Below are 63,407 nucleotides of genomic sequence, written 5' to 3'. Positions count from 1 at the left end.
CGCATGATGTCATGATGCGTGACATTGCACGTGACATCACAGGAAGTGATCTCACTGGAACTGACATCACAAGAAGTGACATAACATATTAAGGTAAGACCTCACACATATTTATCAGGTATATAATGAGAACATAGAAGCGCATTATGAGAAAAAAAAAGTGGCACAATTCCAACGCAACATCTGGGCCTCAACTAATACATTTCTGTTTTTTAAACCCTGAAGTTGGCAACAAAGAGAAGCCTGGCAGTAGATCTGTTATTCTTAATTGGTGGCACAGTCTACATTTTAAAATATTTTGATTGGGTTAAGGCACCTGCTGTGAAGGCGCCCAGTAAACCTCAGGGAATAGTACTAATGGTGAGATAACTCTGGTGGTGAATGCACTTGCTGGAGAGATCTGTGTTTTGTCAAGTCCCAGATTTGAATCAAAGTAGTAGAGAAGGTAAATGTGTCTCCTGCAAAGCACTTCATCTGATGATGTGTCTACTAATGTGTGTTACTGCTTTTAACACAGAGATCCTTTTGCAACTTTCAGTTTACAAATTGTAATCCTTCTAATATAGCACAGTGAGCTATGGAGGACTTGTGACTCCCCCACTTTGTAACCCCGTCTCCTGTAACACACCTTATACATTGATTTACACATGTACATGATTTATTGTCAATGTACGATGCAGCAGTCTTCAATCTGTGAGGTGCGGCCCCCAGGGTGGGCGTGGACACCTATGAAGGGGGTCGCGCACCCTTCATTCCTATCGTTAAAATGCTTTAGCTGAAGTTATTTGAGTCTCATGTGCTGTAAAAGGAAGAGGCTGGTACAACAATCCTTCAAGGCAGGATTCATGCCAGGGTGCCGGCTTGCCTGAATGACAGGCAAAGGTGCGCTAGGGGTTAATCTGCAAATGTAAAGGGTGCTTGGGAGCGGTTCTGGCTTTAATTGCCAGTCAGTCAAAAGCTTTACTACTACCTCATATCTATGTGATCTCTACACTGTATCTCACACCTGAAAAGATATGACCTCTACCTTACTTTGTTTATCTTTTGATCCTTGCTACTAGCTAAACTCATTCAACTCTCATTGCGAATTACTCAGGTAATTGTACTGATAATACTATGTAACCCTACCTCACCGAGCTGACTATATGACTATGACACAAGCTAAACCTTATGCACCTCTCAATGCTAATGGCACAGGCGTTAGGAATATATTTATCTAAATCACCCTAGATAGCATATCACCTTCTACCTCATATCTGCTTTGCTGCTATAATTGTTACTATAATGTCAATCTGTAATCTTCTATGTTAAGCGCTCTGATACCCACGGGTCTTGTTCGCGCTATATAAAACACTATAAATAAATAAATAAATCGGTCAAAAACCATATAAAAGACATAGATATCACATCATATACAACCACAATACTATGTACAAATAAGTTAATGATTTTAAAATTCATAAAAAACCTTCAAAAGGCAGCGTCCTCAGTATCACTAACACTAAGGCAAATTACAGTCTGACCTACCACGGAGAGTAGATAAAAGGAGGCCACCCATATTATAACTTATTAAGACCCGTCACCCTTTAGTGTTGCACACCTTCTAAACCACATTGACAAAAGAAATTTTGAAGTGGCGAGGACAAACATAAAGGACGTGTCTGATTTGCAGAGTCTAAAGGCCTCTCTATAGTACCTTATGCCTCTAGACCGACAACACTGGATTAACCATTTGGTTCTTGCCCTAGTATAAGAGGGGCAGAAGAGCAGAACGTGAAGATCTGTCTCTCTGCTGGCCTCGCATCCTGGGCAAGAACTTACAGGGGATGGAGTTTTTAACCACTTATCGGTGGTTTCCCCTAGAGGAAGTGTGCCATGCCTAAACTGGAGGTAAAGTTTCTTTGCCAAAGGTGGCTGGATTTGGTCTAAGAATCTTTCAAAAGAAGGGTGGGACTTAATCTCAAGAAAGGTGTTGGTGAGCCTGCCCAACGACGGGTTTGATGATAGAAGAGCCCTGTCATATTCTTTCATCGCTATGATCAGGGCTTTTCTAGAAAGCAAGACACAAACCTCCTCAGGGAAGGACCACAGGTCCCCCTTGCCCAGGTTCTGTATGCGGCTACGGATGTACTTCAGCCATGGGATCCTACCCACACCCCCTCTAGCTAGCAGGTCCCGCAAATCTTCCCTGTAACTGTCAAGTTCCGGGGTGGCCCAGAGCCGTCTCCAATATAGCAGGGGACGATTTGAGACAACCTCGTGTATTGGCGCCAAACCTAAATCCAACCTCAAGGGGACGAGGGGAGTGCTCTGTGGAAGGCGCAAAAGGCGTCTAATAAAACTGTTCTCGGTGAAGGATAGAGGGGTCACGCTTGCATGGCCCCAGAGTTCTGCACCATAGAGTGCACCACCTCTTGCCTGTACCTTGTAAATTTCTAATGGCGGTCCCGTGAGTTTAAGGGGAGATTCACTATGGGCTTTTAAGATCCCCCCTGATGACTGGGCAAGTTTCAGGTTGCCTTTGGCGATCTGCGAGCCCCAGTTCATTTTGTCATTAAGGGTAACCCCCAGATATTCAAAGGTTGAAACTCTATCAAGGGCCGTTCCCTCAAGGTGTGGGTGGGGGCAATTCAAGTGTAGCGAGTTATACACCATATATTTTGTTTTGGTGAAGTTGCTTTCCAAGTTCCTCAATTTACAGAAGCAGGAAAATGCTTCCAATGTACGCTGGATACCCCCCAGTGTTTTAGACAGTAGGAGGGTATCGTCGGCGAACATTAGCGCCGGGATTTTCCTGCCGGCTAGTGTGGGGGAGTCCAAATTGTTCACCTCCAATAAGTGGGCAATAAGGCTATTGAGGAATAGGGAAAAGAGCGCGGGCGCAAGTACGCATCCTTGCCTAACTCCCTTTTCAACTGGAAAAGGGGAAGTCAATGCCTCCCCTTCCCGAACCTCACCCTTGCATACGTCCCTGTATGCAGCCGCTTGAAAAGCTCGCACAGATAAGCCGGTGCCTCCGACTCGGTTAGGATAACCCAAAGCTTGTCCCTCTGGACCAGGTCAAAAACCAACCGAAGGTCCACAAATATCAAGTACAAACTGCCGCCCCCCAGAATAGCAGTCTTCCAATGGACCAGCTGGAGTCTAAAGAGCTGGTCCATCGTCGACACCCCGCCCTGAAACCGGCCTGCAGAGAGGACAGGACGTTGTTATCGTCCATCCAACATTGCAACCTGGTCAGGAGGGCTCTGGCAAAAAGCTTCTGGAGGACGTCAATAAGACTTATCGGCCGGTAGTTGGCCGGGTCCAGGGGAGAAGCCTTCTTGAATATGGGTATAATTTCGGCGCCTAACCAGGTGGGCGGAATATCCATACCTTCATGATCGCATTAAAAAAAGTTCAGATGTAAGGTGCCCATACCCCATCCTCAGTCCGATACAGGTCCCCAGGGATTTTATCCAACCCAGGGGCCTTTCCTGGTGTCAAACTCCTGATTGCTGCCTTAATTTCCATGATCGTGAAGGGATAACCACCAAGGGCCCTACCCAGAATGACAGGTGGATCAGGGGTTGTTAAGGCCACACAAGGGGCCGCCAGTACCTTCGGAGGGTGTAGTGCATAGAGGGACTTAAAGTGGGCAGGCCACACCTCCTCGCTGAGATTAGGAACGATGGCAGAGGCGCCAGAGGCCGAGCCACCACGGACCAATTTCCAAAATAACCTGAAGTCGCGGACCTCTAGGGCTTCTCTAATTTTCTCCCAGTTATCGGCTTCCCATTCTGCCTTAGCCGCACAGATTAGTCTTTTGTAGGCAAGGCAAGCGTTTCTGATAGACATCATGGTGCCATGTTTCACCTCCTTAATCAAGTAGGATTACGCCTCTCTACAACTGTGGTTAAACCAGTGGGAATGCTTAACTGCCTTCCCCCTTCCACTATGGGATGTTACAAAAAAGTCAGCTAGTAAGTTAAATAGTGAGGTATGGGTGGTGATAGGTTTCATTTTCTGATGCCCCGCCCACTTACACTTATATTTATGAGTTAGCATAATGTGTCTAACTAATGATATATTCATTTATGCATTTACGTTTATATTCTCCATCTCATTATTCATTTATGCGTGTGATGTTATTCAGTTTTCTTAGCTTAGCTTGTGTGCCACCATTTTGGGGTGCTTCTCTCTGCGTGCGAGTCGCACGCGCTCACTCCCCCTCCCGTAGGAATAGGAAAAACCCTGAACGCAGCAGTTTTCGTTTCTTAGCTAACTGTGACCGAAACTGATAACAAAAAAAATAATCAGTAATGTTCTCATGCGCTGGAGATGCTGAGGCCCGGCTCCGTGGCCTTGGGCAGAGATAACCAAATGTTGCTTTGCAGGTGCAGATGCCTCTTGTGTGAGGCCATTGTTCACCCTCTCCGGGGTCCAGTACTTTTCCAGTATCGGCGTGTTTTACTTTGCTATACCATGTTATAATGTATTTCTGTGATGAGATGAGTCAGTCCTCTCGGCGCACTCCAAGGGGTGAGGTCGTACAGGGCCCTCTCATATGGGAGTTTGTGGCCTAATAAAATACTTTGTTTATTCTTCTCCACTGTCCGGCTGACTTCTTATTTGGTAATTATAGGTGAGTGCGGTAAGTCACTCGGGTGGATTTGAGCCACGCTTATCAGATGGTGCCCGAACAGGGACCCCGCGATAAGGATCTTTCTCACCCGTAAGTGGGTAGCAGAAGGCCGGGGACCGTCTGGTCGGCACGGTGGGTCCGGGTAGCCATTTGATGCCAAGCTTGGTTCTCGCAGCGCTGACCCACCCTGCTGATCGGGAGAGGTCCCCGGTCATGATCTTACGCCGGGGTCCGGAAGGCGAACTTTGGAGCTGACCGTGTTGGTCCCAGCAGCCAGCGGTGGAGAATGGTAGAGGTCGGTACCGCGTATAGAAGGTGAGTGGTCCGACTGTTGATTGAGGGAGCTGGGACGCTCCAAGAGACTGGTGTGTCTCCGAGTCCGGCGTGCCTCTAGTGGTTGGAGGAGCCTGTGTGCTCCTGGGGCTAGTGTGCTCCGGGGAACTCAGAGTGCGAGTGGTGCTCTGACAGGCTTGGCGGAGGTTGGGTGGACGTTTGTTTGTGGTCATCCGACCGGGTGGTACCGCGGTCGAGGCGTGGCTCATTGCGGGCGGATTCTGGGACTCACCCGAACCCCTAGTGTGTGTGGTTTGATGGGAGCGGATCCCGGGTCTCCCGTGGTAAAGTGCGCAGCGATCTGTAGTGCCGCCCGGGTGGCGGATGATGTCCCCAAGCCATGCCTTTATTTGTCGCCGCTTTGCAGGATCTCCTGGCCACCCTGGCGGTTAACAATTCCTCGGTTGTTCTGCTTGGTGATTTTAACTACTGGCCAGGCGACCCGAGGGAAGATCTTTCTTCTAAAGACTTTTCTGCTACTCTACAGTGTCTGAACTTCTTGTCCCACATCTCGGCCCCCACTCATGTCCAGGGTCACATCCTGGACCAAATCTGGTCATTGCGCCGAGATATTTCACCCCCTTCCATACTTCCTTGCATTTGGTCTGATCATTCCATTATTTCATTTTCTATTTTCTCGGCCTCGACTGACAAGCTGCCCCTACCCAAAAACATACTAGTTCGTAGCTGGAACCAAACGGACCTCTCGATCTCCCTGGGCTCCTCAGCGCCTGATATCACTGACCTCTCTTTGAATTCGCAGTCAGAAGCCATTAGCACCTGGCTCTCCTCCTCCTGCGACCAGGTCGCCCCGCTCAAGAAGGTCAAATCCGTCCGCCCCTACGACGCTCATAAATGGTTCACCAGGGAGCTTAAAGACCTCAAACTCGATCTTAGGCGATCGGAACGCCATTGGAGACGACACTACTGTCCCACTCTCTGTGCTAAATATAGACTTCTCCTTAACGATTACAAAAAAGCGATCCTTGCGGCCAAAACTAAATACTTCACCGAGAGAGTTGCCCTTTCCGCCAATAAACCCCGAGAAATGTTCTCCCATGTCCAAAACCTTGCTACCTCTGACCGCACCAGCACTAGTCTTGTTCCATCACAGACCCTCTGCTCTTCGCTCAATGATTACTTTATTTACAAGATTGCCAACATAAAGGCCAATATTCCCATGGTGCACCAATCTGGTGTCTCCTGTCCCCTCCCTCTACCCTCCTCCTCTCTGGATCACTTTCCCCCCATTTCCATGGACCGTTTCCTCAATCTGCTCACAAAAATCAAGTCCGGTTCTCCGGTGGACTGTGCTCCGGCACGAATTCTCAAAACTCTTCTCTCCAGTTGTCCTGCTCCTCCTCTTGCCCTTCTCAACGCTTCCTTGGCTCTGGGTTCTGTTCCTTCCTCCTTTAAAACCGCCATAGTTTTACCTATTCTTAAAAAACCTGGTCTTGACCCCTCTCTTCTCTCTAATTTTAGGCCCTTCTCTCTTCTCCCTTACCTGGGCAAGATTCTTGAAAGCTACGTTGCATCTTTTCTGTCCACTTATGTCGAGGAGAACCACCTCTTGGCCTCCCATCAGGCGGGTTTTCGCCCAGGACACTCCACGGAGACAGTGGTCATCGCGGTCCTGGACGAACTCAAGGGGAAAGCTGACATCAATCTTCCCCAAGCCCTGGTCCTCCTCGATTTGTCCGCTGCGTTTGACACGGTCGATCACTCCATCCTTCTTGACCGTGTCAGCGCAGCGGGCGTTCGGGGCGCAGCCTTTTCTTGGTTGGCGTCCTTTCTCCAGGGCAGATCCCAAGCGGTCCACGTCCCCCGTTTCCGCAAATCGAGAACGGGGTGCACCCGTTTTACCGTTCTGGCCCCTCGGTTTTGGAACAGTCTTCCTCTCTTCATTCGCTCCATTCCCATCTACACCCACTTCCGTAAAACCCTTAAAACATTCCTGTTTTCTCAGGCATTCCCCTGTTAGTACCCTCGGATCCCCTCGTTGAGTCTGGTCCAGTCCTCAGCGCCAGGAAGCCGCTTGGCCGCAGTGCGCTTTATTAAATTTCTTTTTAATTTCATTTCATTTCATTTCATTTCATTCATGTGTTCCCCAATCTCGGAACAGTGAGTGTACTGTTCGGTCTGTGGTAGGGTCCAGGTTCCCCAGGACTTGGTCGACGGGCCTTGTCCCATTTTGGTAACACGTGTTTGGCAGGGATTTGACGCATAGGAAACGTGAATATATGTGTATGTGCTTAGTAGTGATTGTGCGGTCTGGGTGTCGGTGAGAGGGTGAGTGTGAATTTTGTGTTGGTGTGTGATTGAGTGGGAGAAGATGCCGTGTTTCAGTAGGCTACGGTGCCTCGGGTGCTGCTGCGGCGCCTCGGACACCAGATTGGCTGAGAGCCAACCCGCCCCAGTGGAGGGCTCACCTAATTTCGAGATTTATGTTAAACATGGATTGACTCCAATTTTGTTTACTACTTTGTGGCACAAGTATACCAAGGGTAACTTAGATTTGCAATGGCCGTTGACTGGTTCTTTCGATGTGGCAAAACTAGATTATTTGCAGGACAGATTGTTTGCTAAGCTTAGCCGCCAGAGTATGTTCGATTCCTTGAGGATGTGGCAAAAAGAAGTAAGGGAACGACAGATGAGAGAGGAGAAGGTGGCTCAGAAGAGAGCAGCGCAGACGATGGCACAAAAGGCGAGAGAACATACTAAGAAAGAGAATGAGATACAGATTGAGCGCCCAGACAGACTTCATAGGTTACAGACAGATAAAAGCTATGTAGTAAGAGAGGAAGAGCGAGATGAGATAGAGGACATTTTGAATGCTCGGCCCCCTCCCACGTATGCTCCGCAATCATTGTACCCCGTGTTGACGGGTTCTTCTTCCCCTGCGGTGGTTTCAGTTCCACAAATGGTTGCTCCTCCCTTGTCCGGCACCCCCACTTCCTCTATTTCGGCCCCTACTTTGTTGAAAGATGTTGAACAAGCATTGTCTTCTGTCACCTCTTCCGTGACTGCGCCCTTGGTTTCTTTCTTTGCGGCGAGCCCACCTGCCCCCTCTGTGATCTCTTCTGCACTTCCCACTGTTTCTGCTAGCGCTACCCCCCAAGGTGAGTTGACGACCCCGACTCGAGGTGCCGGAAGTGGAATACTTACCCAAGTACATAAATTGCTTACACGCTCTACTGTTGGGTTGGATGAAAAAACGATAGTGGCTAATCAGGCTTGTCAGTGGGCTAGGAGTCCTATTTACGTACTGGAAGACATCTGGTCCACAATGAAGGATTATGAGCCTCTGATGCAGCAGCATGCTTTATGGCATATGTCAACGACGCTAATAGCGTTGTGGGAGCAGGGTTATGGTGGAACGGCGCCCCAGGTTCTTTATGACATTAAGGACAGAGCCTATAGGGCTAATACTAGTATGAGGGATGTGTTATAGAATGTGCAGACTTTGCTGGAATATAGAAATGCATTGCCATCAGCAGGAGGGCCATATTGTTTTGGAGCGCATCCAATACGCGAAGTTCACCCTATTTTCCATCCTGAAGTGCCTGAAATGGTAGACCCAGTAACTAATAATGTGACCAGAGCTCGTGTAGAGGCTTGTTTCCAGGATCAGTGGGTATACACGCCTTGGAAACGGAGCGAGGTGTTGGCGCTGAAGGCGCAGTTGCCCGACTTTAGAAAGAACCTGACTGCTTATTACAAAGAATTGACGGAAGCAGCTTCCTCGACGGTCATGAATTTAGCTGACATAGAATTGTTCTTTGGATTACTGGTTCCGGTGGATGTTTGGAGGCAGGTGAAGGGTACAGATCATGCGGAGGAATTGGGAGGTACTTGGGAGGAATTTAAGGACTGGGACAAGGAACGGAAGCCAGGGGAAAAAACGAAACCTGAGATCTTAGCATTACCGGGACGAATAATAAAATGTATGCACTCTCTTATTCCTCCAAAGAAGGTGGATTGGGATAAGTTGACTGCATGTAGACAAAAAAGGAGGAAGCGGTTTCGGATTTCTTCACTCGTTTCGAGGAAGCCTTTTTGGATTTTAGTGGTCAGGATCTCTCTCAGGATGGGGGCTTGCGACTTTTCATTAATAGGTTCGTATCTAAATTGTTACCAGAAATAGCGGCTAGATTGCAGGCATCAGAGAGTACGTGGATGACGTCCACCCCCTCTGGTATTCTGAGTATGGCTCAGTATTATGAACATAGAGAAAATGAGAACAAAGACAGACAGGAAAAGAAAGCCAAAGACTTGAAGACAAGGGTGCTGCTGCAGCAGGTGTCGAACGGTCGGGGACGTGGAGCCCCACCTATGGTAGCGGGTCGAGGTGGAAGTAGTTATGGAAGGGGAGAGAAGAGAGAGAGTCTGGGGCCGAATCAGTGTGCGAACTGCAAAAAGGAGGGGCACTGGTGGAGAGATTGTCCGGAGCCTTGGTCCAATGCTGGACCAGGCAGAGGTAGAGGTCGTGGTGAATTTCGCAGGGATGACAGACAGTTTGATGAAGGAAGGCGACCAGGGAGAAATTGCTTTGAAGGAGAGAGGGATCGACAACATTTTCAAACTGAGTGTAACCTGTATGATAAGTTCCTTCTTGAATATCATTTACCCTGAACTCCCATCTGCAAGAATATTATGAACTGGCTGTATCAATGATTATATAATGTTTGAATATGTTCAAGTATTGTCATTGTAATATATAAGAAAAGTTATGCATGATCGTGTCTGTTTGCAAATACGCTTTTAGTATATACATCCACAAATTATTGGCGTGTTTGCTCCAAATTTGGTGTCTGATAGTCTTATTACGACGGGGAAACACAGTGAACATCTAACCCCGCGAGCCGGCATTTTGTTTAAAGATAGTTTATGTCCATGGAGCCAGAGTAGACAACACTGTATTACTATTAATAGTGCAAAGTAATTTCTCGAACAATATAGGAAGGTCTGTTCCGCAGATAGGATAATGTGTTCCCATACCAAAATGGCCGCCACATAAAGTCGTTCGTGATTACAGTAGACCGGGTATTCTATAATATATAACCAGCACATAGAAAAAAGGCCTAATAGGTCTTTGAGATGTATAGTATTGTAAAGATCACGAATATTAACTATTCTTAACATTACTTTAACTAGAGCCGCCATGAACGATCAGAGCTGTAATTCTTCCGGTACCACAGCCCTGGGTCGTGGCTTAAAGAATTAATATCAAAGGAAACAGATTGCACTTATAATCTGAATTAAACCCGAACGAGTGCAATATGTGGTAAATTATGTTACACAAAATAATTGTATCTTTGAAAGCCCGCATAGTAATTGAATATAATCACTTCCGGGTTAGTCCGGTCCGGAACCGAATATAAGTGCTTTGTAAGGTACCGGTTCATTCCTTTCGACTGATGCGAAGGAGGAGGACACGGAGGAACAGGGAGGCCGACCTGAATAATTAAGGTATGTGTACAGACGAGCCCCTAGATACTTGTATTTAGATATAAAGTAGGTGGCAGCCCGTTGTATGATAATCATACAAGATGGAAAATTATGCCATCTTTACGATTTAAATTTAGCGTTGTGTAATCACGACAGTGAGAGTAATACAACCTGGGATCTAGGACAGTCCGCCCAAACAGAACGCTGACTATACAAAATGAGCGTCATGTTTTAAGCTAAAACATACTATTGAGATTACATAGTGGTCATAATGCCTTTACCAATTTAAATATATTAGCGGGATGCAGACAACAGAAGCACAACCTACGGAGTATGGGATAGGAATATCAACTCGAGGTGTGCTCTAAAATGAGAGCTAAAAATTCCTTTTTAATGTTTATGTCTGCAGTTTACGCTTCTTCCGGGTTATACAAGAGAGAAGACCGGAACAATTGAGAATTCTCGGACAGTTCTAACCAGAATCTCTACCCGCATGTATGGGGTGAGTAATGTAATAGGGACCTTACATATATATTTGTGTGATCGTTAAAACACAGGAGTCCCCTAATTGCATTATTCTCATGTCCAGGACGAGATTTTATAGACAAAGACTCTAAGGGGATGAGCTATATCAAACACCACAAAGAGCACCCTTTATCAAATACGGTGGTTCCTCCGTGCATATCGACAATCCTCAGTCCGCAACATAAGGTAAATTAACCTGTCATTGCCGAATGAACTTAGGCAAGTGGATTATTAGTATTAATATTAAAGAGTGGCACTGTCCATTTTTTATTGCACTTAGATTTTTCGTTTATGTATGGAATATCATGAAGATTCCTTGGTGATATGACAATCAGAAAAGAGTGAGCGCAATTGAAAAGCCTCCTCAAATCAAGATAAAAGGTAGATCAGTTCTTTTTCATTCACCGCCGACAGGGCATGGGCTGAATTCACATTTGAAACCCTATAAGTGTTGACTTACTGGATTATAACTAACTGAGAGGCTGGCAAAGGGGGAGCATAATAAATATGAGAAGATTAGACAATCGATGTTATATATATAAAAAATAGACAGGGTATGTAGAAAACGTAATGATAATAGACCATGATGTTAAATCTTGTTATCTGTTTATAGATAAAGAAGTCAAATGTTTGTGTCCTGAAGAAGGTGTCAAGACCAATAACACCGAAACGCCGCGTCGACTTGTTTACAATACTTTGACTGTATAAATTTTATAAGGTTGCCAATTTTTCAATGGTTTTTTATTTCTGTATATGCTGCTGCAAAAAAATTTTTAGACTGTAACCCAGTTGGGAGGTTTCCTAATAAATTGTGTACAAATTTTTAATCATTTCAGTACTAGCGTTTTTTACTTTATATGTTGTGTGAATTTGATTAGTTTTAGCCCTGTATTATTGTCTATTGTGTCCAGTGGACAATGTGCTGAGTATCAGACTAGCCCTACACCCCTGTTCAGCTCTCCTACAGCAATCCTAGCCTGCGACTATTTTAACAGGGATTTGCTTTTCTGTATGTTTGTATTTCCCCTACCCTGAAAACAAAACAGGGGACCCTCCATTTTTTTGAATCTGAATTGTACAGCTTGTTAGCTGGGAGGCACAAATTTTCCGATCACATCAGATCAAGGCATAGTCCGACATAAGCATCTGAATTAATTAATGGATGCTTTAAAAACTTATGGGTTCTCTGAAGAGGAATTTAATAAAATTGTAAATGGCACCTCTAAAAACTTTACATCTATAGCCACCTCTAATAATGATGAGGAAAAATGGAAAGAGTTGTGGAATAATAAAAAGAAATTAGTCCGCACAGAACTCCATGCTGATTTCTTAATTGACTATCTTAAAAAAGGTATAATTCCCAGTGGCCTACAGGTGAAAAATGAACCTGGAGTGTTTATACGGCACGAAAAGTTCATTGAAAACTGGACCCTGATTGCCAATAGGTGCAGCAGGGATTGGATGCTGCTAATAATTGAAACTGCCACTGCCATTTTAATAATAGCGAGAAGGGAGATAGAAGACCTAGAAGCAAAACTGGACACATCTGCGTATGAAGACGCCAAGAAAAAACTAGACGAGATCCAAAAGGACGTCTCTGGCTACAGGGACTACCTTTTTGGTAAAAAAAGTAACAAATTCAATAAAGATGTGACCAATTATAATACCGAGATAGTCTACCCATACACCCAAAAAGACTTCTTCGACCGCCCTAGGGATAACTACTCTAACAGGAACCAATGGCAACAACCTAGGCATAGATATCCCAAGAAAAGGGTGACATTTACAGATTCATCTTACACAAGTACAGATTCTGAAAATGAAAACCCGCATGATAAGAATAAATCAGGAGAATCAACCTCAACACCTAACAGAGACTCACTATCTTTTTTAGGACAGAGAGGCAGAGGGAATCCACAACATCACCAAAACCAGTCACGAGGCAATGGGAGGGGCAAGTTTTTCCCTCAACCTCAACAGCAGAGGAGGTATTATACAAGGAGCCAACCCAAGTGGGACTAGATCATAAAGCTGCGATCATAAATCTCTCGGAATTTTCCTTAAATAAAATAGAAACAGATGTTCTAGAAAAAGGGCTGGGATTTGCCATTAGTGCTAGAGTTGACAAATATAACCTAGAACGAGACCTACAGGGATTTTTTAGAAAAATCCGCCTCCAGGACTACTTTAGAGATAAACCCCCTAAAGAGGGCCCCACAAATAAATCGGGCTTAAAGCCAAAATCAGAATGGACCCCTAACATAAATATGGTGCACAAACAAGTAGACCTTTTTGAAAAAGTTGTAGAGAGCAATATTTCTAACCTCTTAAGTCACCCTGTGGCAGGTCACAATAATTTAAACTTTGCTGAAAGATCAGCACTTACAAATCTAGAAAATAATAAGAATATAACTATTAAACCAGGAGATAAAGGGGGCAGCATTGTCCTGATGAAAACAGATGATTATAATAATAGGATGATGGGCCTTCTAAATAATACTGAACACTACTGTTCATCCTCCAGACAAGAATGGAATGCGTTAATTGTAAAAGTTAATAACTTACTGGATTTCGCCAAGGAAGACGGAGTTATCTGTCCTGACGAATATAGGTTTTTAAAAAATGAGGCCCCTGTTATTCCAGCACTCTATGGACTTCCTAAAGTCCATAAGAGCCTATCCAATCCACCCATGCGCCCCATTGTCTCGAGCATTAACTCTGTGACTGAGCCACTGAGTAAATACATTGACAAATTCCTTCAACCCATGGTAACGAGTCAAAAAGCATATATCAAGGATACCACCTGCATGATCGACAAAATTGAAGGGTTAGTATATGATGTAAATAACCAGTGGTTAGTCACCTTAGACATAGAGGCCCTCTACACTAATATCCCGCAGGATGATACCATCAGAATGTTAGAGGGTCTCTTACAAACAGGATATGAAGATCTTAGCAATCACGCAACATTCATTTTGGAATGTGCTGAAATAATTTTAAAAAATAATATTTTTTTATTCAAAAATGATTTTTATAAACAAATCAAAGGGACCAGCATGGGGGCTACCTGTGCCCCAAGCCTGGCATGCCTATATGTAGCGGCCTTTGAGGACCAACATATTTTTAATGAGATGGCACCATTTAGCGAGAATGTAACATGTTGGTCGAGGTATATTGACGATATTTTTTTTATTTGGACCGGCGATCTTGAAACTCTTACTGAGTTCATTGCTTGGCTAAATTTAGGCGATAATAATCTTCGCTTTACCTCTAATTATAATAAGGAAAGCATAGAATTCCTGGATATCAAAATCCGTGTGGAGAATGCAACTTTAGGTGTCGATCTTTACACCAAACCCACGGATAGAAATACTTTACTTCATTACGAAAGCAACCATCCAAGATGCCAAAAGGATAACATACCATTCGGCCAATTTTTAAGAATTAGGCGTAACTGCACCAATATAACTGATTTTAACAAACATGCCGATGCCTTGTCAGAGAAATTAAAAATTCGAGGCTATCCCAAAAGTCTAATTAGAAAAGCCTATAAACGGGCCAAATATTATAACAGGGATACTCTGTTCGATAAGGATAAACAAGGAAATGACAAGAATCAGGACAAATTAATTTTCGTTACAAACTACAGTGCAGCAAGTAACAAGATTAAAAACATCATTAACCGTAACTGGGCATTGCTCAATGACAGGCAAGAAATGAACATCCCTAAACCTATGTTTAGCTTTCGACGGAACAAAACTATAAAAAATTGCTTAGTCCATACCTTTCAAGATGATATCAAGGGCAGTCAGGGAACTATTGATAGGAACCCTTTGCCCACCGGGAACTTTTGCTGCAACATGTGCACAAATTGCCAAGCAATGATGAAGGGTAACAGCATCACCCACAATGGGATTGATCATAAAATCAAAAGTTTTATCAATTGTAGAACCAAAAATTTGGTATACATGATAAAATGTCCATGCGATAAGGCATACATAGGAGAGACAGCGAGAGAAGTAAAGGTGAGGATAACAGAACACAAATCTGCAATCCGAACCAAAAAACTGACTGCTCCCCTGGTGGAACATTGGATTAAACATGATCATAAAATAGAAGATTTAAAATGGGGAGGAGTAGAAGCCATCTCCCATAATTTTAGGGGGGGCAACGAGAATATCAAAAGAAAGAAAAGAGAACAGTTCTACATGTCCCTTTTTAATACTTTCAGAACAGGACTTAATAACAGAGAGGAGTGGGAAAGACTAATCCTGTAGATAAATGGAAATCCTGAAAGTAAAAATGGGAATTTAGTGTAACCTGTATGATAAGTTCCTTCTTGAATATCATTTACCCTGAACTCCCATCTGCAAGAATATTATGAACTGGCTGTATCAATGATTATATAATGTTTGAATATGTTCAAGTATTGTCATTGTAATATATAAGAAAAGTTATGCATGATCGTGTCTGTTTGCAAATACGCTTTTAGTATATACATCCACAAATTATTGGCGTGTTTGCTCCAAATTTGGTGTCTGATAGTCTTATTACGACGGGGAAACACAGTGAACATCTAACCCCGCGAGCCGGCATTTTTTTTAAAGATAGTTTATGTCCATGGAGCCAGAGTAGACAACACTGTATTACTATTAATAGTGCAAAGTAATTTCTCGAACAATATAGGAAGGTCTGTTCCGCAGATAGGATAATGTGTTCCCATACCAAAATGGCCGCCACATAAAGTCGTTCGTGATTACAGTAGACCGGGTATTCTATAATATATAACCAGCACATAGAAAAAAGGCCTAATAGGTCTTTGAGATGTATAGTATTGTAAAGATCACGAATATTAACTATTCTTAACATTACTTTAACTAGAGCCGCCATGAACGATCAGAGCTGTAATTCTTCCGGTACCACAGCCCTGGGTCGTGGCTTAAAGAATTAATATCAAAGGAAACAGATTGCACTTATAATCTGAATTAAACCCGAACGAGTGCAATATGTGGTAAATTATGTTACACAAAATAATTGTATCTTTGAAAGCCCGCATAGTAATTGAATATAATCACTTCCGGGTTAGTCCGGTCCGGAACCGAATATAAGTGCTTTGTAAGGTACCGGTTCATTCCTTTCGACTGATGCGAAGGAGGAGGACACGGAGGAACAGGGAGGCCGACCTGAATAATTAAGGTATGTGTACAGACGAGCCCCTAGATACTTGTATTTAGATATAAAGTAGGTGGCAGCCCGTTGTATGATAATCATACAAGATGGAAAATTATGCCATCTTTACGATTTAAATTTAGCGTTGTGTAATCACGACAGTGAGAGTAATACAACCTGGGATCTAGGACAGTCCGCCCAAACAGAACGCTGACTATACAAAATGAGCGTCATGTTTTAAGCTAAAACATACTATTGAGATTACATAGTGGTCATAATGCCTTTACCAATTTAAATATATTAGCGGGATGCAGACAACAGAAGCACAACCTACGGAGTATGGGATAGGAATATCAACTCGAGGTGTGCTCTAAAATGAGAGCTAAAAATTCCTTTTTAATGTTTATGTCTGCAGTTTACGCTTCTTCCGGGTTATACAAGAGAGAAGACCGGAACAATTGAGAATTCTCGGACAGTTCTAACCAGAATCTCTACCCGCATGTATGGGGTGAGTAATGTAATAGGGACCTTACATATATATTTGTGTGATCGTTAAAACACAGGAGTCCCCTAATTGCATTATTCTCATGTCCAGGACGAGATTTTATAGACAAAGACTCTAAGGGGATGAGCTATATCAAACACCACAAAGAGCACCCTTGATCAAATACGGTGGTTCCTCCGTGCATATCGACAATCCTCAGTCCGCAACATAAGGTAAATTAACCTGTCATTGCCGAATGAACTTAGGCAAGTGGATTATTAGTATTAATATTAAAGAGTGGCACTGTCCATTTTTTATTGCACTTAGATTTTTCGTTTATGTATGGAATATCATGAAGATTCCTTGGTGATATGACAATCAGAAAAGAGTGAGCGCAATTGAAAAGCCTCCTCAAATCAAGATAAAAGGTAGATCAGTTCTTTTTCATTCACCGCCGACAGGGCATGGGCTGAATTCACATTTGAAACCCTATATGTGTTGACTTACTGGATTATAACTAACTGAGAGGCTGGCAAAGGGGGAGCATAATAAATATGAGAAGATTAGACAATCGATGTTATATATATAAAAAATAGACAGGGTATGTAGAAAACGTAATGATAATAGACCATGATGTTAAATCTTGTTATCTGTTTATAGATAAAGAAGTCAAATGTTTGTGTCCTGAAGAAGGTGTCAAGACCAATAACACCGAAACGCCGCGTCGACTTGTTTACAATACTTTGACTGTATAAATTTTATAAGGTTGCCAATTTTTCAATGGTTTTTTATTTCTGTATATGCTGCTGCAAAAATTTTTTTAGACTGTAACCCAGTTGGGAGGTTTCCTAATAAATTGTGTACAAATTTTTAATCATTTCAGTACTAGCGTTTTTTACTTTATATGTTGTGTGAATTTGATTAGTTTCAGCCCTGTATTATTGTCTATTGTGTCCAGTGGACAATGTGCTGAGTATCAGACTAGCCCTACACCCCTGTTCAGCTCTCCTACAGCAATCCTAGCCTGCGACTATTTTAACAGGGATTTGCTTTTCTGTATGTTTGTATTTCCCCTACCCTGAAAACAATACAGGGGACCCTCCATTTTTTTGAATCCAAACTGAGGGTGACCATGACAGAGACAGACAGTACTACCACGACGCATACGCATTGGAATACATGACTGGCTTCTTCCATAACTAGGACAGCGTAGGACAGAGCATGGGACCAGTTTCTGTGGATGTTGATCAACGAGGACCCTATGTGACTGCGGATTTGTTGGGGTCTCCTCAGAACTTTTTGGTGGACACGGGTGCTATGAAAAGTTCTGTAGCACGTTCTCAGGTCTCAGGGGCAGCTCTGTCTGGCAGGAATAATGTTTCCGTTGGGTTCTCAGGTACTCCGGTAATTAGCCCCATTTCTAAGCCTCTTACACTTACGATTGGTCCTTTCACCATTGACTCTCCTTTCCTTTTGACTTCGAATTGTGGCGAGAATTTGCTGGGTTTGGATTTGTTGAATTCCACCATTTACTGTTCTCCGAACGGTGTGTACGTCACTTTGGGTCCTACTGTCGCGCGTGCGCAACAGTGCTTCTCAAAAGACAAGCCTCTTCCAGCTGAGTTTGTGGGGATTCCGGAGACTTTGTGGGCCAGTGGTGATACTGATCTGGGTAAGGTGGATATTGCCCCCGTGTCCATCAAGGTTAAGGTGGGAGCCCGATTGCCCCGAATACTGCAGTATAAAATATCTAGGGATGGTGAAAAGGCTTTGCTACAAATAATACAGGATTTGATACGGTCAGGTGTAGTGGAGGAGACGGCCTCTAATATTTGTAATAGCCCCATTCTCCCGATTCTTAAAAGACCCTCTGCTGATGGAGGTGATGGTGCACCTGATGTTTATCGTTTCGTGATTGATTTACGCCACATTAATAAGGTGGTTGAACCCCAATATCCAATGGTCTCTGACATTACAACGATTTTGACAATGATCCCTCCCACTGCCAGGTATTTCTCTGTTTTGGATTTGAAAAATGCTTTCTTTAGTATCCCGGTACACACTGACAGCCGTCATCTTTTCGGATTCTCATTGGCTGGCCGCAGCTTCAGATATTGTAGAATTCCTCAAGGCTACACCGAGAGCCCCGGCATTTATAGTCAGGCTTTGAAGGCTCAATATGGATGATTTGGAACTTCCCAAGGGCAATGTTTTATTGCAATATGTAGATGATCTTTTAATAGCATCTGACACCGAAGATGGGTGTCGAGATGCCACGGTTAAATTGTTGCACCATTTGGCTCGCAATGGACACAAAGTGTCCCTTTCTAAATTTCAATACTGTTGACAGGAGGTTACCTACTTAGGTCATCTCCTATCGAAGGAGGGGAGGAGGTTGACACAGGAGCACATCAAGGCGATAACTAACATGGCTGTACCTAACACGCAGCGAGAGGTGCGCGCGTTTTTGGGCATAACCTCGTATTGTCGCCAGTGGATACCCAATTATGCCTTACTAACCAAACCCCTTCTGTATCTGACTACTAAGGAGGTGCGCGAACCCCTACCCTGGACTCCAGCATTTCAAGAAGCTTTTGAGTCACTAAAAACTGCTTTGTGTTCTGCACCTGTTTTGGGAACTCCTGATTACCAGAAGCCTTTTGTGCTTTATGTACATGAGGCAGAAGGTTGCGCGTTGTCTGTCCTAACTCAATGTTTTGGAGGGAAACAGAGTCCTTGTGCTTATTTTTCTGCTATGCTTGACAATGTGGCGAGAGCGTTGCCGAGCTGTCTAAGGGCTACAGCGGCTGCTGCGGTCTCAATTAGACAATCGGCGGGGCTCGTGCTGGGTTCTGATCTCACAGTAATGGTACCGCATGCTGTGGACATTTTATTGAACAGAACGCAGACGCAGCCTTTAACTAGTGCTCGTCTTACTGGTTATGAGGTCACATTATTCACACCCCATGTTACGATTAAAAGATGTGCCACATTGAACCCGGCCACGTTGCTACCCATCCCTTCAGATGAAAAGGACGATGAAGTCCATGATTGTTTGTTTCGGACAGAGGAGGAGACGAAGGGAAGGATAGATTTAATGGACACCCCCCTAAATGATCCCGACGGGGAGCTGTATGTTGACAGTTCCTGTTTTAAACTTGTGGATGGTACCTCAACTGCAGCATACGCAGTCACAACATTGAAAACAGTGGTGGAGACTTCTAGGGTCCCGTACCACTCAGCCCAAGCTGCAGAAATAATAGCATTGATGCGAGCGTGTGAATTGAGTGAAGGACTGGACGTGAATATTTATACTGACAGCCAATACGCCTTCGGCGTGGCTCATAGCTAGAGAGGGTTTTTGACATCACACGGACAAAGGATCCAGATAGGTCCGTTGATATTACGACTATTGACAGCATTGACGCTTCCCAGACGACTGGCTGTGATCAAATGTAGTGCACACAAAGCGGTGGTGGATGATGTAGGACGGGGCAATGCAATTGCAGATCAGACAGCTAAGGAGACAGCTAGGACAAAACTCCCACGAATGTTTGTGGCAGGACCAGCTAGGTGGGTACCGGACGTTGACATGTTCATGAATACTGTACAAAGTGTGCGGAACATACAAGAAAAAGCGACTGAGGATGAGTTGAGGACATGGAAGGATGGTGGGGGACGGTTGGACTCGGATGAGTGTTGGACGGATGTGTCAGACAAAAGACGATGGTTACTCCCGGACGCATATGTTCTCCCAGTGGTGACAATGGCTCATGGGCCAGCTCATATTAGTGCGAATGGAATATGTAAATTACTAGACCCAGTGTGGAGTAATAAGAACATTTCCAAGGTGGCAACCCATTTAGTGCAGCAGTGCATGGTTTGATTAAGACATAATCCTGGAAAGGGAACACCTGTTCCGGTTGGCAATTTTGCTCCTCCTTCATTTCCTTTTGAAGTGATCCAAATGGATTATATTGAAATGGAGAGAGTCAATAACCTCAAGTACATCCTGGTGGTGGTATGCTCCTTTAGTAGGTGGGTGGAGGCTTTCCCAACTAAGGATTGTACGGCTTTCTCTACAGCTAAGATGTTGATAAAGGAATATTTCTCCTGCTACGGATTGCCCCGGGTGATCTGGAGTGATAACGGCACATCTTTTAATGCCGAATTGATGAAACACATATGTAAGGGACTACAGATATCACAGAAATTTCATGCAGCACGACACCCCCAGGCGGCGGGTTTGGTAGAGAGGTTCAATGGGACTCTGAAGTTAAAGATGGCCAAGATACAAGAGAGTACAGGGTTACGTTGGCCAGATGCACTCCCCCTGGCTTTGCTTTCCACTAGAGTGACAGTCAATTCGAAGACAGGTGTCTCACCCCACAAGGTCATTTTCGGCCGTCCGGCCAACGTGTGGGGTGTCCCTAGACCTAAATGTTTCTCGGAAATAGAATACCCTTTGTTGATAGATTACCTGTATGCTTTGACTAAAGATCTCCGTTCTGTTCATCAGCAGGTAGCAGACACCCTGAAGCCGCGGCCGGAGGGGAAAGGACACACTATACAACCCGGGGACTGGGTTGTCGTCAAGAAGTACCAGCGGAAGTCCTGCTTGGATCCAAGGTGGTCGGAGCCGAGGCAAGTTCTCACCACCCGCACCGCACTACGGATCCAGGGCCGCAAGGCGTGGACACATGCGTCCCACGTGAAGCACGTCCCACTGCCACTGCCATATGACGAATGGGTGAGAAACGGCGTCGCTGATGACGAATGTGAAGTAGTTCCTCGGTACATACCCTTCTCGGATGCTTTGTTGAGAGGTGAGGAGCCGGATCAAAGAGAGGAGAGGCCGGCTCTGATTGCAAGTGGTGAGGCCTCTCCTGAACACAGTGAGCAAACATCAGCGGATAAGTCCCCTGCCATTGAGCCCCCCATTCTGTTCACAGATCCAGAGGTGCGAGGGAGCACTCGTTATAATCTGCGGCCCAGGAATGGAAGGAAGAAGAACTGAGCACTGGAACAAGGGCTGAGAGAGGGGCTTAGAAGATAACTGTGCTGAAGAATAGTTAAGTGTTAGGGATGGACTGCTGGTAAGAGCCCTGGTGCACTGTCGAGACATTGTCAGATGGGACACTAGGTTTGCGCCTGGGCGCGGATTAAGTGCTCCTGAGTTGCAAAAGCTGTGCGACTCCGTTGTGGGATTAGGGAATGAACAATAGAAGCCTGCCTGTGAGGCTTTAACGAACACAGGGAGAAGATCCCTTCTGAGGGTGAAGAATCCCCCTGGCCGGCTTCGGTGTGACTGTGACTGTTTGATTACTTTTTTAGGTCTCGCGACCTGTCAATGCGCATGCGCATTGAGCAGAGCGAGACTATAGGGGCTTAAATAAGCTTTACCTAGACTGGCGATTGACTGGCGATTTGATGCTGTGCCCGTGCGCTTTTAGGTCAATGCGCAAGCGCATTGACCTAAAATGCGCGTGCACATCATCAAATCGCCAGTCAATCACCAGCAGCACTCCTCCCACACCTTTGAAGTGAAGCTTAGCTTCACTTCAAAAGCCCCGGCTGCTTCACACCCTCATGCCGCTCTCCCCGCTCCGCCCCTCCCCTGCCCGCCGTGTCGCATTTCTCCTCCCCCCTCCCCTTCTCTGCCTTCCCTCCGTCTTGTTTTTTTTTACCCGCTCCGTAGTAGGACATTTTTTCCAGTGTTTACATTTTTTAATCACTGCTTCATAGGAACATTCACGCGACCGCAGAAAACAAGCTACCAGATTGTCCATTTCACAATTCTCCTGCGGTGCCTTTAAGATTCATTTTCCTTTCTCTCGGTGCATGCTGCTATGGATACTTAAACCTGCCAAGGCAAGTCTGTACCTTTAAATATCTCTTACTCGCACTCCCCTCCCCTACTTGCCGCTTCTTCCTGCGCACAGAGCTATTTCCTGAAAGCTGCTTTCATCTGAATATGCATGCCATTATTAATGTATTCAATGTGTGCGCAGGATACTACAGGGTTGCAAATCGGGCATAAACATCAAACCAGGTCACCTAAAAGCAAATGCGTTCAGCGCGCTATTTGAAGAGCACCCACTGACGAAAGAACCCACATAAGGCTTTTCGTGTTGTTCCTTTAAACTCTGCTATGCCCTCTGAGGACAAGATGTGCGTTGGGAGCCTCTATGCGTTAAAGGTTAAGGACAGAGAAAAGGAAAGACAGACAACGTGCTCTCAGGCGCACAGCCGTGTAATATTAACCTCCTAACCACCATATTGATGCGCCGTTTCAGCAGCGACCAGGCTCTGTCCTCGGCGGACCACAAAGGCGACAATAATGCGAGCCCCAGAACCCGTCTGCCAATGGACCGAAAGTGACATGCTGGCAGTCAATTTGAACTGACAGCACATAGGCATCCCTCCGCGCCTTGCCTTCTCAAACCCTTTGTATTCAAAGAAACAAGCACTCACCTAGCAGCTTCCAGGAGTTCGTCCTTCTTGTATTCACCTAGGTCATGGGTACTCACAAACTTTCTCTCGGGGGCCAAATTTACAGTGTGGTTTGTGGCCGAGGGCCACACCGGTGGAGGCGGGGTCAGTGGGGGAGGGGGAAGGGGCTAGAAAGAAAAAAACTGTGACCATGAAGTTGAACCCAGGCCCCTGCAGCGGGTGCGTTCATCCACTGAGCCAACAGACCAGCATACACACACATCTCTCTTTCTCCCTCTCTCTCCCTCCCTCTGTCTGTCTGTCTCCCTCCCTCTGTCTGTCTGTCTCCCTCCCTCTGTCTGTCTGTCTCCCTCCCTCTGTCTGTCTCTGTCTATGTTGTCTCCCTCTGTCTGTCTCCCTCTGTCTCCCTCCCTCTCTCCCTCTGCCCCCCTCCCTCCCTCCCTCCTTCCCTCTGTCTGTCTCCCTCTCTCCCTCTGCCTGTCTCTATCGCTGTCTCTATTGCTGTCTGTCTCTATTGCTGTCTGTCTCTATCGCTGTCTGTCCCTGTCTCTATCTGTCTCTGCCTCTATCTGTCTCTATATGTATTTATCTGTCTCTATCTCTATCTGTCTCACCTCACCCGGCTCTCACTCCCTGCTGCCCTCCACCTCCCTCACCTGGGCTCTCACTCCCTGCTCTGCCCTCCACCTCCCTCACCCGGGCTCTCACTCCCTGCTGCCCTCCACCTCCCTCACCCGGGCTCTCACTCCCTGCTGCCCTCCACCTCCCTCACCCGGGCTCTCACTCCCTGCTGCCCTCCACCTCCCTCACCCGGGCTCTCACTCCCTGCTGCCCTCCACCTCCCTCACCCGGCTCTCACTCCCTGCTCTGCCCTCCACCTCCCTCACCCGGGCTCTCACTCCCTGCTCTGCCCTCCACCTCCCTCACCCGGGCTCTCACTCCCTGCTGCCCTCCACCTCCCTCACCCGGGCTCTCACTCCCTGCTGCCCTCCACCTCCCTCACCCGGGCTCTCACTCCCTGCTGCCCTCCACCTCCCTCACCCGGGCTCTCACTCCCTGCTCTGCCCTCCACCTCCCTCACCCGGGCTCTCACTCCCTGCTGCCCTCCACCTCCCTCACCCGGGCTCTCACTCCCTGCTGCCCTCCACCTCCCTCACCCGGGCTCTCACTCCCTGCTCTGCCCTCCACCTCCCTCACCCGGGCTCTCACTCCCTGCTCTGCCCTCCACCTCCCTCACCCGGGCTCTCACTCCCTGCTCTGCCCTCCACCTCCCTCACCCGGGCTCTCACTCCCTGCTCTGCCCTCCACCTCCCTCACCCGGGCTCTCACTCCCTGCTCTGCCCTCCACCTCCCTCACCCGGGCTCTCACTCCCTGCTCTGCCCTCCACCTCCCTCACCCGGGCTCTCACTCCCTGCTGCCCTCCACCTCCCTCACCCGGGCTCTCACTCCCTGCTGCCCTCCACCTCCCTCACCCGGGCTCTCACTCCCTGCTGCCCTCCACCTCCCTCACCCGGGTTCTCACTCGCTGATCTGCCCTCCACCTCCCTCACCCGGGCTCTCACTCCCTGCTCTGCCCTCCACCTCCCTCACCCGGGCTCTCACTCCCTGCTCTGCCCTCCACCTCCCTCACCCGGGCTCTCACTCCCTTCTGCCCTCCACCTCCCTCACCCGGGCTCTCACTCCCTTCTGCCCTCCACCTCCCTCACCCGGGTTCTCACTCGCTGCTCTGCCCTCCACCTCCCTCACCCGGGTTCTTCCTCCCTGCTCTGCCCTCCACCTCCCTCACCCAGCTCTCACTCCCTGCTGCCCTCCACCTCCCTCACCCGGGCTCTCACTCCCTGCTCTGCCCTCCACCTCCCTCACCCGGGCTCTCACTCCCTGCTGCCCTCCACCTCCCTCACCTGGGCTCTCACTCCCTGCTCTGCCCTCCACCTCCCTCACCCGGGCTCTCACTCCCTGCTGCCCTCCACCTCCCTCACCTGGGCTCTCACTCCCTGCTGCCCTCCACCTCCCTCACCCGGGCTCTCACTCCCTGCTCTGCCCTCCACCTCCCTCACCTGGGCTCTCACTCCCTGCTCTGCCCTCCACCTCCCTCACCTGGGCTCTCACTCCCTGCTCTGCCCTCCACCTCCCTCACCCGAGCTCTCACTCCCTGCTGCCCTCCACCTCCCTCACCCAGGCTCTCACTCCCTGCTCTGCCCTCCACCTCCCTCACCCGGCTCTCACTCCCTGCTCCCCTCCACCTCCCTCACCCGGGCTCTCATTCCCTGCGCTGTCCTCCCACCTCACCCAGCTCTCAGTTCCTGCTGTCCTCTCCCCTCCCCCCTCCCACCCCCTCTCTCCCCTGTGCATCAGCCTGGCTGACCCAGCCTCCCTGGCACCCCAGTACTTCACAGGTCTTTAAACAACCATTTGTTTGTTAATGAGGCTCTGTTCACCTCTTAGCGCCCCTGCAGCTCCTCTCTTGACTGTGGCTGGAATCGCCCGGGCCCCCACAGAGCAGTGTCTCTGACTCGCACTACTGCTCCCCGAGGTGTTTACTGAAGTTAAAAAAAAAACACACACAGGTGGGATGTCTCAAGCTCCACGGGCCGCCACTGAAGGCTTGCCGGGCCGCTACTGGCCCGCGGGCCGTACTTTGAGTACCCCTGACCTAGGTGATTGCAAAATATCATGCTGTTAGCATCTGGTATTAAACGGATTAAGAAATGCAGTTGCAGACAAATATAAGAATTGAACAGGGAGCTCGAGACAGAGGAATGATAAACAAGCATTGGCATAGCCAATAGGTCTCGCCTTTGGGACCTTATAAGTGTTTAGCCATGCAACAGTTGATGTTGTTGTACCAAGTATATTGTGCTGGATAACTAAACACTTATAAGGCCCCAAAGGCGAGACCTATTGGCTATGCCAATGCTTGTTTAGTTTAGTTTTGGACTTTTAGTTAGGGAACATGTACCCCTTTGGCCGTCCCATTCCTGAGGAGGAGCAGCCTTTTGCAGCTCCTCGTAGAGCAGAACCCGACTCTCCATGGCTCGCTCTGTCACGAAAAGGAAACATTGTGGCCATTGTGATATTCATCATTGTATTTCTAATAATTCTTGGAATACTGTTTTTCCTAGATGAAGCCTATCCTGTTCATATGTTTATCCCTACCCCTTCTGCCCTTCCCGAGCACAATATGGTTACTGTTGATAATGGTGAACAATGTTTGTGAAAAGGTTACGGTGATAATGTTTTTATCAAGACTCTACATCATGCCCATGCCGTGTATAATGTGACAGATTGTTGGGTTTGTGGGTTGCTACCTTCTGCTGCCTATAAAAAGGATAGATTGCTGGCCCTCCCTTTAACTCCTGTGAATAGTTGTGTGGGATGGTACACTTTAATTGGCATGGTGAAATTCTTTCAACAACATGATTTTCTAGATCCTCGAATACCTAGTAAAGGATCTACTTTGACAATGCGAGTACGCCTTATGCCCACCTCTTCTCTTGGACAGTTGTTTACTGACGGACGTTTCGATCAGACATTTCTGGAAACATGCTCGAAGAAAGTGGGACGATTTGTGACTCCTAACGACACTGACAAAGTTAGGGAGAGTTTTCTACAGTTGAACTCTTCTCTGGCTTATAGACAACCTCCTGTGACAAATGGTAGTAGTCATTCTTTGGTGCCCCTGGCAGTTATTGGGCCCTCACCATTCTTCTGTATCCTGGGGTGGGGCCCTATAAAGGTTGCGAACAGTTCTTGCAATGTGACTGCTTCGATTCGCTTGCTCCTTAGTCCTTCTTTAGTCACTCCCCCGAATATTTACTTTGTTTGTGGAGAAAATGGATAACTGTGGTTGCCTGAGGGTTGGGGTGGAGTCTGCTATCTGGCTTATCTGCTTCCTCCTGTCTATGTAGCACCCTCAGACTATCATAAGACTCATCGTCGGTTTGCTATAATGCCTGGATAGCGTCAAAGGAGGGCACTCTAAGTTGAGGATGTAGATCAGACTGATACTTCTTTGCAGCAATGGACCGATTTTTCTAAGGGTTTACTGCCGTTCTGGGTTCCCATATTTAACAGTAGGGCTATTCGGAGACTGTCAAGGGTGATGGAGAAAGTAGTGAATACTGAGGCAAACATTGCAGCTAATATGTCTGTTGAGATGCAGGCTATGAGGTTATTTACGATTCAGAATAGGATGGTGCTTGACGTCATGCTTGCTGATAGGGGTGGAGCCTGTCGCGTCATCCGGACGTCTTGCTGTGTGTACATTCCTGACTCGGCCCCCACTGTTAACTTAGCTGTACAGAAACTTCATAGATTAGCGACTGAACTTCATCAGGACACTGGTACTTGGTCACTACAGAAATGGCTGTGGGGTGCTTTCTCCTCTTGGGGCTGGAAGATTTTGATGGGTGTTGTAGGAGTAGTGGGTATATTGCTGACTTGTTGCCTATGTGTTTATTGCCTTACCCCTTGTTGTTCCATGTATGCCAGTAATTTGCAATTTCCTAAAAGACCGACCCGCCAGTATCCTGTTTCTAATGACATGGAGCTCGATGATGTTCACTGGTTGATGCTTATTGATGATGATATTTTTGATTGATATGATTCCCCCGTCACTAGCATGATGTGTAAAGACCTTATCTTTTAGCTAATAAAGGCTACGCCCATGTTAGCCACTTAATGCTAAAAGGAGGGGCTGATAGGTTTCATTTTCTGATGCCCCGCCCACTTACACTTACATTTATGAGTTAGCATAATGTGTCTAACTAATGATATATTCATTTATGCATTTACGTTTATATTCTCCATCTCATTATTCATTTATGCGTGTGATGTTATTCAGTTTTCTTAGCTTAGCTTGTGTGCCACCATTTTGGGGTGCTTCTCTCTGCGTGCAAGTCGCACTCGCTCACCCCCCCTCCCGTAGGAATAGGAAAAACCGTGAATGCAGCAGTTTTCGTTTCTTAGCTAACTGTGACCGAAACTGATAACAAAAAAAATAATCAGTAATGTTCTCATGCGCTGGAGATGCTGAGGCCCGGCTCCGTGGCCTTGGGCAGAGATAACCAAATGTTGCTATTGCAGGTGCAGATGCCTCTTGTGTGAGGCCATTGTTCACCCTCTCCGGGGTCCAGTACTTTTCCAGTATGGACGTGTTTTACTTTGCTATACCATGTTAAAATGTATTGCTGTGATGAGATGAGTCAGTCCTCTCGGCGCACTCCTAGGGGAGAGGACAGGGCCCTCTCATATGGGAGTTTGTGGCCTAATAAAATACTTTGTTTATTCTTCTCCACTGTCCGGCTGACTTCTTACTTGGTAATTATAAGTGAGTGCGGTAAGTCACTCTGGTGGATTTTTAGCCACGCTTATCAGAGGCCTGCAAAGCCGAGAAGTGACAGTGCTCATATTCACATCCCCCAAGCTTGCTAACCGCCTCTAGTGCCCCTGCTACATGGTTATAGATCCCCGCTACCTTATCCGGGGCTTGGGCAACCTTCTCCCACCTAACTCGCCTACCTCCCGAGGTCTGTGAGATATTAGGAGGAAGTGTAGTCACAGCATCTTCTGGTTGTGAATGGTTCCCCAAAGTGTTCACTAGTTCAAGTAGAAGTAAATTGTGGTCGCTATAAACCCTAGGTACTACAGTAAACTCTTTAAGACATGCCCAAAAGCCCACATCTACAAGAATATAATCAATGGTCGTACTTTTCCCAGGCCTGTTGAAAGTACAGGCACCTGGTACATTTGGGGAAAGTCTACTATTGCAGGCCCTTAGGGAGAAAGTAACTACCATCTTATTAATGGCAAGTGCCAACGGCGTAGGGTGCTCTGCAGCATACATGGTGCACTCGGGGATGGAGGAAACTTCATCCTCGTCGAAAGTAACAGAAGGGTTCCCACTTAGTGGCTCATAATGACAATTAAAATCTGCCCCAATAATGATATGATAAGAATGGGGGAAGGAAGCTAGTAGCACCTCCAGCGCCTCCAGGGTAGATAGGGCCTTCTGGATGGGGGCTGGGCGCAAGTAAATATTTAGCACCGCCAAGACCAACCCCTCACCAAATGAGAGTATGATGCACAAGATGTCTAGGCATTTGGTGTCTATTACCTTGACTGTGCACCCAAAGTGTACCGCCACCCACATACACAGCCCTCCCGATGGTCTGCCCCTTGGCCCCTGGGATGCCGCTTCATGGTATGTTGCATAGCCAACCCTGGCAGGGGGGGACAAGAGCCAGGTCTCTTGAAAGAGGCAGAGGTCAAAGGTATCCACCAACTCCCCCCATTCGGGATTTTGAACCTTTGTCCCCAACCCCGCCACATTCCAAGATCCAATCAATGAGGGGCGAGGCGTCACTAGTTCTGTTGATGGTGTAATAGAGTGTGCAGGTCCAGGGGAAATACATGTTTGACTTTGAGGAGACTCAGCAACCCTACAGTCTCCTCCCACAGCCTTGCTATCCTCAGGGATGTGTGCCAGGAACGAAGTTTACCGGGATGGTGATAGTCAATCCACGCTACTCAGAGCCCTGTAGCGATTGCCCAAGGGAATGTTGAATTGGGGGGCACAAAAACCATAAGGGGGAATGGATTGGTGTTCACGCTGGGTCAGCCCCTGATATGTACTGTAAAAGTAACTTAGGTGGCGAGTGTTGACCGGGCCCGGGGTAGCCAGGTCACCACTCTCCAAGATTTGTTTGACCACAGCTGGGTCCCTAAAGTTGACAAGGATGCAATCCCCCTCGATCTGGTTCCCAACCAATTAACCCTGCGTACAAACATAATTTCCCCCTGACCCTGTCCCATCAGTGGTCTATACCTGTTTAGCCAGTGGATGACCCTGTTTTTCAATGCTAAATAGGTTTCCCCTTGGGCATTGTCTAGCGGTGGGACACCTGTGAGCACCACCACAAGGGGTGCTGCTTCTGGGGATAGTTGGGGACAGGGAGGGGGTTTCGATTGGTTAGCTACTTGTGATTTAGTAGGAAGGGAGGGTTGGCTGCTACCGGTTATACATTGCTGCCTCAGGGAATCCTGGGGGGGAAGAGAGGTGCCAATCGAGCCACCCGGCGCCACAGGTGGCAACTTGGTGCTCCTGGGTGGTCCGATATTAGCAGAGTTTTTAGTGGGTTTCTTAGCTACACCCCGTGTCTGAGGTTTTGGTGAAGTGACCGGGGGGATACTATGTCCCTGGCTAGCAACCGGAGCAGTTGTCTTACTGGTGCCGGGACCGGCACTCGCTTCCGAGCTCCCCGGGGTGCTAAGAGCCTGTACTTTCCCCGCACCCTTGTTGTTAATGAGGGTCGCTAGCCGGTCTATCCTGGAGGTCAGTGTCTTAAAGAGGGAGGTTATCAGCTGCTCCATATGGGCGTGGAGGTCAATAATCATGTGGGTAGCCCAAAGTGGTGGCCCTGGGGTAGTTTTAGCCAGGCCAGGATCTGGCGTCGGAACAACCATAGTAGAAGCTACTTTGTCGGCCTGTTTGCGTACAGGTTTCTGGGTCCTAGTCTTCTTATTGAGCCTTACAACTTTCCTCATCACAGGGTTGAAATCTGGGGGCTGGTCTGTGATAGGGGCACTAGCATCTAAGGCATGCTGCGCACAAGGTAATTCTGCAAAGGACATGAGAATAGAAGTACTCTCAAAGGGGTTTAATGTGGCCTCCTGCAGGTCACCTTCTACCTGGTGGGGAATAAGAGCCGGAGTTAGCGAAAAGCGCCTCTCAGTATTCTCTATGGCAGTAGAGACGACGCCTATCGTTTTTTGTAGCATTTTGTCTATGGCTGTAAGGGTAGGGAGAGGTTGGGTGGAAGCAGCTAGCTGGCTTGTCACGGGGCGTGAAGTGGTGCTAGGAGTGATTTTCCCCATGTTAGTCTTAGTTAGTTAAATACAAAAAGACAGGAAGGTGAACAATGCTATGCTTAAGAATAAATGCACATTGCATCGGTCTAGATAAAAGATAATAACAGGTGTGGTCCCTAGCCGTTCGACATCGGTCAATAGGGACAAGCTATGGCTGATAAAGGGGTGCTAAAATGCCCCAATAGCATTAAAACAAGAATATAAAACCAATGGAGAAAATCAAAGCATTTGAGTTGCAAATAATTAGAGAAGATGTCTCAAAATGTCAGGGGGGTGGCCCAGCCCTGCCTCGTTCTGCCCCGGACAGCCACAGACGGCCCGCCCTTTGCTCGGGCTTCTCCCGCACGCTCCCGCGCAGCGGGTCTGAGTGCTGGTTAAATATCGTCTGGTGGTAGGCGAGGCAGGGCACACTCGCAGCTTCAGGTGTATGCACCTAGAGGCTCATGGAACATGGAGTCCGTCGTAGGTGTGAGCGGAGCCAGCCCCCGATAACAGTCCCAGGGGCACATAGCAAAAAGCACAGAGTCACCAAGCAGCCCCCGATGGGACGCGCTGATCCCGCTTGCGCTGCGGCACTCCAAGCATTGTGATGGCAAATATGTGGGGGGGGGTTTTGTTGCACGGGGGTGCAAAGAGTTAACACCTGGGCTGTGAAGTGCATGCTTTTCACCATAACTGTATTTACACAGTGCATAGTACCCCCGGGGAGGTGTTGAAGGGACAGGTATGCTAAAAAATGCATTATTTATGGTCTTATATTACTCAAATCTACATTTTGGATGCTCCATTTTATCCTAAAACTATATGCACAGTTGTTAGCAGTCTATAGTATAATGTGTATAATGCAAGTATAGAATAACGATTTACACATTCATTGTGCTTTCTATCACAGGCTGTGACCTCATAAAACTAAAAATGCACGTCACTATTCTCCACTGCACCAACCAAATTTAATTCTGTGTCTATTTGCTTACACACAGACCTCTGCAGTGCATTAAATAATAGAGGTTTCATAATGTACTACAGTGTATTTCCCACTGAGTAAATTTATTTTTCATTTAAGCTGCCTACTATTTCATATGTAGCTACCTGATGGTGAAAGACCTAAAAAAAAAAAAAATATTTTGGGGCTGATTAATGAGAGGCTTGCGCTGCCGGAGCGTCACTTTTTTTGAAGCTTTAGTGACACAAGAATCTCAATCAAAGAGATCCTGCAAAATTAAGAGTCTGGGCATCTGGCTCGATAATTCTCTTAATTTTAATGCACAAGCCTCTAAACTATCAGCAATGTGCTTTGGACTGCTCAGACAACTTCGGAAGATCTTTCCTGTGCTACCTTTCGAGGCTAGGAAAATAATGATACAGGGACTTATCCTCTCCAGATTAGATTTTGGAAATGCACTATATTTGGGTGCCCCACAGTCTACTCTGAATATGTTGCAGATCGTGCAGAACTGTGCAGCTCGCACACTGCTTCAAATTCCCCGCCGTATTTCGTTCAAAGCGGGTATGAAGAGTCTCCACTGGCTACCAATCTGCCGAAGAATTTAATTTAAGGCCCTATGCACCATCCACCGAGCATTTCGAGAAACAGGTCCATCTATCAATCGTTCCCTGGCGACTCCATACCGTCCTGCAAGACAACTTAGATCATCGACGCAGTCCTTGTTGACGGTGCCTAAGATTAAAAAGTCTAGATGTGGAGGCCGTGCCTTTTCGTACAATGCACCCAGGTTGTGGAACTCCCTGCCTTTTCGTCTACGTATGGAATCGAATCTATCGATTTTCCGTAAGCACTTAAAAACTCTGCTTTTTTCACATCCGGATTAGGAAGGCGGTCTATCCTCATAGCTCTTGTTATCTGCTAGCGCTATGACGCCTCCGGGTAACTACCGCGCTTTATAAATCGTCTTTCCATTCCAATCATATCTATGAGGCGACGCAGAGTCACCCTGGGTGGCCTTGAATGGCCTCATAGCTATGGAGTAAGTCAGCAGCGCAAGTCTCGGCGGTACTTTACTCTGCGTCAAGGAGGCGTTCCATGGGCATTGCGGTGGGTGTTCCCATGGAGTTTGACGCTACCCCAGATTTGAAAACCATATAAACCCTACTTCATAAATAAGGTGCATTCCTGCCCTTACACATTGGCGTAGGGCAGCACAGCTAGAAGACTTGGGGCGCTTCCCTATGCCAATTCCTCATAAACGAGGCTCTTTGTTTTAGCAACACCTTTGACCACGCCCCCACGCTCACTGACCTTTGGTTTGATAAACAATGTACAAATGATTTGCTACGGGAATTGGGGGTGTTTATGGTTGGCGATAGTTGGCAATGATGAGGAGGACCAAGTTCTAGAAATTTTTGTCTGGAGGGGGTCCTTATGCATATATTTTTTTAAAGGTGGGTCTCTGCATCAAAATGTTTGAAGACCTCTGGTATAATGCGTATGTTACGTAAAGAGCTCTGACACCCTGCATTGGGTTGCATAGTGCTATAAAAGAAATAAAATCGTGCTACTGAAATTATTATTTGTGTAAATACTAGGACAGACGAACTCATCTGACATTCTTACAGTGCATACATCTATTATATACAGGGACTGAACAAAGGCAAAAGCTGCTTCTCTGAACCCGTTGGCCGCGGCCGCGATTTCGCGACACTTCCTCAAAAACAGCACTACGGAGGTAGTGCTTGCGACGTCCAACGGCCGACAGCGGCACTTAAGGGGTTAAGTACCAGTGAAGAGATAAACAAGCTGTGTGCCTTTTTTTCCCCTCCATGGCATTTACATTTAAGTGTGAGGGTCCAGGCCGCCTCCAGTCAGGATGTTCAAACAAAAGGAGGCCTGATGGCCCCTTAACCTCGGCCGAGCTGGAGGTGAAAAAAGGCCCCCTCGCTGCCTGCACGTTGCTGATGTGAATGGAAAGCAGGCAACATGCAGCAGGCGCTGCTGAACGTGTCCAGGTGTCTGAAAATGACACCAGGACAATGTTCAGCATATTTCCTTGGGGCCCAACATCTTGGCAGTATGGACGCTGTGTACCTGTGTGTACTCGCGACTTGTCCTCTGATCATAGCTTTCGACAGTGTCATTTAAAAGACAGGCTCGCGCCATTAAATGTGAGGGCTGATGCCTGGTAGGGACCTTGGTGAGCAGCGTGATTGAGAAAATGTATTTGGAAGAAATGAGTTTTAAGGCTCGTTTGGAAATCCAGAGAGTGTCCCCGGCATTTGTGTGACGAGAAGTCCCAGCCCAACTCCACATCCGTGCTGATCCATGACATGTATGTGTCATGGACACTCTGCCTTCCTTGCTCATCCCCCTACTGCACAACCCTGCGGTGTCTGTGAGAGGAACACTCAGCCCTTCCCCACTGCCCCACCCTCACTACCCCATACACTGCACAAACCTGGCCAATGAGTGAAGGGAACACTCAGCCTTCCATGCTCACCCCCCCTGCTGCACAACCCCGGTCATGTGTGTGAAGGGAACATTCGTCCATTCTCCCCTGCCCCACCCTCACTACCACTAGACTGATCAACCCCAGTCATGTGTGTGAAGGGAACACTCAGCCCTTCACTACAGCACCTCCCTCACTACCCCTAGACTGCACAAACCTGGCCAATGAGTGAAGGGAACACCCATCCCTTCCCCACTGCCCCTCCCTCACTACCCGTACACTACCCAACCCAGTCATGTGTGTGAAGGGAACACTCAGCCCTTCCTCACAGCCTCTCCCTCACTACCCCTAAACTGCATAACCCCAGTCATGTGTGTGAAGGGAAAACTCAGCCCTTCCCCACAGCCCCACCCTCACTACCCGTACACTGCACAACCGCAGTCATGTGTGTTTTTTTTGCTGCTCCGTGGCAGCGGCGGGAGGCTGTCAGACCATGGCGCCGTACCACTGGAAGCTGCTGGCTGGTTGACCCAGGGGCACTGGAGGAGGATGCAGCTGTTGCCGAATCCTCCTCCTCATGCTCCCGAGCCACCAGCCGCCGATATTTGGCTGTCATGTGTGTGAAGGGAACACTCAGCCTTCCCCACAGCCCCACCCTCACTACCCCTAGACTGCACAACCGCAGTCATGTGTGTGAAGGGAACACTCAGCCCTTCCCCGCAGCCCCACCCACCCTACCCCTAAACTGCACAACTGCAGTCATGTGTGTAAAAGGAACACTCAGCACTTCCCCGCAGCCCCACCCACCCTACCCCTAAACTGCACAACTGCAGTCATGTGTGTAAAAGGAACACTCAGCACTTCCCCGCAGCCCCACCCACACTACCCCTAAACTGCACAACCGCAGTCATATGTGTGAAAGGAACACTCAGCCTTCCCCACAGCCCCACCCACACTACCCCTAAACTGCACAACCCTGTCATGTGTGTGAAGGGAACACTCAGCCCTTCCCCACAGCCCCACCCTCACTACCCGTACACTGCACAACCCCGGCCATATGTGTGAATGGAACACTGAGCCCTTCCCCACAGCCCCACCCTCACTACCCGTACACTGCCCAAACCTGGCCAATGAGTTAAGGGCACACCCATCCCTTCCCCACTGCCCCTCCCTCACTACCCGTACACTACCCAACCCCAGTCATGTTTGTGAAGGGAACACTCAGCCCTTCCCCACAGATCTCCCTCACTACCCCTAGACTGCACAACCCCTGTCATGTGTGTGAAGGGAACACTCAGCCCTTCCCTACAGCACCTCCCTCACTACCCCTAGACTGCACAACCCCAGTCATGTGTGTGAAGGGAACACTCAGCTCTTCCCCGCAGCCCCACCCACACTACCCCTAAACTGCACAACCGCAGTCATATGTGTGAAAGGAACACTCAGCTCTTCCTCACAGCCTCTCCCTCACTACCCCTAGACTGCACAACCCCTGTCATGTGTGTGAAGGGAACACTCAGCCTTCCCCACAGCCCCACCCTCACTAGCCCTAGACTGTACAACCCCTGTCATGTGTGTGAAGGGAACATTCGTCCCTTCCCCGTTGCCCATCCCTCACTACCCCATACACTGCACAACCCCGGTCATGTGTGTGAAGGGAACACTCAGCCCTTCCCCACAGCCCCACCCTCACTACCCGTACACTGCACAACCGCAGTCATGTGTGTTTTTTTTGCTGCTCCGTGGCAGCGGCGGGAGGCTGTCAGACCATGGCGCCGTACCACTGGAAGCTGCTGGCTGGTTGACCCAGGGGCACTGGAGGAGGATGCAGCTGTTGCCGAATCCTCCTCCTCATGCTCCCGAGCCACCAGCCGCCGATATTTGGCACAAATGGCCTCCAGCTTCCGGGCCCTGGGCTGGTCAGCCATCTCCTTCCGGGTGAGTTTTTGTGGGGCATCTATATGAAGAAAGAAAGAAAAATACTGTAACCAATACTCTTTACATTAACACAAAATAATTCAACAGAAAGTTGTCTCACAGTAACACTAGCAACTTGCAAGCACAGTATAACATTTTGGCATGTATCTTTCCGCTGTCTTTGTAGGCCTGTAACAATAGTGGGAGTTTCAGGAATTCTACTAGCAGCACTATGGACTCACTACATAGTCAAAGAGTACACCAGTATTCTTCTTTTTCCCTCATGTTTTGCAAAAAAAATTACTTGTACGTGAACTTGTGGTAGCCGGCATAATGCCAGCTCACTCAGCTTGCACCCAAGAAAAACAGACACAAGCCATGATAACGCAGACTCGCATTACTAAAAGCAGTACATGCAGGTGGGGATAGGGAAGCTCTTACTTTTCTATAGGGTTGGCACTGGACATACACGGTTACATCAAGGGCTACTGCTCAATGTAATTTATATTTCGCACTGCCACCCCCGGCCTTGACTACTACAAAAGGAAAATGAAGATTATTCATCTCTGATCATATATCCAGCCGATCACATGATCTTTGCTTATATGATGGATGACTTTAGGTGCTTTGTTTTGATAGATTGAGTGAACAACAGCGATAATCCACCCATGATTGACACCGCTGAAAGAAAATTATTAACATAGGGAGTGAGTGTGGTACCCATAATTGCCGGAGGAAGGGACTTGAGTTGATATAATGTGAGCTATACAATATATACATAATATATGCTGTGCTTGCAAAGTAAACTACTGTACTGTTAGTCAAGGGAGTATTTCTGAACAATCACAACTTCTAGTATTTGGATTTCCTCTGCTTTGCTACTCTGGCACGGACATGCTGTTCAAAGTAACACTCTTCATCCACTGAGCGTCTGCCCTACATACACCTCTGCTATTTATGAGGAAGAAGATACCAGCCAGGCTTCCAAAGTAAACGTCTATCATTCTTCTTAATGTCTCAACTGAACCAACTTTACTTTTTCTCAACAACCAACTAACTCCCTTTTTATTTTATTTGGTAAACCACCGTCTTGACTTGCATTTGAGTTTCACCCAAATGATATATTACAATGCACACCACACATGCATTTTCTGATTCACCCACACAGGCAGTCATCTTTTCTTTCTCCTTCAACCATCCTTGCTTCCAGCAGCCATGCATCTGATTCCTTCCTATCAGCCACCTCTGCATGCATTCAAAAACACGTATCATTCTTTACAGTCTTAAATGTTACGACATGCTCGTCCTTCCTTACACCCTTCTTTCCCTTTTAGTTCATCATATCCCTCAAGTTCATCTGATCTGACTTGGCTTCACGATAAAAGTTTCACAGCTGAGTTGAAGTCAAATAGAGGGGGCCATTGCTTACTCGAGAACTACCGCCGCTAATGCTATTGCTAAGTCAAGGGTGACTGTCTTATCCGTGATTGGCAAAAATGTAGTTCTAAATTAGTAACTGTTCTAAACAGTACAGTGTACTTGTACTAGTGTACTGTCTACTGTACAGTACATCATACACCCCTTTGCGAGCCTACTCTAAAATGTCAATAAGTAAGGAGTATAATAACTTACCACCGTCCGCCGCTGCTGAGCCGTCCACCAAAGCAGCTCCCCCTGGTGTCACCTATGGCGCTGCCGCATCAGCCCCTGGAGTGGACGCCTCCGTGCTGCTGGCCCCGGCACTGGTGGTGGTAGGTGCCGCATCCGATGTTGTGACGCCTAGAAAAAACATGTCATATTTTTAGATGCCATACACCACCCCCTATTTCGTCTTGTAATGGAAGAAAATGTTAATACATAAACAATTTTTAATTATTGGGACTGAAAAAAAGTGACGGTTTTGGGGAGGGTGTTAACTTTTAATATGCTTAGCCATAACATGCTACACTTTTTGGCACAACTGATGAATGCTTGCTTTTTAATGTGCACGATTTTTCTAATTACAGACAGAAGATTCCATTGCCCTTCTGCCAACAAGAGCATTTCAATTTTCACCACCTACTCCTCATCACCACCAGTACTTGAAGTTCAAACAAGGTGAGGGCTCCCGCACAGTTATTATAATAATTAGATGTGTTAAGTTGAAGTATATTCTAGGGACGGGTGTTTAAACTTTAACGTCATCTATCACCACTGTTCGCTGGGAATACTGCACTAAAAATAAAGAAATTGTTTTTTTATTTCTTATTTGAAAATAAAACTTTAAAACTAAAATACACTGTGTGGTTTTTGTTCACGAGTGAGTGAGCGAAAGGGTTTGCAGTTGCACTTCTGCACTTTGCAAGCATGCTTCCGTGACTGATAGGTCGGGACTCAGTAGTCTTCTTCTGTTCTTCTGGGTCGTATAATTATTGGTCAAACACACTAGATAGTCGGTCAGGGGATTGGGGGTTCAGCTTCTGTTCTGACTGAGGTATGTGGAAAGTCGAACTGCACCTATCATCAACAATGTCCTATTTCTCTTGTCCATACTTCTGTATGTGCAGAATAGTCCCTGAAACACTAGCTGTATGGTATGTGCTCCTATCAAATCAAAAAGCCAACTACTAGCTTATTGTTGGTGGACATTGACATTTTGTTGTTGGAAATTGTCAACGCACTAACATTAAGAAGACTGGAACAGGCAGCAAGGGCAACCCAGAGGACTGCACTCAGTGCCTAGAGCTATTGCTGGATCAGAGGTTTGTTGAACACCGTTTGCCGACTGGGCAAGCTTAGCTACCTACACAGACCGACTCATAATAATAGTAAATAGTAGTAGCACAGAGAGTGATAGTAGAGGCAGGATAAGAATGTAGAAACAGTCTACAAGAAGATCAAAGACTATTTTGTAAAAAATAGAATTAGGAAACAGTTTGGAATGAATAGGTGGGGTAAAAGTTAGGGAAGTATAATTATTAATATTAACAACAGAACAACTTACTGGGGCCAGCAGAAGAGACCTCAGAGGACCGATCCTGCCCACCTTGTTCCGCCGGCGTCTCTGTCGTTGTCTGGCCCCTGGGAGGTGCTGATGATCATGAAATAAACACAAACATGGATGTTTGTTTTTTTGAAATATTTGATTTCTTTGACCACAATCTAAAATTATCTCGGGGAAACAAATTACCAACAATTGCACTACATGTATTGACCTATATGATCTGGTCAACTAGGAGGATAGTACAGTATTGCTGGATTCGCAGACCGTCTACTTGAAAAGTTATGTAAATCACTAACTAAAACAAAAAAGTTCTACTACGACTGCCAGCACTCAGCAGCACGCGATGTGACAGACACAGTCTGTCATCATGATTGCAGACCACTAAAAAATGTCCTACTACTAAATAACAAGTCATAATATACTCAACCTATCAATCCACTACTATCTCTTCTTAGTGGCAGCAGGAGTACATGGGAAGGATTAGACTTGAGTCTCTAGTCTCTCTAGCATTACGCAGTTCTGTAAAGTACTACACTCATACATAATCAGGCCAAATGAGCACAAAGTTGCAAACAAGTAAGAATAGTAGCAACGCCACTGAGCAGGCGAGCACCTGCAATCACAGAAGCTATTTAAACATTAATTTACCTGCAATGTAATCGAGTCGGCAGCATTTTTGCTCTTCGGGAAAAACATATATTAGCAATATAACACAGAGCAGAAGAAAACAAAGTAGTTATTAAATAGCTACTCACCAAGCCCAGTGACCTCAATGCATAGCAGGTCGAGCAGGTCCTGCTCCCGGTCAAGGATGTCTGACCACCGGTGCGTCGCCTACTTGTATGTGCGCTGGACCCCCAACTCCCTAAGCATGCCCCGGCACACCTTAACCCAGAGCTGGCGAGGCTACCGGATGCCATACCCTGTACCGGGCCTGCCGCCTGCTGCGATGGTCTTCGGGAGGTAGCGCTGCACATAAAATATAAGTGAGGCCACCCCCACCGCACTAAAGATCTCCCGGGCTGTGCTATCCTCCGACTGTAAGCGCCCGCAAGGGAGCAGGCTATCGGGTGCGGGACCCTTCCGCTTAGACTTGTCGACTCCCTTTGCCATGGTCCTGGGTGAAAGAAGAAAAGAATAGGGGAAAAAGTAAATAAAAGAAAAGAGAGAACTAAACAAAAAAAGTAGTTATTAAAGTAACAAAAAGTTGAAAAAAACACAAAATATAGATGTAGAAAAATAGAGGGATAGGTAACGAGTAAAAAAGATTAAAAAACAGTTCAAACAAACAAAGGATTGCAAAGATGAAAGCAGGATAGAAAAAGCATGGCCAGAACCATAGCAATGAATGAAAACAAGATGACCGCGCCCATTGCTACCACGTGGGTAAGTTTGCGCGATATTTTCCCTGCGAGCATGCAAAAACGGACGCGATCACGTAATTGCGCCCCGCACGTGGGAAATGCCCAACGCGAGCATGCAACTAGCGCCCGTAAACGGAAATACGCAACGCGAACACTGAAATCAAGATGGCCGCACCCATGTACGACCTCATGGGTAACCTCGCGGTCGGCGCACTGAAAAACCCCGCGGACATGCAAAGTGCCCCGCAAACACGCAAAAATAAAAAAATCTGCAAATTCGCACAAATTTGCGGGTTTTTGCGGACCGCAAATTCGCTTTTGCATGAATTTGCATACCGCAAATTCACAAATTTCACCCATACTTACCAGTCATGTGTGTGAAGGGAACACTCAGCTCTTCTCCACAGCCTCTCCTTCACTACCCCATGCACTACACAACCCTGGCCATGTGTGTGAAGGGAACACTCAGCCCTTCCCCACACCCCCTCTGTCACTACCCCTAGACTGCAGAACCCCAGTCATGTGTGTGAAGGGAACACTCAGCCCTTCCCCACAGCCTCTCCCTCACTACCCTAGACTGCACAACCGCAGTCATGTGTGTGAAGGGAACACTCAGCCCTTCTCCACAACCCGTGCTGTTCAACATAGAGGTAGACGAGCCGCTGAAACCTCGAGCCTGAAGCCTGGCTGGGACTCACCACAGGGTCCTGTAGGAACCTCGAGCCCACAATGAGTTGAACTTTTATGTGGTTCTTGCCCGTTACTCGATAAAATTGAAAACATCACAAGAGGGACAATTGTATAAACACATGTTCTCGACATTTTTCATGAGATTTGTATTTGATGCAGTACATATAGAAGATGACTTATGTTTTAAAGCTTGCAATTCAACTTGAATACGTAAATATTGGTGCGGTTTAATAGTGTGGTTTGACAAAGATGTTTGGAATATTGTAGGCATGGGTACACCAAATAATCAACGTTAGATTCAACAACTGTGGGAGGGCGGGGCATTAATGATGGGGACCCAGTGTGACGATGTGGATAAAGGTAGTAGTTTCGCTACTAGAAGGATAAATGGTGCCTTACACCGAAGAGATAGGATTACACACGGAGTGCATTGTGGGTTTTGGAGGCGGTGGTTAGGTGAGGAGGGAGGGAACAGAGTAAGGTGATGGTTGAGCAGGCGATTAATTATGAACAGGTGCATAAGAGGGGCGGATACAAACGGTGGCATAAGAAGCTCAGTTCATGGCGTGAAAAACTCTGGGGCATATTATCAAGGGGATTTATCTCCGCTTTTTTGGCTTTAAAAGCCAAGAAAGCGGAGATAAAATTATCTCCCTATTACCTAGCTGTCACTAACACCAGTTAGCGACAGCTAGTAGGAGATAGCGACCATCTTGGGCCCCACTTTGCATGTCAGTGATATTTATCACTAATGACATGCAAAGTGGGCGTGCCAAGATGTTAGCGACTGGAAACAGTCGCTAACATCGCTATCTCCTATTACCAACTTTTGGAGAAATTCACGCTAAGCGCGAATATCTCCAAAAGCTAACACTGCCCTGAGCAGTTCTTAGCCATGTTATCCAATAGGAGGTGGATAACATGGCTAAGAGCATTAGCTCGGTAATGCATGAATATCGCTGACTTTTCAGCGATATTCATGCATTGCGGCCGTTTTTAATCGCATTTGCGATAAACCTTGGTAATACCAAGGTTTATCTGCGATAAAAATCGCCGCAGCTCAGCGGTAAAATTTTGTCTCTAACCAAGCAATAGCGATAATTATCGCTATTGCTTGGTAATATGCCCCATTAGGCTGATACCGGTTCGGTGAAAGAGGAGTTGAAAGCACGAGAACGTGAACATTTTGAAAGGTATGGACAATTCACAATGACCTGGAGTTGGGAAGTATTTCCAACTGATAGTTTATAGCTGTTTGTAAGGTGGGGTGGTGCAGAAAAAATAGAGAGGTGGCACTTGCTCAGAGGGATTACGGGAGAGGAGAAAAACATTAGAAAGGTGGAGGTTAGGTAACTTCGATGGAGGCTGCAATGTGAAGGGCACGGAGGTTGCAATGTAAGGGGCACGAAGGGTGAAAGGCACTCAGGAAAGTAGAGTCACCCATTGAAAGGTGTAGCATTAAGCTACGTTTTTTAGCGGGAAAACGTTGATTTGGGAAAGCGCCAATGGTTAACATTTGCATTTAGGATTGAGTGGGAGTGGACTAAGCATAGTCTAAACAATCTGTTTTGCATTTTAGATAAAACAAACCCCTGACGAAGGGCTGAACAGAGGGCCCGAAATGCATTGGGTATACAAGTTTTATGGATGAGGATAAAAACTTACGTACACTTTTGTGGCACAGAATAAGGCTTGGATTAGCATTTCTGCCTCATTTAGAATTCAGTGAAGATGTAAGCTTCTCCCTTGTGATTTGCGCAAAAGCTTGAAGAATTGATTACATTTTGATTACAATGATGAAATAAAAGAACTTGGAGATAAAGGATCGAGTTGTTGGCATTTATGAAATGCAATGGACATTAAAGTTGTGCACCCGGCAAGGGATGGAATCCGCCCCTATTCAGTGCAGCTTCTGCCTTCCACCCAGCCTTTACGCAGAATGTAGTGTTAAAGCCAGAACATCCGACACTGGAACTAAGTTCAAGTCTCAGTGTCGGCTCAACATCCTGTGATTCTGGGCAAATCACGTAATCTCCCTGTGAGGAAATGGGGTACATTATATGGTGTGGTTATGCCACCTCACCATGAAACACCCTAACCAACCCATTTAGGTCCAGTACGTTTCGTAGGTCAAATCATCCGCTCAACCCTGGGCAGCTGTAGTGCTAGAGATCGCGGGTCACCCGACCAATAATTTCGCCACTTCTGGCTTCGGGCCCATATACTTTACTTTATCATATACATTGATCAGATGACCACACAATCTACTACCAATAATTGTGAGTTCCCTTTCGATTATTTCCAGTGTACCCAACTTACCATCCACCGTTATGGGTACCTATGACCACGATGGGTCAGGGAGCTAGCTGTAAAAGGAAAGGCAGCAAGATACAAACCCCAACTTTTTTTGTACTTTATTTCATGAAATGACCACGGACAACTGAGAAGTTTTTAAAGGTTTATCTTAGATTTCAGATTCTGCAATCATACAGTTTATAGTAATGAGGCAATCTATAATCAGAATAACGAAGAGCACATAACCATATAGGAAGAGTATACAGGTAACCATCTAACCCTAAAATGAGGGAAAATCCCGAAATAACGGAAATGAAATTCGAGGGAGGGTACTAAATGCTAGGAATTTTATGCACGTTTTAGGATTTTATCATTAGGTCATATTTCGAGAGAAAAGACACTGGGAAACCTATACATCTAGTGAAGGGTAGAAAAGTGCAACATGCTATAATTATAACGTTATTACTTCAATTCAGTATTTAGGAGGAAAATTGTAACACACATTTAATTCATAAACAGTATAGGGAGATTTATACTAAAAAGGCAGGGGAACATAGGAACATGCTATGAAATGCAAACTGTAAATGCCTTTAATGAGATGCAATGATTTGCAGAGAAAAACATGGAAAATTAACATATGCAAAGGGTATGTCTTTATTGAAGCAAAGACAGAAAATAGGAAGTGCAGTTTCAGAGATTTTCAGCAAGATATTTACCTAGACTGGTGTGAAAACCAACCCTGGCCACGCGCCCTGCAGTTATTTGAGGACGCCCTCATCCCTGCTGACCCGAGCAGACTAGGCTCTTAGTCGCTTCCCCCGGTGCAGGCTTGCGTCTCCTATCCCCGACCGGCGACTGCAGTTTCTCCCCCTAGACCCCTCTCCGCCTCGCTACTGCTCAGTCCTCTTCCGACTTTTTCTTCTTTCCTACTTGCCTCTCTGGCTTCCGCCCCTCTTTGGGGCAGTTTGGGCCCCGTTGGGCCTTTTGAAAATGTGACATCACTGCTCCCTCTCCTATACGCGCCTCCCCCGCACAACGATGCATCGCCAGCGTATGGTTGCCTCCTGCCGCCATTGCCCCTAAAGCCACGCAGCCGGCCCCCTCCGGGGGTTGTAGGCAGGGCGCTGTGTTAATGCTCCATCCTCCCCTGGCAACGTGAGTTTACACACTCCTTTTTTGCGCGGCCGGCCCCGACTTGGGGTTGTAGGCTTATCGCTGTGTTCACAATAAAACAGTTTTGAACAAAAAAAAAAAACAAAAAAAAAAAAAAAAAAGAAAAAAAAAAAAAAAGAAAAAAAAAAAAGAAACAATTGAAGATTATAATAGATTTTCGAGGTTCTTGACTCGAGCAAGTCGCGATGCGAAATCTTGCTCTATCAATCCCCTCTTTGATGATATTTACTATCATCACAAAAAATGGAACCAGATGCCAACTTTCTTTCACACCTTGTACATTTCTATCTCTTCCAACAGTCTGTTCAGTTTTTCTTTCTCATTTTTGGTCGGGTGAGAATTTTTCACCTTTTTATAAATCTGATTATTCATTTCTTCCAATTCAAGTTCATCGGCACTCCGTTTCACTCCTCTCGCATTCACTTGGTATTTCTTTGTGTGTTTGCGACATTTGCAACAGACGAATATGAGAAATAGGATAAGACCTATCACTCCAATTGGCATCAGTACCTTAAGTAGTAAGCCTTTACCTAAACTAGCAAACCAATGTCCTACATTGGAGAGACCATCAACCAGTCTCTTCCAAGCACTGTCAACCTCGAGTGGTTTGAGTTCCTTTTCCAAATTAGTAATGTTCTTTACATATCTTTTGAGCTGTACGCTTTTGTCCGGAATGTAAGTGCAACAATGTTGCGCCTTCAGCATCCGGCAGACTCCGCCCTCTTTTGATAATAAGGTGTCAAGAGCAAGTCTGTTCTGCAAAACCATTGATCTGATCGTAACCATTTCGCTATTGACCAGCAGAAATCCATGAGCCGTGTCAGTAGACAACACATCCACTATTTTGGACAATTTGCAAATTCTGTGAGTGTTCAGAACCACTCCCACTCCAGGTATCAGTGCACTAAAAATACTACCCATTATTTCACCTACGCTTTCTCTTTTGCTACGCACTAAGCCATTAGTGTTTTCACTGCTTCCAGCAATTTCATTCACATGGTATATTCTCGGGAAAACAATGCCAAAGTAGCAGCTTCCATACCAGTGATCCGGCAATTTGAAATAAGCCTTGTCTCCACATATATAATAAATTCCAGGAAACACAGGCTCTGACCCATTTTTGAATCCCCAACCTCCAATTACCTTGTAATTGTGCTCACATTGACTGGAACCAATGAAAATGTTATTATAATAATCAGTCTTCTCACGATGAAGACAGAGTTTCCCTTTCTTTTCGAAATCCAGCAACAAAGCAGGCCCTGCCCCGCCATTTGAGGTGCTTTCCATGTTCTCAGCCCATTTAGGTGTTTTCTGCCTTTTGTCATTTGCCTTTCTTTGGAAACTCTCCCTTCTCTTCTCTGCCATGTTCAAAAATATCTTTTCTTGTTCATGTAATGAACAGGTCAAGTTGTCTCTGTGTGCTTCATTTAAATCTATTGTACCTATATTCAGAAAGTATTCTCCCATATAACGTGTAACGTCACTTTTGGTATGTACAAGATTCAGATTTCCCCCTATGGGAAGTTCAGAAAAATCACGTCATTGTTAGAGTAATAGTACTGTAACGGTCCTCTTTTGTAAAATAAGCTTGCTAAAATACTACAGGAGATTCCATAGGTCAGAGGTAGGTGATGATATGTCACACCTTCAGCCACAGAAGTAGGTAGCTTCATGCAGACATAGCAATCTTCTATTTCCATAGTTTCTACATAATGCACTAACAAGTTTGCGAAAACATTTAAATTAGTCTTGTTTCTAACTCCGTGGTAATGTAGTCCTTCCTCATCTGATGCTTCTAAGTCTCGTTTTGTCTGTCTGAGTGCTTTTTCACGTCTTTCTACACTTCGTGTTGTCAGTTCTTCAGTGTCAGTAGTCTGGGTAGGGTCAATATTAGTATTTTTGCTTACCATAAAAGGAATGGAAACTGTTAATCCTATCCAAATTAATATAACTATAACTATACTACATATACACACCTTGCAGCATGTTTTGCAACAACTGCTGCTAGGTCTACCACTCACGTTTGAATCAGACATTTTGGCTCAGAAGAAAATTTCAACCCCTCTTTGTGGCTTTGCCCAGGTATTTTTATGCTGAGCAATTTCACGGCGGTTCTTCCTCTTCCTCTGTAGAGTAATCAGTAATCTGTTCTCCGTCGCTTTCGTCAGTAATATCAAGATCCTCAAAGTTCTCCAAGATTAAGTAGGTCCACTCCGGATCCTGGTATTTTTCGTTTTGTCTTTTTATTCGCTCACTCCTTCTCTTGGAGCTATCTTCAGGTATTTCTGCAATTCGGGGACTTCTTCTTATATCTGCAAGTTTCTCTTGGACTGTTTTTATTCTTAATTTTAGTCTCTTAATATACCTTGGCTCAATGTGCTTCTTTTTCTTGAGTCTTTTAGCTGGCACTGTGATTTGGCTTTCTTCTAATGTCCTTTTATTTTCACTTGTTTGTGGCACTTCAATTTCTGCCTTCTCCCTTTCTGTCTGACTAGTCCCAGGTCTTGTATCTATTTCTTCTGCCTGGTTACTAAGCTGGCCTTGTTCAGGTATATTTTGCGTCTCGCTTTCAAATGTCTCTGTTTCTAAGTCCTGAACATGTTCTCCTAGTTCTGCCTGATCCTGCTCGAGCACTTCGATCCCTTGATTTTCTTCTGCTCGAACTATTACACTATGTCTAGTCTGTCCCTTTTCGATATCAGGAGTCAGTGGAGGAGTATCGATCACTTGTTCTGTCCCTGTCTGACCTTCTTCTTCGTCCTCAGATTTGATGTGAATCTCAATGATCTGAGGGTCTTCGCCTGTGCCTTGCTCGACCTCTCTATTCCACTCTCTGTCTTCTCTTATTCGCTCTCTTGTTCTGAGTGGGTCTCCAGGAAGGTCGATTATGGGTATCCAATCCTCTGGCCAGATCCTCGGTAGCTCGTCATCAGCTACTTCCGGGACAACATCCGTGGGATTCTCAGCAGTACTGGTGCTTGGCCATACGTCATCAGCTACCTCTGGACCAATGCCTACAGGACACTCAACGGGACTGGTGCTCGGCCGTCTGATATCAGCTACTTCAGGACCAACGTCTGTAGACCCCTCAGCTGGACAACCTTCGGCTCCAGGTTCCTCGTCGGGTATCACCTTCTGGGTATGGCTGGCATGGATCCACTTGGGCACGCCTGCGCACTTCACAGCGGTCGTTGTTACCAGGATTACTTGGCGCTTTTTCCCCCACCTTGGCTCAAGGCAACTTGAACGAGTATGCTTCTTTATCTTAACCCAGTCACCAGGAACCAATCTGTGAACTGGGGTTGTCGGTTTGGCGACGGCGTCTGCCCCAATCTGGCGAGAGATAGAACGCACTTGGTCACCCAGTTGCTTGCAGTATTCAAGTACCAAATCATCAGAAATGCTTAACAGTTTGTATCCTGGTACCCACGCTTGTCTCATCACTCTTCCCATCAATATCTCATGGGGGCTCAGGCCTGTTCTTCGATCTGGAATGCTTCTGAGTCCCATCAGAACAAGAGGCAAGGCATTTATCCAGTTCAAGCCAGTAGAATCACACATTTTTGCCAATCTATTCTTTATGGTGCCATTTATTTGTTCTACCACTCCAGAAGCCTCTGGATGATATGCACAGTGCAGCTTTTGTGTGATCCCGAATGCTTTGCAAAGCTGGGCCAAAATTTCATTCTGAAAATGTCCGCCTCTATCTGAGTCAATAAAGACTGGAACCCCGAATCTAGGTATCAATTCTTTTAGTAGGAGCTTAGCTACTGTTATGGCGTCATTCTGTGTGGCAGGGTAAGCTTCCACCCACTTTGAAAATAGGCAGACAATGACAAGGACATACCTTTTTCCCTCACAACGAGGCATGGTAATGAAATCAATTTGTATTCTCACAAAAGGACCCCCCGATCTCCCAATTTTCATCAGTTCAACTACTGTTCTTTTGCCAGCGTTGAACTGCTGACAGGTCAAGCACCTCTGGCAGAGAGATTCTGCTACCTTCCTGAATTTCTTGTTGTACCAAGTCTGTTGAAATACCAGAACCATGGCGTCCCTCCCAATGTGTGATCCCTCATGTATCAATCGAGCCATTGGGGCAAGCAGGTGTCTGGGTAACACAGGCATACCATTTGGGCCCACAATGACACCATCCTCACGTCTCGGTTTACAACCTTGTTCTTTCCATTTCTCTTTCTCTTCCCAGGGCGTCACATGCTGCCATTCTCTCACTTCATCCCATGTAGGCACTTCTTCAAACATTCTAAGTTGGCAGCTGTTTCCAACCCCACCCCGCCTGGGATTTATTCTCATTTGTTCCATAGCACATTGTTTTGCCACCCGATCAGCAAAATCATTTCCCAAAGATACAGGGTCAAGGCCCTTCTTATGAGCAACACATTTGACCACTGCCAATTCTTTTGGTAATTGGATTGCCTCTAAAAGGTCTTGGACAACTTTTCCATTCCGAATGGGGGTACCTGAGGAAGTCAGGAATTCTCTTTGTAGCCATAATTGGCCAAAGTCATGCACAACCCCGTAATAGTACTGACTATCAGTATACACTGTTACTCTTTTGTCTTTTCCCAATTTGCAAGCTCTTATCAGGGCGATCAATTCGGCTACTTGTGCAGACTTTACTCCAAATAGATAAGATGCTTCTTCAATTTTGTTTAACGTGACCACAGCATAGGCAGCACTTAGGCCTCCGAGTTCATGCCTTAGGCATGAACCATCCACGAACCATTCCTCATCATGTACAGGCAAAGGAGTTTCTTTAATGTCTGGGCGGGGTTTAGTACTAAACTCTGTCAGGTCAATGCAGTCATGCTCATTATCTCCCTTATCTTCCATTACCATTGAGTCAGGGAGTAGAGTGGCAGGGTTTAAAATGTTACATCGGGTTATGACTATATTTGCGGCACCCATGAGAATCCTCTCATATTTAGTCAGCCGACTAGGGGTGAGATACTGAGTTTTTGTACGAGTCAATAGGATCACAACTGCATGTGGAACGTACACAGTTACAGGATGTCCCATAATAATTGACTCACTTTGTTCTAAACTGGTGCAAGTTGCAGCTACTGCTTTTAGACATCCAGGTAGTCCAGCAGCCACGGGATCCAAAGTGGCAGAAAAATATGCCACAGGCCTTCTGATCAACCCATGCTCCTGAGTCAGGACTGACAATGCACAATTGTCACGAGTGTCACAGAATAAGCCAAACTCCTTGGAGTAGTCAGGCATTCCCAGAGCAGGAGCTGTACACAGGCAATTTCGCAACTGTGTGAAAGCTGTTAAGCTCTCGTCATTCCATTCTACTGGGTCCTTTGCTCCTTTCTTTGTCATTTGTATCAAAGGCTTTGCAAGGACTGCGAATCCCACAATCCATTGCCTGCAGTAACCTACAACTCCGAGGAACATTCTGATTTCTTTCTGAGTACGGGGTAACTGCATATTTTGAATTATTCTGACTCTCTCTGAGGTGACTTTTCTGATACCTTTTTCTATCTGGTGTCCCAGATATTTCACTGATTTCGAACAGAACTGTAATTACTTCCTGTATGATGTTTGCTTCTAGCAATTTCTGTATATCAATGGCAACACCTGCTCTCACTTCTGCACTCATTCTGTAAGGCTTGGTATTGGGGTATACTGCATTTTCCCTCATGGCTATTTGTATGGGGTCTATGTTTTTCATTAATCCCACATCCTTTCCTGTAAAGTCCCACACTTCTTGTTTCACTGTCTGCTGGAGTTCTTCAGGTAAGTCCTGTATAGTCATTCGTTTTATTTCTGAGTCAGGTCTAATTAACATTAGCTTGTAGATACCGTCTTCATCTGGGGTTTGAATTTCGACGCCCTTTGGTGTGCAAAAGATGGTACAATTCATTTTGCACAGCAAATCACGTCCCAGTAAATTTACCGGACTGGTATCGCAGACAACAAATCTGTGCATTTGTTTAAAATTTCCAATTGAGATCTCCATGGGCTCGGTAACAGGTGTACTAATCAATTGATTAGATACTCCTACTACTTGGATTGCTTCTCCCGAGAGGGGTAGGTTTGGAACGTCCACTGTTCTTACAGTAGAACGGGTAGCACCAGTGTCCAATAGAAAGGTGACATCATTTCCATCAACCTTTCCTTCAATGTATGGCCCTGACTGGTCTACCGGCAAAGAGGCGCCAAGTACGCACTCCTCGTCCTCCCCTCTCAGGCCCCGTCAGTACTGGTCATCACAGAAAAAGGTGTCGTTCAACAAATACTGCGAAGTTGCTGTATTTCTATCCTCATTGCCTCCCCAGATTTCTACATCATCACCCTGTGGTGACTTCCCTTTAAAAATAGGTTTTGGCGCTCGGGGCACTTGAATCGTTTTTACCTGCTGCTGGGTCTTTCTTTGTTTTTCATTCTGCGTCTGTGGAATTAAATCAGGTGTTCGGGCATTATCAGACTGTAAATAGGGACACTCGTCTCTCCAATGTCCAATTTCTCCGCACTGGTGGCAGGGAAATTTCTTTTTCGCTTCCTCTCTACTCATTTTAGCTCGGGGTTTTCCTCCACCCCCACCCCCAGGGCCTTGGTTCTGAGTAGTTTTGTTTAACTTACTCAATTGCTTTTCCTGCTATTCTGCGAGCTTTACTTGAGCCCACATCACCTTCTCCTTCAGGGCCTTTTTCTTTTCTGGCATTTCGTCCTCACAGTACTTTGCGTACCGTAGGACCTCATCCATCTTTTTGGTATGCCAACAGATTTTATTATCCTTTATCCACTGACAAATTTCTGGTCTTAAACCATTTACAAACCTGTAAATGAAGTGGGTCATGTCCTTCATCTCGATGTTATCTATACCACTGTATGTGTTAAATACCTGCAACAGCCTTTCATAAAAGGAGTGCACTGTCTCGTCCCTTTCCTGCGTGGTTCTATCTATCTTGGTCCAATCAGTTTCCTTTGCAGGCACTTTTAATTTCAAATGTTGAATTACTTGTTCATACTTCTTCATCACTTCCTTCGATGGTTCCCCTGTTTTTTCGTCTCTCGGGTATTCCTCACTAGGCCAGGCTATAGCTATCTTACACTCAGTCCACAGATCTACAGGGACCACTATGTCGAAGAACCCATCCAGGTCCTTCCATAGGCATTTCTGCACTTTTACGAATCTTTCTACCTGCCGGTACCAATCGACTGGCTTTTCTCGTAATTTTGGGAAGTCATTGGTAAAGGACACAATATCCTGTCGGGACCATGGAACATGTACATATTTTCCTCCTGGCACTTCGCGCATAGGGCATAACTGTTCTGGTTTGTCTGCTTCCTTTAGGACAAATTCGGGAGTTACTTGCTTAGACCTGGCCTCATCTTTCTTTCGGGCCCACCTGGCTTTCCACCTTTCTACATCTCCCCATTTCTGTAACACTGTCAATAGTTCCTTGACCTGCGCCTTTTTCCCTGACACATTCAGGTTTTCCAAATCTCTGTCTGAAAATTCTGCTCGGTATGGTTTCTGCAAGGGTTTTGATTTTGAAATGTCTATTCCCATACTAGCAGCAGTATCTGTCAATTTTTCATGAAGTACTCGGACATTGCGGGTAAGACTTTTGCACATAAACAACAGCTCTTCTTCAGAGTAGGTATTTAATCTGTCTAATCCTACGTTTCCTGCCATTAATTCTTCTATTTCTACTCTCAGTTTGTAGAGGTCTAAAGGTTTCGTTTGCGAAGTTTGTTTCTCTAATTCTTGACTCCATCTTTCAATTTCCTCAGGTGTAACCAAAGTGACGCTTCTAGTACCCGAAGTCGATTCCATTTGAATCTCCCTCGCATTGAAAGGATTATGTCTTTTCTGCATCCTTTTCCCTGTATTTCTATGGGGTAGATCCATTAGTGAGACTTCAGATTCACACTCACTTGTCTGTTCATCTACAATTAAGGGTTCTGGTCTGGGCTGTGCTATGACGGGAGTATTGACTGGAGGTTTTGGACTTTCATGCCGATCCCCGTACAATGGAACCACGGGTCCGATTGTTACTGGGATTGTCAATGCTTCAGGACTGGTATTTAACTGGGAAATTTTCTGAATGATCTCAGCTCTCTGTTTTGCTAGAACCTCCCGCTCTTTTTCTTCCAGTAATCTCTCTATGGATTTGTCATGTAACACCTGCGGGGTCAGTGTGGGAGCATAACTTGGGGCAGTGGGATGAGTCTCACTAGGTCCTTCACCATAATTTGGTCTTGGGAACAAACTTCCTGTACCTAGGGATCTTCGTTCTTCCTCATACTGTGGCTGTAATAACGGTATTCCTGAACTTGAGGGTCTCATCTCGCCTCCGTAGGGAGGTCGAGAACAAAAATCTCCTTCACGGGAATATCCTGTCTCCCCACTAGCTGACATTCTGGGGTAAATGTTTCTGGTATCTACTGGTCCTAAACTCTCAATATAGGGAGGAATTTGGAACCCCCCTCCTACGCTTGCGGACCTGATCTCTTCTTGTGGTGGAGGTCTTCGGGAAATATCTCCCGCACTTGAAGGTCGGTGTCCTTCATTATAAGGAGGCGGACTTCTCATACACATGTCATCTAATAATTCATCATCTGACTCTCCGATAGGTACCCAATGTTTAGATTTTTCCAACCGTTTCTTCCCCCCAGAAGGATCATCTGCTGGCATCATGGGAAACAATCCTTCCACTATCATGTTCTGCCTCCACTGTTTCATCTTTTTAGCTCGTGCTTCCTGCTTCAATTTTGGATAAAATTTAGTTAACCCTTTATCCATCCGCGGCTTATCCCTTTCGAAAGCCTCGAATTCCCATTCCTCTAGCGCTTCATACTGCGTTAATCTAGGTCTGGGATGTAAATCATTCATTCGGGTTCTCAAATTGAATAGAATTCTGCTGTTAAATGTTCCATCTAACGGGAAAGCCAATACTCCGTCATCTTTCGTGTATTCCACCCAATTCTCCAACCATACACATGTGTTGTACCCTTTATCGAACATCATGAAAGATGCGGGAGTGTTGGGTTGCGGTATGACAACACCTTCTCTAGTTTTAATCAGTTTGTCCTTTTTGAAATAATTCTTCACTTTGTTTACAAGAGACACTTTTCTCTTAGTTCCGTACATAATGTCGTTTTTAACGCCTTTCCACTGATCGTTCTCAAATCCCATATGCCGTGGATCAGGTCTGGTATGCGGTCTATACGAATGCCACATACGATTTTTACGAGTGACTTGTTTACAAATCACTTCCAATCCGAGTGCGTCTTTTATTTTCGTGCGACCAATGAAATGCACGAGTTCAAATATTTCGACCAATGGGTGCGCGGCCTTTCACGAGACAGTTCTCACGCTTCGGCGCTCACCCCTCCTTTACAATTTCAGCTCTGCTACCAGCTCGCTACGCCTACCAATCCCAGCGCGGCACGGAGTGACATCAGAGCAGCTTCGCGACTGACTCCCTCCTTCACAAGGTAACGGAAACTTTCTTTCTTTCTAAAGTGTTCAGTGCTAGGTTATTTAACAACGAATACACATTCGCCACTGTGCTCAAGTGTCTAGACAGGAAATAATTTTTTTTTCACTGCAAGTAAACTACTTCCATTTACTTTTCACACTCTACGGGTAGATCTCTTCTGCCTACCCTTCACACTAGCATTGGGGCACCTGCTACTTCCCTAGACTCATCCACCTTTCCAGGATATATCCAAGTCTAAAGTTTCACCAGCGAGCCCTTTTGCTTTCACTCAAGCTCCGATGAACCTGCTACTCTTCCGGTGTGACCCTCACTAGGTTATGCCACAGTAGGAATTTTGCCAATGAACCTCGTTACTAACATTTATTCAATCATACATTCAGAAAAAACCCTAGTTAGTGCTTCCAGTTCTGCCTAACCTGCACCAATGCCAGTGACCTCAAAGCAAGTGGATTCTATTCACCACTCGCTATTCATTTCCCCGGGGATTTCCGACAACATAGAAAGCGTTTTACATACGAATGGATTAGTACATATAACAGTATAATAACAAGAATAACAATTTTAAAACATTTCATAATTTTTCAAAGTAAACAATTTTCAAGTGAGTGATCAATTCCCTTGAAGCGCCTACTCTTATAGCAGCATCCGACTTAGCTAGACTAACTAGTCCTACCTATCCTTTAACTATTCCCTAACCATCCTTGATGCTACCAGAAAATTACTGCTAGAGATCGCGGGTCACCCGACCAATAATTTCGCCACTTCTGGCTTCGGGCCCATATACTTTACTTTATCATATACATTGATCAGATGACCACACAATCTACTACCAATAATTGTGAGTTCCCTTTCGATTATTTCCAGTGTACCCAACTTACCATCCACCGTTATGGGTACCTATGACCACGATGGGTCAGGGAGCTAGCTGTAAAAGGAAAGGCAGCAAGATACAAACCCCAACTTTTTTGTACTTTATTTCATGAAATGACCACGGACAACTGAGAAGTTTTTAAAGGTTTATCTTAGATTTCAGATTCTGCAATCATACAGTTTATAGTAATGAGGCAATCTATAATCAGAATAACGAAGAGCACATAACCATATAGGAAGAGTATACAGGTAACCATCTAACCCTATAATGAGGGAAAAATCCGAAATAACGGAAATGAAATTCGAGGGAGGGTACTAAATGCTAGGAATTTTATTCACGTTTTAGGATTTTATCATTAGGTCATATTTCGAGAGAAAAGACACTGGGAAACCTATACATCTAGTGAAGGGTAGAAAAGTGCAACATGCTATAATGCTAACGTTATTACTTCAATTCAGTATTTAGGAGGAAAATTGTAACACACATTTAATTCATAAACAGTATAGGGAGATTTATACTAAAAAGGCAGGGGAACATAGGAACATGCTATGAAATGCAAACTGTAAATGCCTTTAATGAGATGCAATGATTTGCAGAGAAAAACATGGAAAATTAACATATGCAAAGGGTATGTCTTTATTGAAGCAAAGACAGAAAATAGGAAGTGCAGTTTCAGAGATTTTCAGCAAGATATTTACCTAGACTGGTGTGAAAACCAACCCTGGCCACGGGTCAGTTAAGGACAGGAAATACCCCAAGGAATAGCAGTCATCAATGGGACAGCAGGTGCAGAATGGACACCCCAGGACAGGACAGGAAACCCAGATTAGGATCAGGACAGGACCACCAGGACACGACCAGCACCCGCAGTTCGGAAGCAACGCCTGCGCTCCACCCTCTCTGCAGCTATCGATCAGAACCCCGATTGGGTCAGCGAACTCCCAGCAAAAGTGCTCCACCAGCACTTAAGGTTTAGTAAAACCTTAGTCTATGGTCAAATTCGGACAGAATGCTCCGCAGCGTTCTGTATATTCAGTCACCTATTGAGTGCGTTGGGTCAGTGACAGGTCAGCTATTCAGACAAGTCGGACAAATTCCCTAGGTGAACCTAGGCTAGATATACTGTTTTGGGACAGTGTACCACCCCCCAAATGTTGCAAAGTGTCAGAATCCCCAATTTTGATTGGTCCTAAGGTAGGATTTGGTTAACACACCAATCAGAACAGACTATTCTAAGGCCTATTTTGCATCCTAAGGTGCCGCCTAGCAAGATTTGGGTTCCCACGAGAAGTCGCAGGGAATACAATGGAAAGAAATACAATGTATACAAATAGGGTACAAGTTAGGCTTTCTCGCTGGGTGAAGGTGCATCTTCCCATGCATGCTCTGGCATCAACCTTCTTTGGCTTGGTTTCAATGCCACCGCACCATCGACTGATTCGGCGCAGTAGTGCCCTCCAAGATGGACTCCCCAGCCCCATCACCCATCAGTGCCGAGGATACATGAAAAGTAAGCGAAAACAAATTAGTACATAGAAATAAATGAATGTATTACATGTCATGATTTCATATTTTAGTTTCATCATTGTAAAAATATACTATGCAATTACGGGTAAGTGCTACACATAACGACACGATAAGCAATAGCACGAGCTTCAATTCATTATCACATTAAGCTGCCATTTCATGGCGATTACGCATGCGCACCCTTTCCCTCCAAAACTATCTCTACGCAAAGTCACGTGAGTGTGACTGACGCATGCGCAGAAGAGGAAAGTCAAGCAGCGGCCATGTTAGGAACAAGAATTAATCGTATTAGTAGAACACATAAGCAAGCATCTCTATGATACCCACGCACATTCAAAATACATAAAATTAGTAAAACAAACAATTGAAGTTACGAGATTATAATAGATTTTCGAGGTTCTTGACTCGAGCAAGTCGCGATGCGAAATCTTGCTCTATCAGTAGCACTGAGCAATGAGGCTTGCACAGAGGAACTAGTGTTAGGCATTTAAAGAGCAACAAAACAATTGAAGAAGAAATCAACACAACACTCAATAAATCTGACACCGATTTATAAAAATAGACTGTATTTCTAGAGGAATTTTCAGATTTCCACCTATGGGAAGTTCAGAAAAATCACGTCATTGTTAGAGTAATAGTACTGTAACGGTCCTCTTTTGTAAAATAAGCTTGCTAAAATACTACAGGAGATTCCATAGGTCAGAGGTAGGTGATGATATGTCACACCTTCAGCCACAGAAGTAGGTAGCTTCATGCAGACATAGCAATCTTCTATTTCCATAGTTTCTACATAATGCACTAACAAGTTTGCGAAAACATTTAAATTAGTCTTGTTTCTAACTCCGTGGTAATGTAGTCCTTCCTCATCTGATGCTTCTAAGTCTCGTTTTGTCTGTCTGAGTGCTTTTTCACATCTTTCTACACTTCGTGTTGTCAGTTCTTCAGTGTCAGTAGTCTGGGTAGGGTCAATATTAGTATTTTTGCTTACCATAAAAGGAATGGAAACTGTTAATCCTATCCAAATTAATATAACTATAACTATACTACATATACACACCTTGCAGCATGTTTTGCAACAACTGCTGCTAGGTCTACCATTCACGTTTGAATCAGACATTTTGGCTCAGAAGAAAATTTCAACCCCTCTTTGTGGCTTTGCCCAGGTATTTTTATGCTGAGCAATTTCACGGCGGTTCTTCCTCTTCCTCTGTAGAGTAATCAGTAATCTGTTCTCCGTCGCTTTCGTCAGTAATATCAAGATCCTCAAAGTTCTCCAAGATTAAGTAGGTCCACTCCGGATCCTGGTATTTTTCGTTTTGTCTTTTTATTCGCTCACTCCTTCTCTTGGAGCTATCTTCAGGTATTTCTGCAATTCGGGGACTTCTTCTTATATCTGCAAGTTTCTCTTGGACTGTTTTTATTCTTAATTTTAGTCTCTTAATATACCTTGGCTCAATGTGCTTCTTTTTCTTGAGTCTTTTAGCTGGCACTGTGATTTGGCTTTCTTCTAATGTCCTTTTATTTTCACTTGTTTGTGGCACTTCAATTTCTGCCTTCTCCCTTTCTGTCTGACTAGTCCCAGGTCTTGTATCTATTTCTTCTGCCTGGTTACTAAGCTGGCCTTGTTCAGGTATATTTTGCGTCTCGCTTTCAAATGTCTCTGTTTCTAAGTCCTGAACATGTTCTCCTAGTTCTGCCTGATCCTGCTCGAGCACTTCGATCCCTTGATTTTCTTCTGCTCGAACTATTACACTATGTCTAGTCTGTCCCTTTTCGATATCAGGAGTCAGTGGAGGAGTATCGATCACTTGTTCTGTCCCTGTCTGACCTTCTTCTTCGTCCTCAGATTTGATGTGAATCTCAATGATCTGAGGGTCTTCGCCTGTGCCTTGCTCGACCTCTCTATTCCACTCTCTGTCTTCTCTTATTCGCTCTCTTGTTCTGAGTGGGTCTCCAGGAAGGTCGATTATGGGTATCCAATCCTCTGGCCAGATCCTCGGTAGCTCGTCATCAGCTACTTCCGGGACAACATCCGTGGGATTCTCAGCAGTACTGGTGCTTGGCCATACGTCATCAGCTACCTCTGGACCAATGCCTACAGGACACTCAACGGGACTGGTGCTCGGCCGTCTGATATCAGCTACTTCAGGACCAACGTCTGTAGACCCCTCAGCTGGACAACCTTCGGCTCCAGGTTCCTCGTCGGGTATCACCTTCTGGGTATGGCTGGCATGGATCCACTTGGGCACGCCTGCGCACTTCACAGCGGTCGTTGTTACCAGGATTACTTGGCGCTTTTTCCCCCACCTTGGCTCAAGGCAACTTGAACGAGTATGCTTCTTTATCTTAACCCAGTCACCAGGAACCAATCTGTGAACTGGGGTTGTCGGTTTGGCGACGGCGTCTGCCCCAATCTGGCGAGAGATAGAACGCACTTGGTCACCCAGTTGCTTGCAGTATTCAAGTACCAAATCATCAGAAATGCTTAACAGTTTGTATCCTGGTACCCACGCTTGTCTCATCACTCTTCCCATCAATATCTCATGGGGGCTCAGGCCTGTTCTTCGATCTGGAATGCTTCTGAGTCCCATCAGAACAAGAGGCAAGGCATTTATCCAGTTCAAGCCAGTAGAATCACACATTTTTGCCAATCTATTCTTTATGGTGCCATTTATTTGTTCTACCACTCCAGAAGCCTCTGGATGATATGCACAGTGCAGCTTTTGTGTGATCCCGAATGCTTTGCAAAGCTGGGCCAAAATTTCATTCTGAAAATGTCCGCCTCTATCTGAGTCAATAAAGACTGGAACCCCGAATCTAGGTATCAATTCTTTTAGTAGGAGCTTAGCTACTGTTATGGCGTCATTCTGTGTGGCAGGGTAAGCTTCCACCCACTTTGAAAATAGGCAGACAATGACAAGGACATACCTTTTTCCCTCACAACGAGGCATGGTAATGAAATCAATTTGTATTCTCACAAAAGGACCCCCCGATCTCCCAATTTTCATCAGTTCAACTACTGTTCTTTTGCCAGCGTTGAACTGCTGACAGGTCAAGCACCTCTGGCAGAGAGATTCTGCTACCTTCCTGAATTTCTTGTTGTACCAAGTCTGTTGAAATACCAGAACCATGGCGTCCCTCCCAATGTGTGATCCCTCATGTATCAATCGAGCCATTGGGGCAAGCAGGTGTCTGGGTAACACAGGCATACCATTTGGGCCCACAATGACACCATCCTCACGTCTCGGTTTACAACCTTGTTCTTTCCATTTCTCTTTCTCTTCCCAGGGCGTCACATGCTGCCATTCTCTCACTTCATCCCATGTAGGCACTTCTTCAAACATTCTAAGTTGGCAGCTGTTTCCAACCCCACCCCGCCTGGGATTTATTCTCATTTGTTCCATAGCACATTGTTTTGCCACCCGATCAGCAAAATCATTTCCCAAAGATACAGGGTCAAGGCCCTTCTTATGAGCAACACATTTGACCACTGCCAATTCTTTTGGTAATTGGATTGCCTCTAAAAGGTCTTGGACAACTTTTCCATTCCGAATGGGGGTACCTGAGGAAGTCAGGAATTCTCTTTGTAGCCATAATTGGCCAAAGTCATGCACAACCCCGTAATAGTACTGACTATCAGTATACACTGTTACTCTTTTGTCTTTTCCCAATTTGCAAGCTCTTATCAGGGCGATCAATTCGGCTACTTGTGCAGACTTTACTCCAAATAGATAAGATGCTTCTTCAATTTTGTTTAACGTGACCACAGCATAGGCAGCACTTAGGCCTCCGAGTTCATGCCTTAGGCATGAACCATCCACGAACCATTCCTCATCATGTACAGGCAAAGGAGTTTCTTTAATGTCTGGGCGGGGTTTAGTACTAAACTCTGTCAGGTCAATGCAGTCATGCTCATTATCTCCCTTATCTTCCATTACCATTGAGTCAGGGAGTAGAGTGGCAGGGTTTAAAATGTTACATCGGGTAATGACTATATTTGCGGCACCCATGAGAATCCTCTCATATTTAGTCAGCCGACTAGGGGTGAGATACTGAGTTTTTGTACGAGTCAATAGGATCACAACTGCATGTGGAACGTACACAGTTACAGGATGTCCCATAATAATTGACTCACTTTGTTCTAAACTGGTGCAAGTTGCAGCTACTGCTTTTAGACATCCAGGTAGTCCAGCAGCCACGGGATCCAAAGTGGCAGAAAAATATGCCACAGGCCTTCTGATCAACCCATGCTCCTGAGTCAGGACTGACAATGCACAATTGTCACGAGTGTCACAGAATAAGCCAAACTCCTTGGAGTAGTCAGGCATTCCCAGAGCAGGGGCTGTACACAGGCAATTTCGCAACTGTGTGAAAGCTGTTAAGCTCTCGTCATTCCATTCTACTGGGTCCTTTGCTCCTTTCTTTGTCATTTGTATCAAAGGCTTTGCAAGGACTGCGAATCCCACAATCCATTGCCTGCAGTAACCTACAACTCCGAGGAACATTCTGATTTCTTTCTGAGTACGGGGTAACTGCATATTTTGAATTATTCTGACTCTCTCTGAGGTGACTTTTCTGATACCTTTTTCTATCTGGTGTCCCAGATATTTCACTGATTTCGAACAGAACTGTAATTTCTCAGGGGCCACTTTATGTCCCTTTTCACTCAGATGATTCAGTAGGGCAATGGTGTCAACCACGCAATCCCTATGGCTTTTAGACGCCACCAATAGGTCGTCAATGTACTGTACCAAAACAGATTTTCCAGGTAAGACTAAAGTTTCAAGGCATTTTTTCAAGATCTGATTAAAGATAGAGGGGCTTTCTGTGTACCCCTGGGGGACCCTGTTCCAGACATACACGTTACTATTGAAAGCAAATGAGAAAATAAATTTGCTGTCTGGATGCAATGGGATCGAAAAGAAAGCATGACATAGGTCTATCACAGTGAACCATTCAGCATCCCAGGGGATCTGATACAGAATCACTGCTGGGTTCGGGACAATAGGGCAGCAAGGGACCACTATCTTGTTTACCTTTCTCAGGTCCTGCACTACTCTGTACTTGCCATTAGGCTTTTTGATGCCCATAATGGGTGAGTTGCACGGGCTACTCATTACTTCCTGTATGATGTTTGCTTCTAGCAATTTCTGTATATCAATGGCAACACCTGCTCTCACTTCTGCACTCATTCTGTAAGGCTTGGTATTGGGGTATACTGCATTTTCCCTCATGGCTATTTGTATGGGGTCTATGTTTTTCATTAATCCCACATCCTTTCCTGTAAAGTCCCACACTTCTTGTTTCACTGTCTGCTGGAGTTCTTCAGGTAAGTCCTGTATAGTCATTCGTTTTATTTCTGAGTCAGGTCTAATTAACATTAGCTTGTAGATACCGTCTTCATCTGGGGTTTGAATTTCGACGCCCTTTGGTGTGCAAAAGATGGTACAATTCATTTTGCACAGCAAATCACGTCCCAGTAAATTTACCGGACTGGTATTGCAGACAACAAATCTGTGCATTTGTTTAAAATTTCCAATTGAGATCTCCATGGGCTCGGTAACAGGTGTACTAATCAATTGATTAGATACTCCTACTACTTGGATTGCTTCTCCCGAGAGGGGTAGGTTTGGAACGTCCACTGTTCTTACAGTAGAACGGGTAGCACCAGTGTCCAATAGAAAGGTGACATCATTTCCATCAACCTTTCCTTCAATGTATGGCCCTGACTGGTCTACCGGCAAAGAGGCGCCAAGTACGCACTCCTCGTCCTCCCCTCTCAGGCCCCGTCAGTACTGGTCATCACAGAAAAAGGTGTCGTTCAACAAATACTGCGAAGTTGCTGTATTTCTATCCTCATTGCCTCCCCAGATTTCTACATCATCACCCTGTGGTGACTTCCCTTTAAAAATAGGTTTTGGCGCTCGGGGCACTTGAATCGTTTTTACCTGCTGCTGGGTCTTTCTTTGTTTTTCATTCTGCGTCTGTGGAATTAAATCAGGTGTTTGGGCATTATCAGACTGTAAATAGGGACACTCGTCTCTCCAATGTCCAATTTCTCCGCACTGGTGGCAGGGAAATTTCTTTTTCGCTTCCTCTCTACTCATTTTAGCTCGGGGTTTTCCTCCACCCCCACCCCCAGGGCCTTGGTTCTGAGTAGTTTTGTTTAACTTACTCAATTGCTTTTCCTGCTATTCTGCGAGCTTTACTTGAGCCCACATCACCTTCTCCTTCAGGGCCTTTTTCTTTTCTGGCATTTCGTCCTCACAGTACTTTGCGTACCGTAGGACCTCATCCATCTTTTTGGTATGCCAACAGATTTTATTATCCTTTATCCACTGACAAATTTCTGGTCTTAAACCATTTACAAACCTGTAAATGAAGTGGGTCATGTCCTTCATCTCGATGTTATCTATACCACTGTATGTTTTAAATACCTGCAACAGCCTTTCATAAAAGGAGTGCACTGTCTCGTCCCTTTCCTGCGTGGTTCTATCTATCTTGGTCCAATCAGTTTCCTTTGCAGGCACTTTTAATTTCAAATGTTGAATTACTTGTTCATACTTCTTCATCACTTCCTTCGATGGTTCCCCTGTTTTTTCGTCTCTCGGGTATTCCTCACTAGGCCAGGCTATAGCTATCTTACACTCAGTCCACAGATCTACAGGGACCACTATGTCGAAGAACCCATCCAGGTCCTTCCATAGGCATTTCTGCACTTTTACGAATCTTTCTACCTGCCGGTACCAATCGACTGGCTTTTCTCGTAATTTTGGGAAGTCATTGGTAAAGGACACA

The 63,407-nt window shown here is 45.8% G+C and overlaps 4 long non-coding RNA genes across 4 annotated transcripts; all 4 read left to right on the top strand.

The window, feature by feature from the left end:
• Positions 1–10,367: 10,367 nt before the first annotated feature.
• LOC144824392 (uncharacterized) lies at positions 10,368–11,045 on the top strand. The gene is made up of 3 exons (XR_013608927.1): positions 10,368–10,426; positions 10,815–10,907; positions 10,995–11,045. It is a non-coding gene; the product is annotated as an uncharacterized LOC144824392 (long non-coding RNA).
• A 5-nt stretch (positions 11,046–11,050) lies between these two features.
• Positions 11,051–11,691, top strand: LOC144824391 (uncharacterized). The gene is made up of 3 exons (XR_013608926.1): positions 11,051–11,116; positions 11,211–11,311; positions 11,544–11,691. It is a non-coding gene; the product is annotated as an uncharacterized LOC144824391 (long non-coding RNA).
• Positions 11,692–16,067: 4,376 nt separating this feature from the next.
• Positions 16,068–16,745, top strand: LOC144824389 (uncharacterized). The gene is made up of 3 exons (XR_013608925.1): positions 16,068–16,126; positions 16,515–16,607; positions 16,695–16,745. It is a non-coding gene; the product is annotated as an uncharacterized LOC144824389 (long non-coding RNA).
• Positions 16,746–16,750: 5 nt separating this feature from the next.
• LOC144824388 (uncharacterized) lies at positions 16,751–17,397 on the top strand. Its single transcript, XR_013608924.1, has 3 exons — positions 16,751–16,816; positions 16,911–17,011; positions 17,244–17,397. It is a non-coding gene; the product is annotated as an uncharacterized LOC144824388 (long non-coding RNA).
• Positions 17,398–63,407: the final 46,010 nt, after the last annotated feature.

Source organism: Lissotriton helveticus, chromosome 3_1, assembly GCF_964261635.1.
Source record: "Lissotriton helveticus chromosome 3_1, aLisHel1.1, whole genome shotgun sequence".
Lineage (NCBI taxonomy): Eukaryota > Metazoa > Chordata > Amphibia > Caudata > Salamandridae > Lissotriton > Lissotriton helveticus.
Note: the sequence above shows the minus strand (reverse complement) of the source record. Positions and strands in the feature narration are given on the sequence as shown.